The sequence below is a fragment of the Protopterus annectens genome, chromosome 8.part0 (genome assembly GCF_019279795.1).
Source record: "Protopterus annectens isolate FY-2018-M chromosome 8.part0, PAN1.0, whole genome shotgun sequence".
Lineage (NCBI taxonomy): Eukaryota > Metazoa > Chordata > Ceratodontiformes > Protopteridae > Protopterus > Protopterus annectens.
Genome location: NC_056741.1, coordinates 1,591,163,580 through 1,591,235,668, shown reverse-complemented (window position 1 = coordinate 1,591,235,668; position 72,089 = coordinate 1,591,163,580).

The window sequence follows — 72,089 nt, the reverse complement described above, 5'->3', positions numbered from 1 at the left end:
TACTCTGTAACCCCAGGGGAATACAGTGGCTTGCAGCCTGGGACTCTAGGAGTGACACAATGCACTGGCCTGCTACAGATGGCCTGCATCACTACCAAATGCCCTACAGTCCTCTGTCAAAGGCCTGTTTCTCACCCATACTGTGAATGTACGTTATCTCATGGACTCCCAAATAACGACATAACATAGTCCACAGAACACAAATGCAAGGCCATGTTGACAAATCCCAGTAGCATGTCCACCATGTCCTACTGCATGAACTGTGGACTAACCCCAAAATAATGCTGGGATGAAGTGATAACTATATGGATACTTATCAGATATCGTTGTTATCCCTACCTGCAAACACAGGAATGGGTGGCTACAAACCTGCTCATAAACCACAATGTGAAGGGGTACTAATCAGAAATATGAGCCCTGCCTCTGGGTAACCTGTGTGAATCTGTACAGCTGAGAGGTATGGCCACAGCAGTATATGGCCATTCTGTCACGTTGATAGATATACAAGCATGGGATCCCCAGTCACAACAGTACAAAGGTGCTGGACCATTTACTCAGACCCAACAGCAAGTGTCTGCAGCTCTCCCTCCAGAATGGCATGATTGTGCAAGAATATGTAGGCTGCAGACCACAATACTGGACATAGCTTCATTCATCTTGTGTTCCCCAGGAAATTACTGCAAGCAAATACGTATACCTGTCAGTAGTTGATGACATAAAACATTACAGTGTAAAACAGTACATATGTCTAAATATCTTTGCTAACACCAAAACCATGTAGCAGAAGCAGCACAGACACAATTAGTTACAGTATCCCACTATCCTTTGCCCATTGTGACCCCATATTGTCAACCAATTTACAGATATCCTGCAAAAACAGGTTGCTAGCTGTAGGTATAGAACATGAATGCCTGTACTAGAGTACAACCTACCTGGAATGGATTCACACATTCAATACAGAAGGTCATACTGGGCATGCTCCCACACTTAGACAAATGAAGCCCATGTCTGACAACAAAATACAGAAAGGTCATACTAGGCATGCTCTTACACTTAAATGATGGCCATGCCTGGCAACAACAGTGGATTATACATATCTGTCAGTCACAGATGTCTATGTACACACTCCACATTGCACACCAGTCATGCTTTGCACACACATCAGATAGGAATCCATACATATATCCACGGACAACACAGTATAATAGGCCAAACATACACATACATGGATGTGTGGAAGAAAATGACAGACAGTGACAAAGAGCTTCCCATCATGAGGCCTGTCCCACCCAGCACACATCCAATTGGCCAATACCACATGATGTGCAAATGTCTATCACTGTAGACATTTGCTTCTGTTAGCCCTCAGCACTATAGTGTCGGTAGTGCTTGTGATAGCTGTGCAACATGACTGTACAAGTCATTATTCCTCTAGCAGTTGTATACACGTCTTGTCAAATGTAAAACCTGTGTGTGATTGAGTTTTGTGTGAGTGCTTCCAGACAAATGGTTTATGGCTCATTCGCACACACTGCACTCCCCATTGCCCTACTTTGGCAAGCCTGATGATGTCATTCACCTTGAAATACACCTTTGGAGAAGGGCTACCTCTATAAACTCTGTGGTGCGTGCTATAACTGAGTAATTCTGTAGTGTAATATACTAGTTAGGTAGGAGTTCTAACCTTAGACATGGCAACTGTGAGACTCTCTGTGTGTGTGTGTGTGTGTGTGTGTGTGTGTGTGTGTGTGTGTGTGTGTGTGTGTGTGTGTGTGTGTGTGTGTGTGTGTTTGTGTGTGTGTGTAGGGATCAATGCTTTTGAGGCCCATCACAGTCACTACACTGTCCATTGCCCTACTTTGGCAAGCCTGCTGATGTCATTCACCTTGAAATATACCTTTGAAGAAGAGCTAGCCCTATAAGCTCTGTGGCATGTGCTATAACTGTGTAATGCTATAGTGTAATGTACTAGTTAGGTAGGAGTTCTAATCCCAGGCATTGCAACTGTGAAAGTGTGTGTGTGTGTGTGTGTGTGTGTGTGTGTGTGTGTGTGTGTGTGTGTGTGTGTGTGTGAAGAGATGCTTTTGAGGCCAGTCACTACACTTTCCATTGTCCTACTTTGGTAAGCCCTCTGATGTCATTCACCTTGAAATTCACGTTTGGGGAAGGACTAGGCCTATAAGCTCCATGGCATGTGCGATAAATGTAGTACAATGTAGTAGCAGTAAATATCTAGGTAGGGATTTGAATCTCAGTACTGTCAAGTGTGCATGTGTGTTTCTCATCAGCATTCTGTGTTGAGGTAGCTGTGCTTGTGTAATAACAGGACTCATTGTGGGGTGGGTTTTGCAAATTTCTTATACTGAGGACCTACTATATGTCACAATGTCCACCTTACAAGGACAACAGATGTCAAACTGCAGAGGGGCTGGTGTAAACAATCCATACCCCTACATGTGACATTATGGATTGGTGAACAATATAGGCAACCCTTGTATTACACAGAGAACACTCTCCACCTATGTCTCGTACACAAACACACTTGGCTAGGCAACAACCACTATATTGGTAGTTCCCTGCATATTGCCCACAAATAGTAGCCACTGTGTGATTGCAGTAGACTACAGAGGACATGGAACCCTGTCCCATCCCTACAATAGGCAAATAATTCCTTACAGTGGTCCTTTGCTATGCTCCCCACTGGGCGCTGCAACAATTGTAGAGTCAGCAAATGTAACCCACAAAGGAAATACCATGCCTTATACACATGCCATGTATGGACAGATGCCACTAACACCAGTGAATACCTGTATCATGCTGTCAATGTAGGCGCAGGATCAACCTCAGCTCCATAGCCAGTTCTCACCACATGATGTCAGGAATGCCACATCGGATGATAATTATCTGTCCACACAACATGCCCCAGACATCCTAGGTACACTTCCACATGTCACAGAACATGCATGTAGGACATGTGCACAACCCAGACACCATCCATGTTATGGAATATAGAACACATACATGGCAAGCATTGCACAGCACTGGCCACCCACAATAGTAACTTAGATGAGTGAATGGTGAATACAATACCCACCTATGTGGTCCAATCCAGGGACTACACCCCTGAACCACACTGAAGAACATTGTCATGTGGCCTGATGCCAAGGTATACCCTTTGCCTAGCCATGTACAGCCTTCTGGCACAGTCAACTACTACACACCTGTGAAGCAATGAACCCATGCATGTCAGTACTGGCAAATCTGTGTCTGTGTGTGTGTGTGTGTGTGTGTGTGTGTGTGTGTGTGTGTGTGTGTGTGTGTGTGTGTGTGTGTGCAGATTAATGATTTGGAAGCCATTCAGACTCACTACACCTCCCATTGCCCTACTGTAGCATGGCTTCTGATGTCAGTCACCTTGACATACCCTTTGCTCATATATCAGCCTGATAACCTCTGTGGTGCATGTGATATCTGCATAATACTGTAATGTAGTAAACTAGCTAGTTAGGAATTCTAATCCTGATCCTGCCAACTGTGATAATGTGTATGAGTCCCTGAGAGAGTGTATTTGTGTCTTCCATGACACCTGCTTTTGTTGACAGGCACATGTACTACACTCACCTTAACCCTCCTTTATCACTGTGTCTGATATCACTCACCTTCAAAGATACCCTTGGACAGCTCTCCAACATGTAAGCTCTGTGGCGCATGCAATAACTGCATAAAAATGTAATAGCAATACATAGTCATGCAGGAATTTGAAACCCTGTACTGGTAAGTGTGAGACACAAACCTGCTTAGCTTGTACTCTCCTACCCCCTTTCTTTCTTACTTTGTCTCTGTCTGTCTCTCTCCCTCACTCTTTGGTGGATATGGAAAAGTACACATGCTTTGCTTAAGCAGCAGCTTGTGTTTTGTAAGTGATGCTCATGATCAGCTGATGGCCTGTGCATGAATTGCAGTCCCCCACTTGCTGATTGCATGTGGAACAGCTGTGGTATCATTCCCATAGCCAATTGCATGGAAACACACTCCTATAACTAAAAACATCATGTGGGTGTTGGCCCTTTTCATTCACTGTGAGCAGGACTTCATGTTGGTGTTTGGCAAACAGCATCACAGAGGGTAGTGGGATTACAACATACAACATACACTGTGGAGACAGGCCAACAAACAGGAGGGGGATGTTTCAGACATGAGGACATAATGTAAGTCTTACTCTTCTACATTTGAAGTAATGTTGGCTTAACAGGGTTTGTGTGGATATGGCTGGTCTATATGATTTAATATCTGTTATGACAGTGTTATGTGGTTGAAGAAACTCTCACCTGTACGGCTATCTGCAGACTGGCCAGTGTTTGGAGTCTTTAATGTGTTGTGCTACTCACACATGTCCTATCTTTAGAAATGCAGTAGCATACCCTGAGGATTGCAGTCAGTACATGGTGACAGCCATGTGAGTTACTGACTTCTTATCCCTCCGAAGACGTATGTCACAACAAACCCTGGTACACCACTAAATGTATGAGTTTATCACAGCAACATGTAAATATTGGCCCTGTGTTTGTGCCTCCAGACACAACTCTGTCAGCCTTTGTACATATGTCATGCAGTAAGAGGTGCATATGTTCAGTATATCATTATGTACTGACATCATAACTGATAAAAAGCCAGTCAGATATCAGACTGCTAGACATGTTATGTATAGTAGGGCTTATATTTGACAACAAAACCTGGACATTCTGTTATAGTGTGTACAGTAGTGAGGTCTGTGTACTTATGGTGATTGTTGACAGAGTGTGTATTCTGAATATGTACCTTGGCCTGTGTACAGACTGTGGTAGATGTTATTGTTATTGGTCCTGTTCTATCTGATGTTGCATGCTGCTCCAGTGTATGGTACCCTATCGGCGTACATGTTTGTAGGGCCAGACTGACATGTCCCATACCACAGTCAGGCATTGGCATACACTGTGTATTGGCCCGGTATATGTAGGTTTAGTGTTTGAGTGGCACATATGAGGATCACACAGTCCATATACTATAATATTAAGCATGCTTACCATATGTGACTGTGGCTGTGTTCAGACTGGTTGTGGGTATGCACTTTCACATAGGTGTCTGTTATTCCATGCTGTTACATGCCTGTTGAGCCTGCTATATTTGCAGGTACATGTGTATTCCCCCCATAAGAAATGTAGGCCAGTGTTGTGGCAGTCTGCCTGCAGTTTGCACAGTGCTTTGTGAAATGCCTAGCAGCTCAGTGTACTTACCCAGTGTGATAATATGTCCAGATATTTGTCAGATGTACTGTTGCTGGACCACCATAACTGTTGTGTATTTCTGACAAAGCAGTGGGATGCTGAACAGATGTATGTCGCTATCTAGTGGGTAGTATGTGGGCTTGTGACCTCTGCTCCTCCAGTTATTATGTGTCAGGACAGAGAGGAGTGTGTGAATGCATAAAATGTGTGAGCTTATCTATTCCAGTATTTTTGTGATATCCCCATTTACATGGCTGTAAACATCCACTTTGTCAGGCTTGGTCCACACGTCTTGCACTTAGGGGCTCTGTGTATACCTCTGGACTGATCAGAGTGTGTCAGACTGTCCACATTTATTGGTCATATCCCTGCTGTATTCCACAGGATTATTATTGTGATTTCTGTGGTACTGCACTATGATGATCTTTATGATGTCTGTCAGTAACTGATGGTGTACATGTCAATATCAGATGTGACTTCCCACACAACATTTCTGTTAAGATAACCCCTATTACAATAATAGTCTACATTTATACCTGCGATAATTACATGACATCCCCTTGCACTATTGGTGCTGAGATATTACTCCACTACATGTTATGGACATATGTTATACATATATGCATATGTATATATATATATATATATATATATATATATATATATATATATATATATATATACACACACACACACACACACACACACACACACACACACACACACACACACACACACACACACACACACACACACACACACACACACACACACACACACACACACACACACACACACACACATACTTATATTTATAGATACATATATATATATAGGGCGGCACAGTGGTGCAGCGATTAACGTTGTTGCCTCACAGCAAGAGGTTCTCCGGTTCGATTCTCAGCTGGGGTGCCTTCTGTGTGGAGTTTGCATGTTCTTCCTGTGTTCACATGGGTTTCCTCTGGTTACTCCAGTTTCCTCCTACATTCCAAAAACATGCATCTGGAGCATTTCACCCCAAGCCTTCACTGAAAACAGGCTCTGTGGAACCTAGTCAGACATTCCTGGTCAACAAATGTAAAATAAATAAAAAATAAATAAAATATAGTTTACATATATATATATATATATATATATATATATATATATATATATATATATATATACAGATATGACTATATATATATATATATATATATATATATATATATATGCAATATACAGATGTATATAAGGATTCACTATTTAATTTAGAAATACTGAAATCCCAAATTTCAGTATTTCGAAATTACATAGCTAAACACACAAAACACAGAGACCCTAAAACTGCGAAATTCAAAATCCCGACGGTACACTACAGATACAGCACACACAAACACATACGCACAACTTCCCTCCCAACTAAAATATATATTATTCTACACTAAAAGCCCCCCTGCACCCCCGATGTGGGGGGCTGTGCCCCCCACACCCCCTACTTATATATACTAACTCCGAGATCGCACAATCAGACACACACAGGTAACTCACTCCACACATTGTACACACCCTTGCACACACACATCACAGTCAAAACACACACTGACATACACTAAAGCCACAACCAACACACATACAGATGTATACATACCCAAACTCACATCTTACCATTCACACACCACAACACCAGAAGCACTAATTCAAAATCTCCGTACTTTGGGAGTTTGAATTTCATACATCTAGTGTTCTGGGATTTCAAGACTTTGCTATTATAATTTTGAAATACTGAAATTCGTGATTTCAGTATTTTGAAATTAAATAGGAAACCCGTACATAAATGCATATATATAAATATGGGTCTACTTCACGATCTAACGTTCAAATGTTCAAATTCCATACGGCCGAGACTATATGATCGAACATCTGAATGTTCAAAAATGTGCAGTAGACTTGCAAAACACAAACAACAAAAAATAAACTGTTTATAGCAGGGGGCAAGCCCCCCTGCACCCCCCACACCCCTGCAACTTAAATATACCAACTCCGAGATCGCACTAATTAGAGGACAAGGGAAACCTCCCGGTCCATGCTGTATGCCAATCCCCGTTCAGAATTTCGAAGTTTTAAAACTTCGAACATATGGTCTTTGATCATATGGGTTTTGAAGTTTTAAGATTAGAAATTCTGAAGGGGACCCATAAATATATATGCTTATATACATGTGTGTGTGTGTGTGTATATATATATATATATATATATATATATATATATATATATATATATATATATATATATATATATATATATATATCCATATCCTTATGTGTAAACATGACTGCTGTATATACCTTCCCAGCTGTATCATACCATATTTATCTGATATGTGTATATTTAGATATCACAGCATATGTGATTCAACACTTATATCACTAACAAGTACTACACAATTGTAGAAGTCATAGCAGTTGTTCAATACTATTCAGTATGTGTACTGACAGATATATTGGAAAAAACAACAATCATTTTCCCAGTTGTAATGGCTTAGTGGTTAACAGCTGTGACTAAAGTGTACAGAGTCCTGGGTTCAAGACCTGCAAGGGCTGTTTATTTTATTGCTGGGCAGAACAAGGGCTGTTAGATACAGAGTGGTTAAGACAGTTTTGAGCAGCTTTAAGTGGGTTTGTGCGACATAAGTGGTGCTAACATACGGTTAAATGTATAGGCACTTATACCATGTAGGCTTCACTTACAAGTGTGGAAATCTGCTTAGCAGTTACATTTAAGTAATGCTTACACCTGCTAAGCATAGCTCAGCCCTGGGAACCAGTGATCACATTCTGGTCTGATAAAATAGCAGGGTAATGACATCTTTAATAAGTGTATTTAATTCCATGTACATAACATGCATCTATGTGCTATCATTACAGTAGCAAGCAGTGTGAGTCTACTGTCTGGGACACCTGGGTATATATGTCTTGTACAACACTCTTTTCCATTTGAATGTGTTTCATACATGGGTAGTATCCCAGGTTATATGCAGTCACACTGGCATGTAGTGTATCATTATGTTACTACTGTTTACAGTGCATTCCCAAGTAAGAGTAGATTGCAGATTGTAGTACTGTAACCAAACACCCCTGCATGCAAAGATGGACTCTGTGTCCTCACCTTTGTGTTCTTGGTGTGTGAGCTGTGTGTCATTAAATATTTTCTACTGGATATTGATCTGACATGTGGATATTAACTGTAGACTACTGTGTGGATAGGACATGTCATTGAGGGCTGCTGTCATGTAGTAATGGCATAACCATCAGTGTCAGACATCTATCTGTCAACACAGTCATCCTACTGCATAACCAGTTGGCTAGCTGATGTCTGTCTGTCCTCTTTACAGATGTGCAGATGTCGGGACTCCATCTTGGCTGCTTACAGGCAATCTATGCTTGAATGCACTGACATGTCTGCCCAGCTATGTTATGAATGCCACAGCTAGGAATTCACAGCCTGTATGCACCACATAGGTTCATAGGTTCATAAATTAGTACTAAGCTAACTGTCCTTGCCAGCCATTTAAAGCCTAGCCAATTATCCCTTGTGAGACTTAAACCCTGCACACTGTGTTTGTAAGGCAAACACTTTAACAATTAGGCCACCCTCCCATGAGTTCATTAAACAAAACACATGCCATGGATACCTCAACTACACTACCACAGTCAACAGAACATGATTGGGTACACGTCTCCAAGACTGACACTGACCATGTTATGTAATACATGTTGCATACATGTCAGCTGGAGCACCTCACTGGCCCTCTGCAAGAGGCAACCAAGATTATTGGATGTTGCATGTAATTCTCACCCTGAGGATCACCTCTGTGGTATCTGTTGATAGATGGCCTGCTGGCACATGGCAGGTGGCATGATACCGCTGTACACACATCCCCTATACTTTCCATCTCTCCATGGACAATAGCCTGGTACACATCTATGAACACCTGCACCGATGGACTCCAGTACTGACAAATGTGTATGTGTGCATTACTGAGAATAACAGTGTCTGTGTGTTTGTAGACCTGTAGTTGATAATACCCTGAGGCCCTTCACACTCACTGCACTGCGCATTGCCATAGTTAGATGCGGCTGCTGCTGTACTGGACATTACATGTACCTTCTTATACTCTTCACCCTATGGGCTACCTGGGGCTTGCAGTAACAGCACAACACTGTTGTAGAAATGGGTTGATAGGCATGGGATACCCTCTGAGATCTGGCAAGTGTGTGTACATGTGCAAGTGTGTATATTTGTAGGATATAGCATTCTGAGGCCACATTCTCCTAATACAATATGCCTTGCCACACAATATTAGGAACAGTTTTGTTGCTGACCATAGGAGAGCCATGACAATGCATCACCCTACTATCCCTGTGGCATGTGGATTAGATGCATAGCCCTGTAGTAGCACTCTTGGGATAGACAAGGGGTTGTATTGCAGTCCTGGTCAATGTGTGATGGTGGATATGTCAGAGTATTATCATGGGTTTCAGAGTGTACAATATCCACTGTGGGATGTGGGTGCTGGGTATACTGTTTTTACACTACGGTACCCCCAGTATATGTCCCATGTTCCACTTTATGGGGACCACTGTCACCATCAACCATACAGGTAACTGATAACACTATCCAGCCCTGTTATGCATGTGCTGTGTGCAACTTATCTGTAACAGAATGGACACACTGACAAGGTAGTTAGCACTGATAAGCCCAGGTCCCTCAGATGTGTGCATGACTGTTATGTGTTTTTCAATGTGTATATGACAGTATGTCACACTATGTATTGTCCATAAACAACCAGTACATCCCCCATTACCATACTGTACAGGGCCTGGGGATGTTCTTCACTTAATGTGTAACCTGGAATACACCTCATCCTAAATGTGTCCAGTTAAGGCCACACACATCAGTAGCACTACATACCTAGGAGGGGTTCGAGTCCCAGTGTTGCCAAGTAAGAGTGTGTGTGTGTGTGTGTGTGTGTGTGTGTGTGTGTGTGTGTGTGTGTGTGTGTGTGTGTGTGTGTGTGTATGTGAAGGAATATACTTCCATTTGCAGAATATACATGTCCCAAAAGGTCATCTGTCTGAGAACTGCCTGGCAAATGCTAACATTTCACAGGTATTATACTGTGGAAATACATGCCATCACAACTAGTGGTAGATGTGTAAATGCCCTCTTCCCCTATATAGGTGTACAGTGATACTAAGGGTGGTATATATAGCTGGGTGTGGCTCTTGTGGACAAGCTACCATCATTGCAGTTACTTTTGAGTGTATCCCCCTGCTTAGCTGGCTGTAATACTCTACAGTTCATGTTAACAGGTTAAGTAGTTGTCAATCACACTATCTGTGGTTCTACAGCACCTCACACCCTCCAAAGGGTAGGGCTATGCTACCCACACCAGCACATCTATGTTTACTGAGCTGAGGAATGCACTACATTGGGGAAGGGGACATAAACCCTGCCAGTACCATCATGAATGGCATTAAACTAGCAGACTGCTTATTTCCCAATGTGTTTTTGTGCCTTGGTGGAATTACATAGGCTAAAATGGGTTCCTTGCACAAGTACATCCATCCATTTGTGCAGTATTCTCTGTGTATTGCATCAACACCAATGCCTCTGTGTGTTATACACACACATGTGGTGCGTACCACCCAGTACACTTACCATTGTCCACTGTAGAAGGGCTGCTGACATCAGCCACCATGCACTCACCTGTATACACCCCCAGACCTATCAGCCATGTGGCACATGCAGTAACTGTTATACAGACCTGTGACATGTGTTCACCTGTACCCAGGATATGGCATAGCCAAGGTGTCACCACAGTGCCATACCTCTTGTAGGAAACAACAGCAGATCAACATCCTGCTGACACATGGACACCTACAACACAAACAGAATACATTATGGAGACCACAGTCACTCAGTGTTAATAACAGCTATAATGCATGATGGCTGCACAGCTACACTTCCTGACATGTAAGCATTAAACTTTACTGCTGACGACATATTACACAGCATTACATTTGTACACTGTAGTATAGTCACCATGTGCATCAGAACCATATTAGCCTGTCCCTGCATCAATGTTATGGATGAAAGGAATGTGGCACAGGTATCATCATATGCGCAGGGTGTGTTGTTGGTTTGCCAGAGACCTAGGCTGAGCCATACATTTGACATCATGTGTGTGTGTGAGAGGGTTTAATTATAAATTGGGCTGTTGTGATGTGGTGTGTGTAGGTATGGGGTTGCCCTAGCTGTGCTGGTGATGTGTGTGTGTATGCATGCACACAGTTCTGCCATGTGGCTGCCCCTATGCAGGGGTTTGTTGGACAGCTGCAGACCGTACCTGGCAGGGTGTGCAGTTCATCACCTCTGGCCATGGACATGAGAATTGTGCCTGCCAGGGGTTCCATGGGCACCACCAGGTACAAGTCCACAATATGGTACTCTCCCCTGATGATGACATATGTCCGCTAGATCCAGGTCCCTCTTGGATCTGGCCAGGGTCACATGCACATGGCCTGCTGTGTTGTGGTGTGGACAGCGCCCCCCTGTACTGCTGGGGCTGGTACTACCACTACGGGAGCATCTCTGAGTTCTGGCATGTCCACATCGACCTCCAGCTGTTGGTGTTGCTGCCCTACATCCATGTGGCAGTCACACTACTCCCACCATATGCTCGAGCACAGACAGTCCACAGTTGAGGATTCTCACCATCTCACCCAACCATCTATCTATGACCTCTGGAAAATAACGGTGGGCACCTGCAAGATCACGGATGTTGTAAATAACAGCTGAATGAGTAGCCCTCTGCAGCCTCAGACCCTGTCTTGTATACTGTTCCATATATGCCTATGCCTCCATGATGGCCTGAAACATGCATCTGGTGGCACCAGATGTGGCACCTCTGCCAGGAGCATGATGACCAGCAGCCCTCCTATGAGCACACCTGTACATCTGCCTATGTGGTACCGCACTGGACATCTGGCTATGGCTGCTGTGTCCAGACACATGTGCCATAGATACCACACTGTCCTGTCCCATGCCACCAACTGCCAACTGTCCCTCAGCTATGGCCACTGGTGATGGGGTATGTATAGGCAATGTGACTGTGTGCAGGGATGGGGTGGATAACAGTGGGATGTCAAACTATGGCACAGCTTCAGCCCCTGACAACCCCGCCTGTGCCTCAACACACCTATCATCATTATCAGTGTCTGTATGGACACAGACATCAGATTGCCTACAGGAGGGACCCTGACCCACCTCACCATCTGTGAGGGGAAAACAAGAAACACACTTTAAGACCTGTATGTCATTGCTTAACAGTACACACACACACACACACACACACACACACACACACACACACACACACACACACACACACACACACACACACACACACACACACTTACAGGTGAGGTTGCACAAAGATATTACACACAGACCACTCATTACCCATCTCTCAACATGCATGACATATGGAACTCAACAGCATGCAGTGCAGCTATAGTCAATCTGTTACCAACATTATACATCTCTGTGATGCATGGGTTGTGTTAGTGGGTGATGCCCCTTCCTCTGGAACACACTTCATCCATGTACACAATATTGCTGGGCACCTGTTCGGCACCCTGGCATGTACTGTGCACCATACCTCACAGGTGTACATTCCATTGCTAAATGTGTATATGTGTGTCAGTTATGTTTGCTCTGCTGCTCACAGCCCCTATGTATTTGTCCGACACATATCTGGGATGATATGTGGACAGATTTCATTTGTGAATGCCTGATGTCTGATTTACAGATCTCTTCATTAGCGGTGCATGTATAGCCAATAAAATACAATTGCACTGACAACCTTCAAACCTTACTGTGGCTATGGGGAGTGTACACACCCTTATTGACAAGGCACTCTCTTCCCTGATATGCCATGGGGCCACATTACTACATATGTTAACATTACATGAACTTGATATGTGACATATGACCTGTGCAATCAAATGCAGTATCAAACAAATGTGTTACTTGTGCAGATGCTGATTGAGATGCATACAATTTGTGGGTGCATATGTGCGCACACCCTTATCATGATGATTTGTTGCACCAAATGTTAAGTGTACTACAGCAGTCACTATTCCTGGAAGGGGTATACTCTCATGGGCCATCTGCATTTGCCAGTATTTGGTCACTCTGCCCTACAAATGTCCCCCAACTCTGCATGATTGCAAGGTCAACTCATGTGCACAGCCTTTGAAGTCACACAGTGGCATCACTATTGCTGTGGAGCCAGGGCTATGTCTGCCACAATTCATGACCCTGACTGTGTGCGGATACAGCCATTCATGGTGAGCTTTGGATCTCTGCTTCAGTGCACTGTTGTGTTTCAGGATGACACCCTCTCCCTATCCTTAGCCTTTTTGCAGATGCTTGACAACTATGGCTTACACGTGTGTCATTTTGCAGTGTCCCAAACTCTGAACACCATGTGTATGGTCCTAGTCCCTGCTAATGAATGGCAAGCATACAGGTGTACACTGGCACCAGCAAGGTACAAATGGGGATGGTGAGCCTGAGGTGGGGTGAGGTGTTGGTTGTGCAGCACATGTATCTTAATTGATACTGTCTGTAGGTTTCCAACTTGGTTTTGGTATACCAGTACACATGGCAACACATGTATTTGGGGGACTTTTTATGTTATGCATATGCTACATGTAGAGAGCCCTGGCTGATGTTTCCTGTGGAACAACTGCTCCATCTGACTACCCTAACCCATGGGACACACTTATGCAGAGTCCAGGTGATTGCCGACACAGGTACTGCACAGCCAGTACTTGTTAGACATTCCTGCAACTCACTCAGTGTTGCAGCATGTTACTATGCAGCCTGCATGACCAGTTTGCAACATGCGTCGTCATCTGTCTTGAATGGCCATCTGTTTATTTTCTACATTAATCCTGTCCCATACATCTTTGCCACATACATGACTGTCTGCACTGTTTGCCATGGTATATGCAATGGTGAGGTAAAGCTACATGTCCAACTCCTGCATGCTACCTGTTGGATATGGGATCCATTCCATGGCTTGTAAGATGTGTGCAAGCCATGGCTGCCTCTGTTGCAGGTAAGTGGGCACATTTGATGACCAAACATCTTGCACAGCAGACCATTTATTGGTGTGACATTGAGGACCTGTACTTGCTGGAAGGGCCATACTCGTGAAGAGTGCATGCTGTCAGTACCTCAAAAGCTGCTTCCACAATATGTTATTTGGAGTGTATGTACACATATGCTTCCAATGTTTGTTAAGGTATGTATTCCACATATTTGCTGTCCTAACATAGGATTTCATATTACACATTCATTGCTCATGTTAGGACCACATTACAGGTTGTAAGGGTTGTGGGATGCAGTATTGTGATATGCCATTGCATAAATCTGTAATAGTTACCATTGTAATAGTGGTATATACACTGTTGTAGCACTGTATAAAGGTGATGTTTCAGACATGTCCCTACTGTAGGCCATTTGTTCCATCATTATGTTCATCTCCGTGCACACATCTTGCAATGACAGGTTGTTAGTTGTATTACAAGACTCTTACATACCCTTCAGATATGCCACCATGGTGACCACTGTGATGCAGTGCAGTTACCAGCAACAATAAGTAAACATGTACAGCATGCATTATGGGTAGATGTGTTAAATGTGTGCATGGGATATACCATGGACATAACATGGCTAGTGTATTGGCAAACCTGAACAAGCACCATACTCACCAGCTACACGTTGCTACTCCAGAGGTATACCAGAGGGGCCTACATAGTTGTGTGAGAGATGTTATGTCAGTAGCCACACCTGTGGTATTGGTACAGGGTGAGAGCATCATTACAGTACATAAACAGTACAAACCCACAATACTACAGATTATGCACATCTGTTTATTATTACAACGCAGACACAGACTACATATATATTTCATCTCACGTATGCATGATTAAACTCTACAGATGCAGATGGATACACAACAGTGGTCTACTGATGTGCCCTGTGGCTTAACCTGCATGATCCTCATCCATTGTGTGGGTAGCACCCACCTCCACAATGCTCTCCGTAGGGTCTTGTGTTTGCGGGTGGGCAGGTGCCCCGAGGCTGGCGAGGAGCTCCTCAGCATGTGTTGGGGGGCTGGATAGCATGACCCCCCCCCTGTGGCAAGCTGGTGGAGTAGGTCATTGCACCAATGTCGGACCTGCTCATAACTGCAGCCAACATCGTTTACCCTGTGGATAAGATCGTTCCACAGGGTGGTCTTCTTCTGCAGATCATGGGCTGTACATCCAAACAGGGTGTGGTAGTGCTGCACCAGTTGTTGAATGATGATGTCATTCTCCTGGGGGGGTGGTGGTACTGCACCAGGTGTTGAATGATGACATCATTCTCCTGGGGGGCTGTTCATTGGTAATCTCTCCCAAGACATGGTGCCTGAAAGACATAAGGAGGAAAAAAAAGGTCTGAGGGCCTCATATTGCAAGGATATAATAGTTGTTAATACACATCTCTGTCTCTCCCCTACCATATCTGCAACAAAACTCTGATCACAAAACTCAGTGGGTATGTTTATAGCAAACCTACTGTTGGGACATATATCGTATTGTACAACAATTTGTGCAATGTGTTTGTAATCATGTTCCATATTGAAACACTATCATTGGTGGCCTGTTATGAACAATGTCACCTGCATGCCACTGTAAGGACCATTATGGTTCCATATATACATGTGTTCTGTTTGCTATGTGACTGCTGCAAATTTGGTGTTTTGTGTTAATGGGGATATCTATGCATGCATACCCCCGCACAAACAGGATTAAACCCACTTACTACTGCTTAAAAGTACTTACTCCTGCTTACCCCTGCACTAATTTAGAAAGAAGAGAAACATGGGTCATGGGCAAGTGGTAGATTTGGATACTTTATACATTTTTTACACTATTTGCTGTATGGCATTGATTTATCATTCATTACATATTATAACTTTGTTTAGTATCCCTGATTCATGTGTACATATACTGTATGGGGCACTTGTGTTTATCTGTGGATTTTACCACATTATTACAATGACACCTCACATCTGCACTTAATGCAGTACTCCAGTTCGCAAATATATGTTATTTAGTAGGTTATACAGCAAAAAAATGTTCATGAATTGCTTTCACATAGTAAATGGAATTTACTATAGTGAGGATCAGACCAGGAAAGACTGCTTGCAAAGTGAACACTGTAACCACAAAACTATTACTTCTACTGAATGTATCTTGCTATTAACCTTCTTGTGCCATTTAAGCTAGAGTATGCATAGCTAAGCAATGGGCAAACCTGCGCAGCTATGGTTAAATTTAATCAGTTTGATAAAAAAAATATTTCTATTATTATTTTCTCTAAGAAGGGAAAGGTTTCATGTTTTGCTATGGATTTCTGCATGCATCTGCACATTTGACAGAAATACTGGCATGTTTCTGTTGCTATGAGTGTAGGGTTTTCCTGGAAAGTGGGGCTTTGACCTTTGCAATGGCTGTGGGTGTGTTTTGTTCTGCAACATGTCACGTTTGTACACTAACAGTCCCACTTTGGACATTTGAAAAGGTGGCAGCCCCCTATATGAGTGTTCTCACTCGTAATTGCTGAACGGCAATTCTTGAGTGCAGGGGCATGTATATTGTGAGAGCTCTGCTCTCAGACACACCCCCTGCACTCGTCTATGCTCCTTGTCCGTTTAGTAGCAGAGGCAGTGCGCCTTTATAACTATGCATGGCGCGCTGCCCTGCTGCTCTTAAATGGTCATTTCCATGCAGGAATAAGCTATTCCTGCACGAAAGTTTACCGAATTCCAGGGATTGTGAATAATTTCCTTAGTAATGTTGTTGAATCAATATTATTCCAGTCTGTTTCTGGTAAATGTAAGCTCCCAGCTAATATTATTCTTCCCATTTATATTTCATGCATGAAATGTATGAATTCCTCTAGGTCATCAGCACTTAACTTAGGTGGCCTATACACTTCAACAATTGTTACATGTTCATGGTTGTCTTTATTGTCATGTTTATACAATGTACAGTATTGGTGTTATCATTGAACATGTCATAATCACAAATCTCATAACTATCTTTAATCCTGAACATGACACCTCCACCTAATTTTTTGTTAGAATGTCCGTTACAGTAAAAGCATTTATACTCTGACTGAAATGGTTTCAGTCATTGTTCTTTAACCATGTTTCACAAACAATAGCATCATCAATCTTGTGGGAATGTAAAGGAACCATACAAGGAATGCAATTTAATAAATCATTAATGTAAATCAAAGAACACATGCATGTATGCATGATCCTAAAAATGTGTTCAAGGGGCCTATTGCTTGAATACAACCCAAAGGTAAACTTTATCCGCCACTGGCCAGAAGCATTTTCTCTGAATGTAGGTTTCAATGTAGTTTCAATAAATTAAGGGTTTGAAAGGCAGAGAAGTTTACTGTTAATGCTAAGTCTATGTTTGTTGTGACAGTATATTGTCTTGTTTAGGAAAATGTATATCAGTGTTTGTGCTATAAATTTTGAAACAAAAGTTTTAAATTAAATCCAAACATCTTTAAGCATTCTAGAAATAAAGCAAAAAATAGTATGCACACTGAGAGGTTTGAGGAGTGTTTATGGTAACTGAAAAGAAAAATCCACATAAGGGGACACTGGAATGGCCGGGGGGTCATCCATTACCCTGCCTGGGGCCCCATTTGAGCATGATCCGGCTCTACCCAGAATGCCTCCTAAATAGCCTGAAACGTGAGCTATTGGGACCACTGGAGCCACTGTTTAACCATAGCCTCCAGACAGGTTTTGTGACATGCAAATGAAGAACTACAGCAGTCATCTTTCTGTGCAAGGATGGGCCATTAACTCACCCCAGGAACTTCCGACCTATAAGTCTGACTAATCTCATATGCAAATCCATGGAAAGAATTCTCATGGAAATGATTAATAAGAACATAGATAACTGTCAAACACTGGATCCGACCCAGTCTGATTTCATCAAATGCAGATCATGCTTACTCAAGCAGGTGGATGACTTTGAGAAGGTCACCAAGGTAATGGATGAAATCAAAATGGTGCATGCTGCCTACCTTGGCCTGGCTAAGTCATTGAAACAACAAGGAGACCAACCCCACTAAGAGGTTGGTCACTAGCAGCATCCCTCAGGGCTATGTATTGGGTCCTCTCCTTTTTGACATCATCTTCTCTGAACTGAAGGCCAATGTCAGGGGTCTCTGGCTGACAAAGTTTGCAGATCATTGGAAACTTGGAACAGTCCTAGAATCCCCCCAAGACACTAACATCCTACAGGAAGGACTAACACAGACAAATGACTGGTGCCAAAGCCACAGCTTAAAACACAGTACGAAGAAATACATAACAGTACCCTTTGGGAAGTCAGCCACCCTGGGAAATTACCTCATCGATAACACACCCCTAAGAATAGAAATAGTAGTCAGGGATTTGAGTGCATATGTAGATAGTAACTTAGCTTTCGACCAACATATGTCTAAGGTAATAAGGGAATTGTTCTATGTTGCTCAACCTTTAAGCATCTAGGTCCAAAATGTCATCATTCCACTGTATTTGGCTGTCTTTAGGCCCATCATTACAATACAGGACATAAACAGCATGACCTATGCATCTCACCTCAAATCCCTATCTCTGTATTCTATTTCTTACAGACTGTTGAGAGGCAATCTATGCCTGTCAAACAAGGCATCCTTGGATCTCACTCTGTTGGACCTTTTGCATATCTGCAAAATGAACTGCATCAGAATTACCTGACCTAGGGATTTAAACTTTATGACATAAATAAGAAATGCTGGAGGTACAGGTATGTATCTCAATGAATTTACCTTTTCTGGAACATAAACTTTTCCCTACAATTCCACCTATGCATGACCAAATACTTGCAAGCCATTATCAATACTGCATCACAGCTGCTAATCAGTGGTGACATCCACCCAAATTGTTGCCCGCCAATCAATCCCACAACTCTCCCATTCCATGCCACATCTTCAGTAAACTCCCAGAGGAATATAACAGACCTACTAATACTTAATATCAACATAAGAAGCGTAATCAGCAGAATAGAGGACTTGCATACAACCCTGTCCCTATACTCCACTGATATAGTCCTCCTCACAGAGACCTGGCTCAAGCCACATATTAATGACAAAGAGTTACTTCTCCAAGAATATAATCTATTCAGGAAAGACAGGAAAACCAAAAGAGGTAGTGATATTGCTATATTATACAAAATCAACATTACAATAGAAATTATGAGCATAAATAATAACATAGAAAGTATATTCAGCAAAGTAAAACTCAAAGCTCAAAAACAACTGAACATAATTGGCACATATATTCCCCCGATTAACAACATTGGCACACTAGAAGCAATTCTCCACTGGTCATCCCAGGCCCTTCCCCAAGAAACACTCATACTAGGTGACTTTAATATTGACTGGTCCACATGTATCTTTCCCCTCCCCATCATTCACAAAAACCTACACAGCTTTTGGTGGCAGCCTGGTGACTTCAAATCAAAGGGGGGGTTGCAGGACACAGCTGAATGGGTGGGGCTAATGGGAAGGGTGTGGCCAATTAGAAAGTGGCAGAGCTATGCTCAAAACCACAAAAACTGGGACTTTAATTAAATACACTGCCCTGGGTACCAAACCATCATTATGAGACTCCAATCAAGACAAAATGAAGTGTAGAAGAAAAAAAAATATTTCAGTGCATTGACTACATGACAGCTTCCTTAATATCTAGATGGAAACAAAAATGTTGTAAGACATGAAAAAATAAATTACTTTTTAAATACATTACTGGAATCCTAGTCAAAATCAAGTATAAAAAAACAAGCAGCACTCAACTCAAACCACTTCTCATTGCACTGCAGTTCTAATTATAATTTATGTTCAGCTTTATAAAAGTACCAAGTAAAATGCTAAAAGTAGCAATCTCTGTGATACCCCCATTTGTAAAAATGTTTCTTATCCAAAAAAGAGCTGTTGCCTGAGCCTGACAGCAACTATCTACTTGGTTCATGGGGAAAACATGATCAAAGTAAAAAAAAATGAACAGCAAACAAGAAACAAGCTCAAGATAAATTGCTTAAAGGATTACTGCACAGGTTATGGACCACGCATGATAAACTGGCATTCTGTTTAGTTTATGGGTAAAGCCTGCAAAGATGACTGCAAGTCTCCAACAGATGTAATGAGCTTCTGAAAATACTGTAATCCTGTCCTTTATTACAAATACTGTCATATGCCTTTCAATACATAAGGCTTATACGCTGTCTAATTATGTAAATATTCTCTGCAAGGCAACAACAAAAAGTGTATTTAGCAAAGTGTGATGATTGTGCAGCATTTTATATAGGAAAGACAAAAAGAGCATTACAAACAAGAATTTATGAACATCAATTGAAATTACTAGGAAAAAGGAAGCTAATGCACTTTATAGGCACTTGCTAACTTGCCCCAACTTTAGGAAATTTACATTTGCAATTTTGGAAAGGATTAGAATCAACCCCAGGGGTGGTGACTGGCAGAGAATGCTTTTTAAAAAGGAGTTGGTATGGCAGTTAAAATTGAATGCCATACTCCCACCTGGATTGAACGATCAAGTGTCCATAGGAGTTATTTTGAAAGAAAGGGCTGATGTTTTAAGTTAAAATGGTATGATGATGCCTTTAAAAGTTGAATTAGATGTAATTAAGTCTTAATTGTTTGATGATGATGTAAAGGATTAAGCACTTTAATATAAAAGAATGTTCATTTGTGAAAGAGTTTTTCTGATGAAGTCTCTGTGGGAGATGAAAGCGCTTATGAAACAATTGTGTTTTTTATTAAAACTTTATTTATGCTTATTAAAGCTTACTTGCATCTTACAATCTCAGACAAGCTTACCTGATGGTCATTAAAGCATTGCTACTTAAACACAGTGCAATAGGCACTGCAACAACATGCATTTTCTGAATAAGAAGAATCATAAATCAGCAGTATAAAAATATGACAGAAAACCAGAACATTCTGCAAAATCAAGGATAGATGAAAAGCTACTGTAGTACTTGCATCTACCTTGGATGGGGGGATACTCTGCACAATTACACTACATAACTGCTCATTTCCTTGCTTGGACACATCCAGAGTCACTATGTGGGGGAGTGTGGTGCAACATGTATGTCCCAATTTGAAATGTCTTTGGCTGATGGTGATGGCCCTGACACATTTGTCATACCTCTCAGTCTCAGAGCAAGAAATCTGGAAAAAGCCATAAACAGAAGTGGGACAAAGGCCCAAAAATAAGGACAATTTTTAAATATTACTCTTATAAACTTAGACTGATAATAGAATAGTAGGTCTTGTGTTAGTATGAATTTTCTGAAGGGTATGAAATCTGAAACTCAAATGTCTGTCATTATTTTCTAACTTCAGTATTTAATGATATTCCATTAATTTGCCAGAAAACCACAATTTTATGAAAAACTGACCAAAAATGTGATGTAAAAATATAAAATAGCCACACAATACAGCTGGGAACCTGTCAAAGAAGGGACACTTTTTTAATATTAGTACTCTTAACTTGAGCAGCTGACAAAATAAGATACTCTACATGCATTGCTGAAATTAAAAGTAATCTATAACTCTGATCATTACAATTATTTATTAATTGTAAACTCTCCACGTTTACTTTCAAATTTGCCATTTTGCAGTGGGATTATTAGAGGGAGAGCAACATTTTGAGACAAAACTGGGGTTAGCTGAGAGGTTTGGATATACCTAATTCTATAAAGTGATTTATTTGTGTGTACATCTCAACCTCTTAACTCAGGGAATCTGGACAAGGCCAAATATATTGGGGGAACAAATAACCAGTACTAAAATTCCTCTTGTATAAACTTAGTTGACAGAATAACAGGTCTTGCTTTAGCATGCATTTTTCTGAAGAGTATGAAGTCTGAAATTCAATGTCTGTCATTATTTAGTGACTTCATTCCAAAATTATTTGCCAGAAAACCACAAATTTTATGAGGAACAAACCAAAAATAAGAAGCAAAAACCTATTCATTCTGCAAAACTCTGGACAGTTAAGAGGTATAGTTCATCCAGGGCTGTCTGAGTTTGCCATCCCCCCCTCACAAAATCATGGTTGAATGGGTCCTCCCCCGGCAGCTATTCCATTGTCCCGTTACTTGGCTATTTCGCCCCATTTACCATAAACACTGTAATGTGCATACTGCTTTACTTCTATAATGATTTGGATTTCATTTAAAAGTTTTATTTTACATTTTACAGCACAAACACTAATAGACATCTGCTAAACAAACCAATGCAGTCTCACAATGAAAATAGACTTAACATTAAAACGTATCTGCCCTTGAAACCTCACATTCATTGAAACAGCATTGAAACCCACATTCAAAGAAAATGCATCTGGCCAGTGGCAGATAAAGATTAATTTTGGGCTGTTTTCAAATCACAGGCCCCTTATGCAGGAAATATACATGTGTTCTTTGATACACCTTCCTGATTGTATTAAATTATATTACTTGTATAATACAGTACAGTTGTTAGAGGACATTTTAAATGTATTGTTTTGAACATTATTCCAGTAAACAATGAAACAAAATGCATACACCAATAATGACAAAACTGCCCAATTCAGAACATTTCCATCATAAAAATCTACTTAAACTTCTACAATCCACCAGTATCAGTAAATATGCACAATCTCTGCAGAAGTAAAAGTAATCTAAATAATGCCACATTATAGAGATCTGTAACTAATCAAGAGGTTGCTGCTAGCAAACAATTTTATATTTCATTGTTTCATCTACAAATAAAGTGCCTGTTGCCCCTGAGGAATACATTGCCTATGTTACATTAAAAATGATAAGCTAGTAATATTGCAATAGGGAATGGATGGCAAACTGACAACAGGTTCATCATTACTAGGTATCTCCACCAAAGAGGGCATTCTCAGAACTGCAGTATCCACCTCCTTTAAAAGTACAACACAGTACTATATCAGCAATGCATCTATATGCTGTGGGAGTAGAACCCACAGCCTTCTGCATTGAAAGCAAGTACACTACCTGTTGTGCTATTAACAATACAAGCCAACTTAGCATAAGCAGCACTAAACTTATTTTCAAGTTCTCAGCTCCTTGTAAAATCCACTCAACTGTATCTCTCTCACAACTTTGAAGCACAAGAAATCTGGAAAAAGCCAACATTTATTGGGGGGAGGGTAAAAGCCCAAAAACTAGGGACACATTTTAAGCATTGCTTGTATAATATTGGAAAGTTGCTAGAATAAAATGCTGTGTTATCACCATGCATTTCACTACCAAGTCTTCATCTCAGAACCCTGTGCACTACTGTAAGAGCAACATACCACTATGCCAAACTAGCTATTTCTTGAAAGACTGGTAAACTGAAACTTAAATGGCTATCATTTAGTGAATTCAGTTCTCACCATATTTCTCAACTTCGTAGCACAAAACACCTAGACAAAGCCAATAATGGGGGAATACAGCCCCAAACATATTCAGTGAATTCAGTTCTCACCATAGCTCTCAACCGCTTAGCACAAAAACATGGAAAAAGCCAATAATGAGGGAATACAGCCTCAAAAATAGGGACACATTTCAAATATTGGTCTTATAACAGAAAATTGCTAGAATGAAAGGTTTTGTGTTACCATATACTTTCTGAAGAAAATGAAGTCTGAAATTCAAATGCCTGCCATTATTTAGTGAATTCAAAATCAAGAAAACCACAGATTTTATGAGGAACAGAACACAACAAAAATTTCACAAATGGTGGTGGGTAGGGAATTCAAGATATTTCTACCTGCTCCCAAGGTACAGGGTTTGAGTCTAGCCACCAGGGATATTTCCTGAGTTCTGTCTAGCCACCAGGTACACACACACACACACACACACACACACACACACACACACACACACACACACACACACACACACACACACACACCTTGCTGTTAAGTATCCTACCTGACTGCTTCAAGTCCAAAGTCCGTCTGAACACAATTTCTGCTTCAAATGTCATCCACGTCCATCAGCATTAAGAAGCCCACAAGAGCTGTCCATCAGCACTAGAAATCTTATGAGAGCTGTCCATCAGCACCGCGAGAGGAGCAAGATCCTACCCAGCCTGTAGACATTGCAGTCTGATCCCCTTCCAGTCTATGCAGTTGTAACTGAATAGACTTCTGGGAGACTTCTGGGATCTTTGCTGTTGATCCAGACTGTCTCACCAGCAGTCCGAATTCTGTGCGCATGCTCTGGACTGGTTCAGTAGCAGTCCGGACTCGGGAAACACTGCGAGTGCACATGCGCGAGTTTCAGGACTCGCGTTTGTTGTTTTATTTTTTCTTTTGTTTTTAATTTTTTCTTTCTTTTGTACAGCTGGGGGGGGGCAGCAGTCCTACAGCCCAATAGCACAAGCCACTCTTTATTCAACTAATCCAAACCCCTATCTGAACTGAGAAATCATCCAAGAAAGAATCCATTTTAGACTGGATCCTCACCAATCAGCCTAATCAACCCTACAACTCTGGGACACTACCTGGCAGTCTCACCAACCTACTTTTGCCCTAAGGTACCACATTAAGCTCACCAAAACATCTTCTCTACAACAAATACACTATACAAAAAACTTCAAATCCCAGAGCCTCATAATTGCCCTGAATCATTGTAACTGGTCATCCCTCTTAAACATCCCCCTGGACAAAGTAGTGGATTACTTCAACTCTACTTTCCTAAACATACTTGACCAGCTTGCCCGTACAAAAACAATAGGAACAAAATCCAACTATGCCCCCTGGCTTTCCAAAAATACCTGGCAACTCTGAAAATAGAGGGATAAAGCTTGGGAAGCATGGCAGCAAACCTACTTTGAGCTAAGAAACAAATCCAAAAAACAAATAAGAATTGACAAGAGAAATCACTACTCTAAGGTTCAGGCCAAACAGAGAACAAACCAACAAAAATGTTGGGTAGCCATCAATAAAATACTACAACCAGGGAAAATCACTACCCCTCCCCATAATATTGACACCTCTACTAGCAACACAGCTACTCAATTTAATGAATACTTTACCAGCTCCATTCAAATCTGATTAATAACAGCTCTCACACAGTTCAAACAAATCCCCAAGCACCAACCACAAACCAAAATGGTTACTCCCTACAACCAGTCCCAACCAATACAATATATAAATATCTGACAAAACTAAAACCCACTACTCTTGCAGCTGATAAACTCACAGGTGAATACCTCAAGACTGCAGCCAAAGCAATCTCATATCCTGTCTTCATACTAATTAACAGGTCAATAGCTGAACAACATATTCCATCTCTCTGGAAAATCTCTCATATAATACTAATACACAAAGGCGACAGTTCTACTGAGAAATGTATTCATTCACAAATACTAAACTATTTACTAACTAACAATCTCCTGGCTGAAACATAACATGAATTTCATCCAAACCACAGTACTAGTACCACCCTTATCAGTTTGTCCAATGCCATAAATCAACAACAGAATAAAGGTAATCTTGTTTCTACCATAGTCTTGGACTTCTGCAAAGCTTTCACAGGGTTTCCCATTGCAAACTACTAACCACACTCTCAGAACTCGAAGCACACAACTCCACAATATCATGCTTCAAATGTTATCTCTCAAACTGTCAACAAGCCGTAAAATGGGAAAACAGCCTATTCCCCCTTCTTCCTGTAAACTTAGGAGATCCACAGAGATTCATGCTTGGACCCCTTCTCTTCACCATATTCACCAACAACCTACACAAAGCTACCATCCATGCCAACCTGGTCCAATATGCCAATGAATCTACCCTAATATGGTCTGCCCCATCACTCCAACAATTACAACAAATCACTCAAGAAACCATTTTAGCAATAGAAAAATGGCTACCGACTCACAACTAATATTCAACCAAACAAATATTATTCCATCCCTTTAAAGCTACTGACCCAATTCCATTATTTAAAATAGCATCCTCCAACAATACCCCCATTACACCTGTTACCCAAAGTAAACTATTAGGCGTAATCATAGATCACAATATGAAATTCAAGAAACATGTAGCTTAAACCATCACAAAAGTTCACAAAAACTAGATACCCTTTGTAGATGCAAAAATTACCTAACCTCTGAAGGTAAAGTTACTATTGCAAGAACCCACCTACTCTTCACACTACTGTATGCCTTCATAGTACTAACCAATCTAAACAAGGGTGACCTAAATAAACTATCTGCTATCTGCTATAACAAAATAGCAAAATTTGTCACTGACTCCTCCAACAGATCCCACCATTGCCAATCCCTTAAATTATCCTGGCTCCATCCATTAACTATCCTGGCTAGAGTTACCACACCTACTAACTTTTAACCAACTTACAATAGCCCACCAAATCCTCTATCACCCAAAAAAAAAACCAGCCCTACAAGGACTACTACACCACTATACCAGCAATTGTCCACTAAGAAGTACCAACAAATCACTAGTTGATATTACTAAAAGCAAATATAAATATGAGGACTCCCTCTACGCTGCTGCTGTCACAAAAAAAAGAATACACTCCCTTTACATACCCGGTCATTAGAAATCACACATGACTTTAAGAGTAGTCTTAGGTCACACTTATCCAACTCATGGACTTGCTCATGTACTAGCACTGGGTAATAACTATCGATCCTCTTACTCAGACCTCCTATCTCTCATCTAAGCCATCTCATTCAGTACTTCTAGCCCCTAAAAGCAGACTGAATGCATATTAGTATTATTTGTACTGCATACACTTACAGTTTACTGTGTGTGCCTAGTGATGCAACCACTAAACGCAGAGATCTGACTATATTTAATTGAAGTATGTGTGTTTTTATATGTGTTGTAATATATCATATATTTTCATTTTTGGCATTACTGGTTTCAAAGTTGAGTTTGAATTTTGGATTGGAACATATATTTAACATTTAACGAAAGTTTATGCACACTGTCTTGACACTATATTTACTAAATGAATAATCTTAACTACTTCTATAAATTCATATTACTACAAAATGTAGTGCAAATGTTGCTATTTTTGTAATCTTATACTGTCTGTATTACCCTGTGCATTATTATTGTGTAGTAGTCTAAATGTTACCTCTACTTATAATTTCATTACTGTATTTTATTAATGCATTTTACTACTGTATTTTATTACTTTGTTTTATTACGGTGTGGAGCTTTTCTTCCTGGTCCTCTGCTGAGAACTGGCAGTGCTGCCCAGTTGGACTTCTTCCCGGTAAACAAATGTAAAATAAAAATAAATAAACTTGCAGAATACAACAGGGATGCTTGATTTGGTTTATAAAAGCACCAATGGCTGTTAGCCTAGTATAAACCTATGAACCTGTTGCAGAAACTTGCTTTAAAAGTGTAGAAAGCACTCCCAGTCCACCAAAGATTTGCACCTACCACACCTTTCTACTCAATGTAGAATATCTGTATCTGTTAAGGACCAAAGTACCTTGAGGCAGTTCAGGTAATAGAACAGGTCATCTTAAAGTACTGGCCCATTATTTCAGTGAATGAAGATATAAAACATCTCATCCCTTCAGTACCAGGTTTCGTTAGGAAAAGAGGAAGGAATTTGAAAGAATTTTTTGAGAAAAACAAGGCTGTTAAGAATGAGTCCACTAGAATTAAGAAGGGTACCCATAGATGTGGTTCATGTAACCAATGTGCCTTCATGTTGAATAAAGAGATTATTTCTATCCCTTCCAGAAATTTTAGATACAAGTTTAAACAATACTTTAACTGTGCCACCAAAGGAGTGGTATACCTGGGAATCTGCCTACATTGTCACAGTTTTTATGTAGGCAAGGCAGAGAGGATTTTTAGGAAAAGAGTCTATGAACACCAATATGATATTAGTAAGGGTAAAGTGACCAATGCCTTTTTTAAGCATTCACAACTATGTGAAAATATGCAAATTAAGTTCACAATTCTAGAACAAGTGACACCCGACCCACGGGGAGGGAACTGGGAAGCTAGGTTGGAGTATCGGGAACTGTTTTGGCAGCTTAGACTGGACGCAATTAGACCACCGGGCATGAATGACGCCTTGAATATAAACAGTGTGCTCAAATTAAGAAGTGCACGATTATAATAGGGGTTCTTGTAGACTGCTTAAATTTTCCCATTAAACATACTGTTATTGGATGTACTTGCAGTTTAGCTTAATGCTCTAGTTTGGTTATCATGTGCTGTATTGGTAATGAAGAAGTTACATTTATTTATTTTATGGTCTAGTTTAATATTTATTATTGTCATGTTTATTAATTTCATTACTATTTAATTTATTTTTTATGTGTTTTTATATGTGTTGTAATATATCATATATTTTCATTTTTGGCATTACTGGATTCAAAGTTGAGTTTGAATTTTGGATTGGAACATATATTTAACATTTAACGAAAGTTTATACACACTGTATTTTTAAGAAACTGATTAGGGATGACTCACATGTGTGGGGGGGAGGGGGTATGTCATGTGACGTTGCATTTAGTATTTAACATGGCTGACTACACAACAGATTTTTTAACCTTGAAGAAGCTCGGTAATAACCGAGCGAAAGCGCTTGGTTTATTGTTTGTTACTGTTTGGTGTGATTCAGATTACGTACCAATAAATGTGCTGTTCTCAACCTACTGCTTCTAACCATATTCTTTGGAGATTTGGGTACTGTGGCTGTGGACTTTGGTGATTCTTGGTCTTGTGTTCACATTGTTTGACATTTAAATGTTACCTCTACTTATTATTTCATTACTGTATTTTATTAATGCATTTTACTACTGTATTTTATTGCTTTGTTTTATTACGGTGTGGAGCTTTTCTTCCTGGTCCTCTGCTGAGAACTGGCAGTGCTGCCCAGTTGGACTTCTTCCCGGTAAACAAATGTAAAATAAAAATAAATAAACTTGCAGAATATAACAGGGATGCTTGATTAGGTTTATAAAAGCACCAATGGCTGTTAGCCTAGTATAAACCTATGAACCTGTTACAGAAACTTGCTTTAAAAGTGTAGAAAGCACTCCCAGTCCACCAAAGGTATGCACCTACCACACGTTTCAACTCAATGTAGAATATCTGTATCTGTTAAGGACCAAAGTACCTTGAGGCAGTTCCCTAGAGACCAAAAAAAAAAAAACAAACTGATTAAAATACAAATCACACTAAATAAAATAAACTATCAGATCACAGCATGTTGCAGGACCCATTCTATGCTCACAGAAAACCCAAGTTAGTTTCCTAAATACAGTGGACAAACTTCAAATTAACAGGAATTCCATAATTCTAGAACACTAACTAGCTGGCAATAAAGTAGGATACCAATACAGTAGCTAAAGGCTATATCTAAAAATTCCCTGATCTTATTAACAAAACTGGAATAAACTATCAAGGAAACCACTAGAGTAAAAAATATCCTTGATCTGATCCTTTCCAGTGGTAGCAATATGCACTATCCCCAGGAAATCCCTTCCGAGTTAAATGTGATCACAAGCGAATAACATTTTTCTTCAAAATTCCCAAACCAACACATGAAAATATTGCAATACTCAAATATTTCAGATGTGCAAATCTGCAGTTCTGTGATGAAATCTCAAAATTTTAACTATTATCGAAAGTAAGTGATGTAGCTAGTTGTTATACAAATTCTATGCTCACATAGAGAAACCACAAAAAATGATAAGTATGTGGAACTGGAACCAAAATCCATGCAAAGAACAAACAACAATAAAGGATTGTTTCTTTCTACAGCAACTGCAAACTGGAGTGGGTTCTACGATTGTTGGATTAATTTGCTGCAGCCTGTGGCGGCTAACTGGTCAGTTGTTTGTTCATTGTTCATTTCTTACATGGATAAATGCAATGATCAGACAATCCCTACCACGTCCAAACAAAATGGGAAGTTTAAGAGTAAATCAGATTGGTCTTCTTAATGTACAAATAAAAAATACAATAAAAGAAAAAAGATCTTTAAACTATACAGCAAAACAAAAGACCCTCAAATCAAGGTTAACATTAAGATATTAAAGAAAGTGTAAAATAACATCAGGAAAATGAAGGCATCCCATGAACTTAAACTAGCATCAGAAGCTAAAGACAATAATAAATCATTCTTTAGTTACAGTAGGAAAATATGGATGAATAACACCCAATGTTGCTCAGAACGTATCCAGATTGCACAACCTACTTGAATCCAGTAGGTATCACCAACATACCAGCTGATAAAGTTAGTACAAATTTCACCCATAAACACCAGCATATCCCACAGAATCTTAATTCTCATTACAACTTTAGAACACTTGCTAAAAATACTCAGCAAAACAAAAATACATAGGGGAATTCAGTAAAGCCTACACGGATGCATTTTCCATTTAGGCATAGTGGCACAGAGCTAACATGGAAGTAAGGCTCTGTGAGATCCAGTAAACAGAGCAGAGAGTTGTGCATGAGCTTGCAGACATGGAAGTGTCTGTGGCATGCAAATCACCTGATAAGCAGGTGACTTGCATGCAAATAAGTTTGTTTTGTGATCCAGCAAGCCGATAGGTATCCGTGCAGGACTTGTGTTGGTGTTAGAAGTCTACATGGAACATTTCCATGTAGAGAAATGTAAAAATTGAAGATGGGCTGTAACAGCTCAATTAGAAGGTTACAAATGCCATAGTAGGCACTGATATGTGCAAAACTATGATCTGTGAGTCTGAAAATTAATGCAAAATAATATAAAATAAATATTTTTAATACATATATTACATTTGTGCAGTGTGCAGCAGTGCACAAACATGCCATTATTAAAAAAAATGATTAGAAATGTTAAAAAGTAAAACGATGACATAAGTGAGAATAATATATTATAGTGCCCTGCATGCAGTTTGTGCAATGGTAGATATTGGTGGTTGCTAAGGAGGCAGGCCCTGGAATAGTGAAGTACCCAGGCTATGTGCAAGGAACTATATGCAAATGAGCTAGGGTTACTGAATAGCAAAAACGGGCCACTGTGTCTGCAGATAAAACCCATGTAGCCCCAAAACTGTGTTGGTGCCTGCAGGACAGCTAGCTGACATCAAAATGGGGTGTGTCACAATGTGTTTAAGTGAATTGGAGCTCAGCAGCACCCATTTGCATGGTGGATCACTCAGCTAAGCAAAGGGATGTGTCCAGATTGCTTAGCAGTGTTTATACCACTTCTGTGGGTTTGCGAGCTGTGCCACGCCACAGTGCTTAGCAGGGAAGGCATTTAAAAAAACAAACAAAAGGAAATAGCCTGGAAAAGCAAATATTGTCTAAATTACTGATAAGCCCTGTTCCACTGACACTGGGCCATTCAAACCCATCATTGATATACCTGGCAGGTGGAATGTATAATAGTTATCCAATCACACAGGCTGTATCTGCAGCACACCCCTATAAAGTATGCATACACCATATAATCTAATTTTTCACCCATACTCTGCACCATTGGAGTACAGACTTGTGAATTTTAACTGACAGAATGCTAGGGGCTGCTGCTGTTCTGCTACATATGTATGCGTTAGAAGCTGAGGGCACTGCTGCTGCTGCTGCTGACAATAGCCCTAGACTGAGAAGGAGAAGAGTGTTCAGGCCCAGGGTAAACTGCCAGGAGCTACATGAGCTGGAGATTGTAGAGCACTACAGGGTGGATAGGGACATACTATGAGAACTCACTGACCACTGCCACCCTCAACTCAGACCCAGAGCCAACAGTTGGGAACCCATCCCAGTAGAAACAAAAGTATGTGTAGCCCTTAGGATACTAGCTACAGGTACTTTCCAAAGACCAACCAGGGACATGATGGGGTCTCACAGGTATCTGCTTCCAGGGTACTCCACCAGTTCTTGGCTGCCATGCAAACACATTGCAGTGTGCACATTTATTTACCTCGCACCCCTGAGGGGAGGGCTAGCAGTATGCATCTCTTCCACTGTGTACTCTTCCCTGAGGTACTGGGTGCCATAGACTGCACTCATGTCCACATCAAAGCACTGCCCAGTGAGGAGGGTAGAGTCTACGTCATCCACAAGGGGTATCACTCCATTGCCAGGTTGGGTGCAATGCCCAGGGCATTATCATAAGTGTGTGTGCCAGCAGCCCAGGCAGTTATCATGACTCCAATATTTGGCATGCATCATAGCTGTACCAGATGTTTGCCAGGGGGGGCATCCCATATGGCCATCTACTGGGGGATGTTGGCTACGCACTAGAACCATGGAGGATGACACCTATCAGAAATGCACACACACCTACCAAAGAACACCATAATGAGGCACACACATAAACTAGGAAAATCACAGAGCATGTGTTTAGGCTGCTCAAGTCATGGTTTCACTGCCTTGATATATCTAGTGGAGCCCTGCAGTACTCTCTAGTCACATGTGCACAGATGGTCACAGTATGTGCCACGTTACACAATATGATCCAGCAGAAAAGGCTGCAGCAGGATCATCACAGGGAAGGGACATACAGCCCCCCACCAGTGCCAAGGTCCCCACAGCCACACCCACAAGGGGACTCGGTGGAGGAGCCCCCAGAGCCTGTCCCTGTAGGCAGATGTAGGCATGGCCAGTAGGCCCTGGCCTTGGTAAAGAGACAACAAATAGCACATGCACTGACAACCTAGGGTTCTAGGGACTGACCCCTCCCTCTGACTCACATGCATATTAAAAAGAATGCCAGCCAGACCACACAACCTGTATCCTACCATGTATTGGCTGTGTACTGAGTGCATCAGACAGAGTCAGCCCTGAAGCACTGTTACCTCAACTGCTGCATTCACAAGGCAAGTCACTCTTCTGTACAACAAATGTATGGGGAACTAGACTATGGTAGCATATGTATGGACCTGCTGCATGTATGCAAGGGAATAGAGTGGGCTACTGGGCTACCTGCAGAGAACTCACAGCTATGTGGGACAACAGGAACTCTCTCTCCAATAGTAGCTGCCCCATAATATACAGTAGGCTACAAGGCAACAAAACCCACTGCAGTATGCAAGGAATATGCCAAACAGCAGAATCATAAGACAGACTCATGACTGTCAATGATATACACAACCGTGTTCCCATACAACTGCCGTAACAATATGTTTGCAAGGTTATAGCAGCAGACCACACAATCCCAGGGCTGTCCCAAACAACCTGGTGACGTATTGTATTTCCTCAATATGCAGGGGTCAAAGTGTATGTCTGTCTGCTGTTGATAGTGTCAGGCATTAAACTTCACTTTCTGGTGGCTGGTGTAGCTTAGTGGGCTAAATACATTAGTACGGTTGTTGGTGTTCATGGTTCAAAGCTGGCTTCACCTCCAATTTTGCATGTGAGGTGCTGCTATTGTAGGAGTCTCAGAGACTGTCAATATGCCACTATTTGTTACTGCAAGACAGTTGGACGATGCCAGATACAATGGAGGGACAGGGGGCCATAGCTATGGACATTACACATGCTCTGAGTAACATAGAAGGTGGCTAGCATAACAGCAGGCTTTACAAGTTAGAGTAGCAGCAGGATGTAAAGGCCAGCACATAACTGTGTCAGTACCTGCAACAAGTTAGTGGGCACCATGTAGTAGTATATTACAAAAATAAAACAACTGTCTGAAGAGCAGAGCAGACATATGGGGTGGAATACTGGACATCCTGCAAAACTTGTACAGTCAGAGGTGTGAATTCTGTAACCCTGTGTGCGGTGTTACATCATGTACCCCAGTCACAGCATACCTTCATCTTCGTAGAGCAGGAAATATGGACAAAGCCATGAACAGGAATGGGACAAAGGCCCACATATGAGGAGAAGGATTAACTAGTAGCCACACAAATGTAGAAACTGCAGAGAATAACAGGTCATCCAGTAACATGGGTTCCTTGCTGTACATGGAGTCAGCAAAGCAACTGTCTGTATCAATTCCTAATGTCAATCTGTAATGATTTGCCACTGATGTACCAGAAAATCACAATGCTATGTAAAACATAAAAGACATATGATGCAAAGCCCTGTACAGCCTATTACAATCTGTACACACCCTAGATATGACTCAGATATTATGTGCTGCACACAGCTGGGGAATACCTTGGACATAATATCGGGGAGGTGCTGGACTGTTGAATTAGGTGCAGCAGCCAACTGGCTGTAGCACACAAAATCCCAGACTGGAGCACAGGTAGGTCTGGCCTGGAGTCACCTTGTAAGCACTGATGGTCACACTGGGCATGCTCCTACACTTAGCTAATTTTAGCCCATGTCTGATGCCTCATCTGCCTAAAGAACTGATATCTGAATATATCTCTGTGCATACAAAAAGGTATGTATATGTATCTGTCTCTCCCTATCCCTCTCAGACATGATTACCTTTAGCTATCACTATGTGGCACATATGTATATATATATATATATATATATATATATATATATATATATATATATATATATATATATATATATATATATATTATGTTGATAGATATATAGATGCAACATTTTATATATATATATATATATGGGATCCGTACAGATCCCTGAACGGCAACATCACCAAAACAGATTCGGCTGGGCATACTTGCGCAAAAGTGCTTTTAAATGAAGAAGCACTTTCGCATAAGTATGCTTGTTGTGGAGGTCATACTACGGTGCGGATAAGGGAAAATTCCCCTTTTCCCCACTGTAGTGTGACCTCGGAGTGAGAATATTTAAGTAGGTGGTGTGTGGGGATTGCAGGGGGGTTGCTCCCCTGTAAAATCATAAATTTAATATTTTTTTTACACACTTTAACAAACGCGCTTTTTGGCGAAAGCGCTTTCGTTAAAGTGTGTTCGGTGATTGTGGATTCGGATTATTGAACTTTCATTCAATAGTCCTAGATCCATATATATATATATATATATATATATATATATATATATATATATATATATATATATTGCCACATAAAGGTGTAGAGTGATGTAGTGCTGCAGCCACCTGTACACCAAATGGAAACGATGGTGCGTGCAACTAGTACTGTGAGCTGTAGTGTGTAATAGTAGGTAGGTAGGGGTTCTATCAGGCCTATGTCTGTGCAGTGGTCAATCATTGCATAGCCCTGTGACTAGCGTCCTCCAGAACAGTGGCCTCCCTGTCAACAGCTGCTGATGTCATCCACCTTAACAGCACTAGCAGACACTCTCAGGGCCGATAAGCTTCATGGCACATGCGATAAGTATGTAGTACTATAGTAAATACTACCAGTTAAGAAGGTGTTCTAATCTCCAAAAGGGAAACTCTGTGAATGAGTGTGTGTGTGTAAATATACCCGCTTGTAGCAGTGTGTCTGTCTCACCTATCTGTGTGCAATGGTTATACATTTTCAGGCCCTGTCAACTCCCCCATTGTCCTCCTTTACAGGGCCTGCTGAAGTCAACCACCCTAACAGCACTGGCATATACTCTCAGAACACATGAGCTCTGTGGCACATGCAATAAGTACATAGTACTATATATATACTACTAGATAGGTAGGGGTTCTAATCTCAAAAAGGGCAACTCTGTGAGTGTGTGTATGTATTTGTGTAAATATATACCCTTGCAGCAGGTTGTCTGTCTTGCCTATGTGTGTGCAATGGTTATACATTTAAGGCCCTGTGAGTAGCTTCTGGCACTAAATATTTCACATCTACCTAGGTATAAATGCTATCTGCCACCACCTACATTTGTAGGTGCAGAACACCCAGGTGACACGTATCATGGGTAGTATGCCTTGCCATGGGGTATGCATGCAGGATTATGCTGTCCGCCCCCATTGCCCATAACACACTGTTCTCCACACATGCACCTAGGTAACCATGCACATATACAGTTGTACCTTGCTGATGTCATGTTTCTGCTTTGCTACCATGCCATCCTGAGTCACTGTATTGCCATCAAGTCTCCACAGTGTATCCACTCAGACTCCTGCAACAGAAAACATACAAAGTTCTGAGAGACACATGTTAGTCTGCAACAACACTGCCAAGCTAACATCATGCAGCAGAAGTACAGACTCTTTGCTGTGTACTCATGACACACACCAGCATACAGCACCTGTCATGGCATAACACAACCACACTACAAAATGTCATGTAATGTACTATAGTTACCCAGTGCATCAGACACATATTTGCATGTCTCTGCAGTGATGGTATGGATGGCAGGCATGTGGCACAGGTATCATCACATACACAGGGTGTAGTGTGGGGGTGACAGAGGCCTAGGATGTGCTAAACAGCTGACCTCATGTGTGGGAGTCAGGAAGGGGTGCTGGTCAGCTGGGTCATGGAGAGGTGCTGTGTGTGTCTGTTGGTGACCTGTATATGACAGTGATGTATGAGTGTGCGTGCATACACAGTCAAGCCATGTGCTAGCTCTTCACGTGGGTATGATGGACAACTGTAGACCATACATGGCAGACTGGACAGTTCACCATCTCTGGCCACTAACACAGGAACTGGCATTGTCAGGACTGGCACTGGCACCACCATGCCCAGGGTCAGATGCATTACTAGTTGCTGATGGTGACTGGTGTCTGCTGGGCCCATGCCCTTCATGGGACTGCCCAGGACCATGTGCTCATGGCCTGCCACATTGTGGTATGGACAGCACCCTCCTTTCTATAGTGCTGGAGGTACTGCCACTATGGGAGCGTGAGTGTGCACGGTCACGTGGACACTCAGCAGAAGTTCCTGCTGACCTATGGCCACGTGTTGGCACCCTACTCCCACCACATGCTCTACCACAGATAATGTGTGGTCAAGGACTGACAATGTCTCACTCCACTGTCTGTCTACTACATTAGTGGAAAGATGTATGGCCTCACCAATGTGGTGGAGGGAGTCATGGATGTCAGACAGTGATGTATCCAGGATCCAGAGTATCCTTCTGGTGTTGTGTTTGGAATGTGCCTGTGCCTCCATGACAGACTGAAACATGCATTGAGTGATGCATGATGTGACACCTGTGACAGGTGGCAGATGGGCAGCAGTCCTCCTTCAAGCACCCCTGTCAGTCTTTCTGTGTGGGACCTCACCAGCCCTCTGGCTATGGCTAATGTCTACAATCACTGATGCCATAGTCACCAGACTCTCCTGTTCGATGTCCCCATACTCTGACTGCCCAATATTTGTGGCCACAGGGGACTGGGTATGTGTGGGCATACTGACTGTGTGCAGGTACAATGGGGAGGAAGTGGGATATCAATCCATGGGACAAATTCAGTTCCCAACAACCCCACCTGTGCCTCACTTTGGCCACCATCATCATGAGAGTCTGATGAGACACTGACATCAGGTTCCGAGGGGGACACACTCCAACCAACATGGTCACCTGTGAGGAGGAAAACAGAATAAGTACATTACTACCTACACTATTATGTATGGTAATCCACACACATACACATACAGGTGAGGAGCCACAACTGGATTACACATACCAGTGTTATTTCCAATCCCATGCACAATGCACAAGCAGACTACAACATACACTGACAATAAGGGCCATTTATAACATGCACTGCAGCTACATCTGGTTAATGTTACCTGTACTATGCACCTGTGTGATAAGCAATATGTCGGTGAATGTGATAGACCTACAACTAAAAAAGAGTGCACCTGTCTTAAGCATACTATGCTAGTTCTGATGTCACTGCCTCAGGTATGTACCATCGCCATATTGTGTATGACCAGGCATCTGTGCGTGATTGCCTCCTGTATAGCAGACTGCATAGGCCTCCTCAAAAATAAGTGAATATGTGTTACTGCTCCTGCAAATACACAACTGTGGTTGCCCATTCAAAGTACGTCAATTAAGCCATCTGAAATGTAACATACAAGTATTGTATTCTGGCTAAGCATAACAGTTGTGTCTGTGGAAAAGTGTTAGCTGTTAACATTCGTAGGGTATATATGATCCTTGCAACAAACATAGCACACTTATAGGAAGTAGTAGCACATCATTACTTCTTACTGGTTATACTTCAGCACTTCAACACCATTTGGTTAAACATAGCACACTTACCAGGTGCAGAACCTTGGAGTCTGGCCACACCTGATGTACCTATGTTAATGTGAGGGAGACGTAGTGTCAGCAATACCAATGTGGCATTGTTACAGAGTAATATGTGCACATATCAACATGTACAGTAACTAATGTGATATTACCTACATTGCTGAAATGTTGAGTATGTGTACACAACTGTGCACTAAAAACCAATGTACCTCTAGTGCAGATACAACTGACACCTGTGTACTGGTATGCAGAAGCTGGGACAATGACTGATACAGTGTTACATTGATGAACACAGGAAGCTTACCTTGGCACTCCTCTGCTGTGGATGCTGTGGCATCTACCTCCACGATATATGGGGTGATGGATGCTTGGGAGCTGCTGATTGTTCCCTGGTTTGCCAGGAATTCCTCTGTGGCCAAGAGTGGTTGTTCTGCTTCAGGCCCCTCACCGGAAGCAGCACGGTCCCTCGTCACAGTGGCAGCCCTTTGCCATGCAGTGTTGACCATATCTGTGGCCCAGTATCAGACCTATGTGTAGGTTCTGTCTTGTTGTCCTACATTGTTGTCTGCTGTCATGAGGTCAGCCCATAGTGCTGCATGTTGGTCATGATTGTGGTGAGTCCTGAACAGCAGAATGATGTGATGCAGTCTGAGGCCATCCAGGATCACATTATTTTCAGCGTCTGATAATGGCAGGTGCCTCTTTCTATATATCCTTTCTCTTTAAGTCAACAAGAGGAGGAACACATCACAGGACCAGAGATGTTGATATCCACCATATACAGACACCGCACATCCAAAGTGTCCTGTGCTATCCACTTCTACCTTCCATGCCATACCCTGCAGTCTATCAACACACTATGTCTGCCACTATCACCAACATAATAGCAATACCGGTTATGTCCCTGTGTGCCATGACAGAGTGTGCTGCTCCACACCTGTCAATTCTATCTACTGTGCTGTGTCCTCTGTGGGCAAAGTCCTACTACTATGTCATATGGCCACTGTCCCCACATACGTGTGAGCTATTATATGTATGTGGGGACAGTCCAGCAATATGGTGGATATCAACATCTCTGGTCCTGTGATGTGCCACAATGACAGCAATGAAAACCTGCTGTAGTCTATCCTCCCTGTAGGCATCATACCTCTCCAGTACACAGATGTTTGCCAAATGTGTATGTGTACCTGATGTATGTGGTCCTTTTGGCAGACACCTGTGGACGTCTGGAAGGTGGTTTGCCAATAATTGATGGTTGTTCCTGGAATATGGTGAATCTGGCTGTCACACACCAGAATCCACAGAAAACAGTTATGATACAGTAATATCTGTTACTCTATTCATACTCTTACTTTGTATGAGCAATATGTACAGTCTGTTGCTGAGGTTTGGCCTGTGTCCCCCCATAATATTGGCTCTGACCTGACTTCCTGCTGTATGGGGTTGCCAGGTATGTCAGCCATAGCTATGAAGCAATGACATACAAATGTTGACTAGACTGTGACCTAGTCAGAGTACATCAGAGACAGTCATGGACACATTTACAATGTCTGACCTATGCCTGTGTGACATTCACAGATGGAAAGGTGCTGAATGACAGCTGTGTCCACACTTACATACTGTCAATATGTCTACCACATAATCCAGTAGAATTTGGACAGGAGCTGAACATTGTAGGAGGGAGCGAGAGGGCCAAAGCTGTACTGTAATTCACAGCAGGCACAGTTGAGAGGCATGCCTGTAGTTGCTGGACAGCAGAGTATCAACTAAATGTCATTCCCAGAGATGTACTAGAGGCCTATTATTGTAATCCCCATAGACCACTTGGCATAATGGTTAAGGTCTTTACTGCCCATGCACAAGGTACAAGATTCGATCCTGACCTCTGACCAATGCCTGTTTAGAATTTGCATGTTCTCCCTGTGTCTCCATGGGGTTCCTCCCATGTCTGAAAAACATGCTGAGTGTTTCCATCTCAAACTCACCAATGAATGGAGCTGTGGGCAGCAGCACAGACTCTACATGGTGCCTTATAGAGGGAAGAGTTGTACAGACTAACTGCTTTGGGCATCTACTGTGGTGCACAGTATCCTCAAAATAGGAGAACATGGATCACATAATGTGTGCTGTGGCAGGACTAATCAATGGTGTAAAATATGGCTCTAGGTGATTCAGTCATTTTGACTAATGCTGCCAAAATGGGCATCTATAGTTACCAGTGATAAGTGAGTTTAGGACCTGGCCTACTCTGACCTATGCCAGGGACCCATGCTCATAGTGGGAGGGGTTTATGTGCCCCTATTGGCCAGTGTGTGCCCACCATAAAGCCCAGCAGCCCTGGGTCAATATGCTGCTGGCTGGTGTCTAGTTGCCCAGCCTGTGTTACCTGGGATAACTCTGTTGAGCTAAAGCTGGACATAAAATCAACCAACCTGCCAAACATGAACTGAGAATTGCTATGCTTAATGTAGGTTCACTGACAGGATGCAGCTTGGAAGTGGATGACATGATACGGAGGAGGCTGGACATTCTATGTATGCAAGAGACTGGAAGGGCAGTACACCAAAGCCACTTGGCTTGGGATCCAGACTACTCAGGAGGGGGACAGGCTAGAAATGGCATAGGAATCATGGTGAGAGAGAGGCTTCAAAAGGCAGTGAGTGATATAATCAGATTTAATGATAGAGTCTCAGACTCCAGTGTAATGATAGGGCAAGTATTCATAATTTCAACCTATTCCCCACAGCAGGGTTATGATAGTGAGGAAAAGAGTGCATTCAAACAGCAGTTGCAGGATCCACTAGATAAAGCAGGACAGCACAAATTGGTGTTGATAATGAGTGACTTGAATGCATATATCAGGACAGACAGAACACTGCCTGAGTCCACATGGGAGAAGTCATTCTAGACTTCTGTCTGACAAATGGCTTAATATTAGTCAACACATGGCTCAGAAACAGTCACAAGATCACATACAAGAGAAGCCAACATGCAACTCAGGTAGGCTTCCTCCTAGTAAGGAAAAGGCACTGTAGAATCCATGATTGCAAACCATTCCCAGTGAAACAGTCGGCCCACAGAATAAACTATTTGCCACACTCAGCTGCAATCAGTGGTCAGAGAAGGCTCTAAGATCAACAGAGACCAGGCTGAAGACCTAGAAGTTGACTGGTACAGCAGTGAATTACCTGGGGATTTAGCACGTCAAGAAGAGGAGGAAATAGGTTGAGGTGAACAGGAATGGAAGCACCTAAGAACAGCATGTGTTAGGACTCCAGAAAAGATATGTGGCCAAGACGGGTATGGAAATAAAGTACATAAGGAAAGCTGGGGTGGAATGCAAAAGTCCAGGAAATCATCAAAAGAAAGAAAGAGTGCAGGAAGAAGTGGGAGATAGAACAGACTGACCAAGCTAGGAAGGACTACTGGTTGGCAAACAAAGAAGCTAAGAAATAAGTTGCAATAGCAAAGAATAGGGCATCATAGGCATTCTACCAGCTTCTGGAAAGTCACTCAGTAAGTGGCACAACTAAACTATATCAGGTTGCAAGGCAAAGTCAGAAAGATAAAGAAGATAGTCAGACACTCTTCATAAGGGATGCCAGCAACATCCTGCTTACCAGTCCACAGGACATCAAAGGCAGATGGAAGGAGTATTTCCAGCATCTGAATATAGAAAACCCCACAGAAGCTGTTCTGCCCCAGAAAAAGTCTACAATGAGAGAAGAAGAGGAGCCCTCCCTTGAAGAAGTTAGAACAGCACTAAGGAAAATAAAGTCAGGGAAAGCAGCAGGCTCAGATGAGGTTACAGCAGATATGATAAAGATGCTGGGTGAGATAGGGGAGAAATGGCTCCTGAGGGTACTCATTAGCAGTGTGGAGAGAAAACCATATTCCAGATGACTGGAGAATAAGCATATTTATGCCAGTGTACAAGAACAAAGGGGACATCCACAGCTGTGGGCAGTACTGAGGCATCATACTCCTCTCACATTGCATGAAAGTTCTGGAGAGGGTGATTGATAAATGGATACGCAAGAATGTAAGATGGTAGATGAGCAGTTCAGATTCAGATCTGGATGCAGCACAATTGACCCGATGTTTGCAGTGAAGCAGTTACTTGGGAAGAAGCTAGAGATGAGGAGAGAGTCCAACTGGGCGTTCCTAGAATTGGAGAAAAGATAGGTCTCAAGAAAGTTGATCTGGGCAGTGCTGCAGTGGTTTGAAGTCCCAGAAATACTGGTAGAATTAGTGCAGGCTATGTACAAGGATCCAATGACTCAAGTACGAACAGTGTTCGGCCTCATAGAGGGGTTCCCAGTGGGAGTGGGTGTGCACCAGGTATCAGCTCTGAGACCACTGCTGTTCATACTAGGGATGGATTACATTAGCAAACAGGTCGGAGGAGACATATCAACAAAGTTGCTGTATGCAGACAATGTGGCATTAAAGGCCGACTCTGAGCAAGAACTTCAGCAAAGGATAGGAGAATGGAATGCAAAACTAAAGGCACATGGGATGAAACTAAACACAGATAAGACAGTGGTAATGGCAGAAAAGTGGGAAAATCAGAAGAAGCTGAGAATAGAGATAGAAGGGAAGATGATGGAACAGACAAACAGCTTGAAGTATCTGGGAAGGATGGTTGAGGAAAAGGGAAGTCTGAATGAAGAGGTCAAAGCTAGAATCAGAGGGGCTGCAGCCAACAGGCATAGAATGTCAGGTGTAGTCTATGACAGAAGAATGCCAAAGAAGCTGAAAAGTAAGGTGTAGAAGACAGTGGTGTGACCAGTACTACTGTATGGTAAAGAAACCTGGCTAGTAAAGGCAGAACAGTTGAAGAAGCTAGAGGTGATGGACATGAAGTGCCTGAGAAGGGTGGTAGGATGCACATTGTGAGACAGATGAAGAAATGAGATTAGAGCAGAAGCTAAAGTAGCTCCAATTGCAGACAAAGTCAAAGAGAACAGATTACAGTATTTGGATATGTGCATAAAAGCAGACAACAATCTGGTGAGGAAAATATGGGGCAGAAGGTAAGAGTAAGCAAGGATGTCCAGCAAAGAGGTGGATGGATTGTGTGAAAGAAGATCTGCAGCAGTCAGGCATGAATGTTGAAGAAGGCAGGAGTGTAGCACTGAGTCAAGAGAACTGGTGACAGTTAACATGATACCCTGACCCAATGTAGAAAAATGGGAAAAAAGGGGGCTGATGATGATTTCCCATAACTGTACCCTTCCATCTGCATGCCATTATATGGGATCTTGTATTACATACCTGGTAGAATTACGTAATCCTTTTGTGAGGAAATCCTGCAGAACAATGCTTGATAAATCACAGTCTGTCATGGTATACCAAGTTGCAGACCTGTTTCCCATAGGCAGTTGCTTTCCTTTTGTAGGTAATGCTCAATAACAGTCAACTGCCTATTCACCAGTCCATGGCTCAGACTTGCTAACTGCATCCAGAACAGCTGGGTTGTATTTTCATTAGCCTATGACATGGCACAATAGTGCAATATTTAAGGGCTTCATGTTGGCCTTAACCCTTTTCATAGTCTGTGAGATGGACATTAGTGAAGTCTGGAGTCTAGGGCATCACACAGGGTAGGTACTAATACTGTCCACTGTTGAGATTTATGAGGTATGTCCACACTTTTCCATGCTATGTTTGGCTATTGCCAAATTACTTTATGATTATCTGGCAGTTCAGTGTAAAACATTGTGGGTTGAGGTCAGTAAGGGGGAAGAGACATGTGGGTGTCAGCCATCATACCTATCAGAATATGCATGCTGCTGCAGGAGCTGCTGGTCTATCAGCTCTGTATGTTTGTAGGGGCAGACTGTGACACATGTCCCTGTTGCTTGACCTTTACCCACCACCCTTGTATGGGTGGATGTTGTGCAGATCCCATGTTCTAGGGTGTTATGAGGTATGGTAGGTCTGTAGCAGGTAGCGTAACATACAGCTGCATATGTTGCAGCCTGCAGCTGTTTCTGTTTGCCTAGGACTCATAGTGGGGAGGGTGAACATGCTAGAAGACAGCAAGCTGTATGTGTCATTGAGTGAGCAGTGTCAGCTCTGTTATCACAGCACAGCCAGGGAGAGGGGGACCCATAAAAGTCCAGTCCAGACGTGCGTAAGGTACATCTGTTATGTAACAGTGTGAATCAGGGAGTAGTAGGTGACATATAGGTAGGCTATACAAATATATGTAGTGTGCCCATACCTGCAGTCCTTTGACTTGCTAACACGTGTAGCAGTTAATTCAGTAGCAGCAAACTGTAATGGATAAAATTGCATGACTCAGTCATAAATTGCTGCATTGACAAGAATGTAATTGAAGTGCAATACACTGGATTCAAACCCAGTATTATGGGTGGCAAAATATACTGCATGCATGGCATTTAACAGACTGAGCTACTGAGTCATAGCTGCAGTAAGTGTATTTGCAAGATATATGTCCATGCATACAGTCTGTGACACAGGAATTGCATCTTCATGTGTTTTCTGATGGGTATGAAGTATGACACTCAAATGTCTGTCATGATTTTCTAACCTCAGTCTTTAATGGTTTGCCTGTACTGTGGCAGACAGATATGTTTTTGTGAAACTATACCAAAATTAAGGGGCTCAGCTGTGGGCATGCTGCAACAGTCTGTACAGTTGACAAGTATACCTGCTATCCCAGGCCTCATGTACATCCATTAATATTTATTTGGCTGTGTACTGGTGTAGTGTCTGCATCACAGTCCCAAGTACGCTGCCAAGTTCCCCATTATATGCACTTGCAGTGTGTCATTGGCAATTAAGATATGTTTATGGAAACACCTATTTTATTTCAGAGCTGAGTGGCCTAGTGGGCCAATGCACTATGCTGTAGTTGACAGGGAGTTATTGTTTTGCAGATGTGCCTAACAAGGTCAGAAACACAGAAAGTGATTAAAGCACTTTTAAACAGTTTTAAGTGGGTTTCTGCAGGTTTGTGAGGCACACCATGCCACTTAACTCCACTTAAACCCAGTGCTAATTTTAAAAACAGAAAAGAAAAAAAGGGGTGATAGAAAAGTGGTGAAATGGGGGCAAGTAGGGGGAAAAACCCTACTGAAATGCAGGTAAGGATATGTAAGAAGGGTGTAGGAAAAGACCATACCTCTGCATTTCTTCTACAGCAACAGCTGTGCAGATTGTAGAGAATTTGGAATTTGGAGCCTCACACCCCAGAGAGAGGGGTGAGGGCAACATAACTGTCTTTATTAATTCATTTAATAATTGATTGTATCCAGTGGAAGTGAGTGCAAAATGGGTGAGGGCAACATAACTGTCCTTATTAATTCATTTAATAATTGATTGTATCCAGTGGAAGTGAGTGCAAAATGGAGAGCTATGTATGCAGCAATATTTTTTTTGTGAGACAGGGAACTTTTTTATTTTAAGGTGAGAGTGGAATGTTGGGGAAGGGATATAGGTATGTGTGGGGAGGTAAGTTGGGTAGGAGAGGTTGCATTTGCAGACAGGCAAGACAAACAAGGCAGTATTCAGGGGCGGTGTGTCACACATAAGGGGGTAAATATCTTGGATGGGGAGGGTGTTGTGGAATCAGAAAGCCATGTGCTTCCAGACTGCAGCAATGAGACTGAGCTCCCCACCCATGGGCAGTCAACACTGCTCCTTCACTGCCCCAAAGGTGGCTGTGCTGGAGGTTGGGTGCCAGGGCCACTTTGCCCCTCCAGGTTGGTGAGTCTGCCCTCAATGTGGTGCAGGCAATTTTCATAGCCAAGATGCATGATCCTGTGCACCATCACACGTAGCTGTTCCTGGGTGACAGCCCTCCTTCATCCCTGCTCCCAGGGGGGGATGGGCCCCATCTCCTGAGATGGTTCCACCCATAGGTGGTGCAGGGCCAGCAGAGGGGACATCACTGGCTTGGGTACCAGACGTACTGGGACTCGGTGCCACAGCTGGCTGAGTTAGGGTAGGTGGATCACCAGGAACTGGCATATCCAGTCGAGCTATAGTGTTGAGCTATTTCAAAGTGTATAGGTTAGTAATGAGCATAACCTTTAGTTAGTTATAACAGCATGCCAGAACATTGCAAATAACCCAATAACATAACATTGCTTAGTATATAGAACACAGCAATAAGTCAGACAACAGTCAATATAGTAACAGCATGCCAATAACTGTTACGGCATAAAGCCAACAACATAGGTAATTCAACAAGGTATGTTAGTATGCAACCATTGTAATACATAATAATAAAACACAAGGCGCAACATAACATTTTTAGAAGCACATATGTTAATAGTAAACCATAACTGATGTATAACAATATTAACTTATGATGCAGATAAGGGGTGTCGGAGAGAGAACTACAGTCCATTAATACCAGTATAGGCTATATTGTTTGCAACAGTACTCTTATATACTCTACAGGTCTGCTCTTCCTTTATGTATAACAGTGCCCTATTGCTTCTATAGTACGTACTTACCTCTCAATCTATCCACATGGGACAGTATGGACCAAGCTGTAACACTTACAGATACACAACTACAGACGACTATTGATGTAGTGTGACTGTGCTATTGACATAAATCATGTCCATGATAGATCTGTGATAGAAGGATTAGACAACAGTGATCACAGTCCATGACAGTGCGACACTTGAAAGACATGTATCGTACACAGTACAGAGAGTTTACGACTATCAAGCTGTCCTTGGCAGGCATGGAGTTAGGCTATCAGCAGACAATCACAGACACACAAGGCATACAGCCATACCATGACTACTCATTTTATTTATTATATTAACATTTATTAGTATTGTACTTGTCTTTATTTTCTGAAGTATTTTCACATTGCTGGGCAATGCTGTTAACACTTTTTTATACCTGAACACACAAATTATTAACATATTATAAGGGCTAGTGCAGCCATTTATCTACCCATAATTCCTTTGAAGAAAACATCTGTTAACAATACATAAGTAATTCAATAATATTTATTAGTACTTGTCAGTGGACTTGAACACTGGTCTGTGCGTGACAAAATGTACATCACACCTAGCATTTATCAAACTGAGCTACTGCTGCATATGAATTGGCTGATATTTGCCTAGAGCTCACCTGCTAACAAAATATGACCTGGTAATAGAAGTAGATTGTTATACAGGGCTGCACTAACAGTTGAACACACATGCATGAGATGCATGCATGACAGAGATTTTAGGTAAACTGTACAATAATACATAGAATGCAGGTGTACACCATATGCGTGGAAATATCTGTGATGTGTACAAACCACATCAAGTGCTGGGTTGGCTACCTGACTCATATAAAGTTGCAGATGGTATATTTGTAGTCTACAGCTATTAAAGTTTCATACTTGCCTGCAGCAGTGTACCTCAGAGCAGCAATGCATATAGCTGAAATGCAATGATTAACACAAGACAATCCTGATATACACAATATACCTTGGACGTTCCTATTATTGCTTGAGATCTTAGTACAGAACAAATATAATGCATTATATATTTTAGTACAGCACCAAATGTACAGTATAGCTAACCTTCAGTCACTTAGTGGTATTTTATGTGTTTTTAGTTCATAGCAGGTGTTATACTCGATTTCATGAATAACAGCCAAAAATACACACATATTGCAAAACACAGCTTATTGGGGTGACTTCATATAGTGAGTGGTATATTTTTCCAGTCTTTATTGCAGAACAGTTCATATAATGCAGGTGTTGCAATACAGATGTAATTCCACAATTAATGCAGTAGAAAAGTTATTTCCTTAACATTCTCAGGTTTCATGCTTTCATCTTTATTGAACTATACCTGGCATTAGTCACTTATCGCAGTCTAGCTCTATGACCACATTCATTGCTGCATATACTTAATGGCAGTTAATACATTACTCCTTCTTGCTTATATGACTATAGATTGCAAGATACATCTGTACTCACCATACTCACAGTCCAACCTGACCAGGCACCCTGCATGGGTCTCTAGGTTGCGAGTTCTCTCCTCTGCAGCTGTAGGGGGAGAAGCACACCATTATGTGTACCTGTGCACCACACATTCAGATTAGGTATTGGTAAAACAATGCAAACAGTACTTACAAACTTGGGGGGGGGTCGGCATTCTCATCTCTAGCATTCTGGACCCAGGTGTCCAGAAGTCCCCTCTTCCATCACTTCAGATCATCATAATGATGATGGATCTGCTCAACTGTGTGAGGGATACCTGTAGCACTGGTGAGACCCCATGCCAGCCGGTCCCTGGCTTCTGACTTGTACTCCAATCCCTGGTATTGGCCCTGCAGCAGCCAAGCATCATGGTATTTTACAAAGAGTCCAACCATGACCCTGGACTCCAGACTGTCCCACCGTTGCACCTGGAAGTGCACACCCTCTTCAACACCTGACATAGCTCCTGCTAGGTTCAAACTCCAACTAGTTTTGCTGTATTCACACCTGTTGCAATTAAATAAGCCTGTTTTCCTGCCCTTTACTGCCATTGGGCAATTTTAAAAAATGGCGGCTTCACTTAGCACTGCACAAACCTGCTGAGCTCAGCTGAGCAGAGCTTAAACTAGCAATGCTCAGCAATGCTTAGTGGTGTGTAAACCAGCTTAGCTGAGCTGATCACAGCTTACACTTTTATTGCTTAGCAGTGCTTTGCACTGCTTAGCAATGAGCAAACCAGCTAAGCACTGCTAAAACATTCCCTGTTTAAGCAGTGCTTGACAAGGCTTGGCTGGGCTTAGTGGAGTTTAGTGGAGTGCAGCAAAGCAGGGTTTAAAAATACATCTCATAAATGTGTATTTGCCACATAAATACTTAATAACATGTCAGTGCATATATACAATGTACAAGCAAGGGTTTAAACATGTCTCATGATCTGTATTTGCAACATAAAGGATTTATAACCTATCTTTGTATACATACAAAATTTAGTCAAGGTTCAATACTTCTCATAAATGTGTATTTGCAAAAAAATGTAATAACCTGTCTGTGTAATCATACACAATGTAATGGGAATTTAACATTATTCTCATAATGTGTATTTACAAAATAACCTGTATCTGTATTCAAACCTTGCACCTACTGCACATAAGACTGTCGCTCTAACCTTTTCGCTATGTGGTCATGTAGACTGCTGTTATACTTATATATCTCTCCATTGCGTTTAAGCACCGCTGAGCACCACAGCGCAGCATGCAAACCCGCTCAGCTATGCTTAAATTTGACCTTTGCAATCATAATTAAATGTATCCAGTTTCTATTTTTAGATGTCTGGCATGTGTCCATTACTGCACACTGCACCATGCCATGCCACACACGAAAAACAAACAAAAAATTTAAAACATTTATTACATATGCACACATTGATATCAACACTTTGACAGTGAGGGGGTATGTTACTCATCTCCAGGGCACAGTAACAAACTCCCTACACTAATTCAATAGCAGTGTTACATGATTCTTCCTCTGTAATGCGCCTTCATTAATATGCATGGCACACTATTGAGGGGGTACCGCATACACGTCCACGATTCCTTCTGTGTAGGCTTTACACTATGCCTACATGGATTTTATTAAATACCCAGGATAGTTTAATTCAGCTGCAGTCTTCATTGACCTTAAAAACTGCAGAGACTCTAAGACCATACTTATATTTATTTTCCCCCATATAATCGCCCAATTTATTTTGAAGATTCAAACAAGAATTTCTGACATAAACAGGCATACCATTCCAAAACTTAAAAATCCTTTGATTTACAAATCTATCTCTTGTTTTTGTTCAATTTCTGCTTATTGCATATTTAGGACCATGTCCTATATACTCATAGATTCTGCAGCCTTTATTAAACCAGTTTCTTGCCTAAGATCTGAATTGTTCTATGCAAGATAGGCTAAACACAAAATTCTCCTAACTACTCTATAGGAAATGCTGAAACATCCAAATATTTCAATCTCTCAAAATAAGTCCATTATTTATTTTGTTTATTTTTTTATACACCATTTTTGAACAAAAATAGAGTAATAATTTCCTCACAAGCTTTCTAAATATATATATATACTTTTTATCAGGAATGGGAGTGGTTTATTGTGCTGTAAAACAAAGTGTTATTGGTACACCTGTTAAATTCACATCCCTTCCCCCATCAATGTGACATTCGAGCTGGTCCTGCCCTACCTAGTAGCTGTCATAATAATATATAGCCCTAATGTACTTTAATGGTACATCTTATTTAACCAAATTATTAAGTAGATTATTAAGTCTGTGATTTTATACAAGGCAATATACTACATGGTTGGAAATATATCAACCTTAGTTCATTTTGCGATCAACAATTATATATAAATATATACATATACATTTTGCATGTAAAAATCAGTTTCTATTTTCATAACCTATTAACAAAGATCACTTTCGTCCACTTCTTCAGGTCTGTGTACAAGAACCCTAAAAACCTATATAATTGTATAATTAGTTAATATTGTTATTACCATCATTTTGAATAAAGTGGAAAAAAGAGAACCAGAAAAAAATAAAAAAATATATGTATGATGATGGAAACAAAATATACACTTAAATTTCAAATGATTTAAAATGGTATTTAAAACCAATTTGTAGAAAAAAATAAAATAAAATACAATTAGTCATGTAAACAATGTGGCAATTTTCTAAGTTCCAGTGCACTTTTAATTGAACAGTAGTAGTTTAGTCCAGGCTTTCTAAAAGAGTTCAGCTTTAATTGCCACATGAGTTCATGTTTCTCCAGAATATTCGGGATGTCTCCTTCAAGGTCACCCATGTCTATGCAATCCAGGATCTGGAACTTAAAATCTGTGTGTCTTTTATGAAGAGAAAGGTGTTTGGCTAGTGCATTATTTTTACACCCAGAGTGGATTTCTGACAGATGACATGAAATAATTCGCTTGAGTTTATTTACAGTCTTGCCCACATAGAATGCATCACATTCATTGCACTGTGCCCTGTAAATTACCTTTTTAGTGTTACAGTCACTCCCTGCACTGGTTTTAATGATCTTTTTTAAATAAGGGCAATAAAAACCTTGCTGTATAAATATACAAAATGTACAATTAGTTTCACATCTTTTAGTGCTTTTCTCACATGGTCTAGGTTTAAATTCAACAAAACTTCTAATATTCCTGGCCTTCCTATAAACAAATGATGGGGCTTCACCTAAGATGTTAATCAGAAAAGGGTTTCCTGTGACAATGTCCCAGTTTTCTTCAATAATATTTTTGATACTGTGATAATCCATGTATGTCAGGATGCAGCTATTTTTGCAGTTGTTATTCTCTGTGGGATTACTTAACATTTTTCTACTGGGGAGGTTAAGTGAAGGTGCTTCAGTCCTTTTCAGTTCTATAATGGGTTCCAGGATGTTTTTTAACATCTGACTTTCATAGCCTCTCACTAAAAAATCATTCTCTAAGTTGTTCAGGTTTCTCAAAAATGGTTCCATCTCTGTGGTAATTTGAGCTAATTTATAGCCTTGGGATTTCACTACATTATACTTGTTTTTTCTAGGATGTAGACTTTTACTGTGGAGTAATAAGTTAACCCTTGTTGGTTTTCTGAATAGATCAGTGGTGATTCTCTTATTGTTGGTGTCCTTGGAAATTTGCATATCTAAGAAAGTGGTTGAAGTACAGCTATGGGAAGAGGTAAACTTCAGGAAGGGGGTTGTTTGATTAAGGTAAGTGATAAAATCTCCAAGCTGCAAGGTGTCACCTTCCCACACAATAAAGACATCATCAATAAAACGTAAATAGCATGTGATATGCTGCATGTAGTCTGTGTTGTTTAACACAAAGTCCTCCTCCCATTTGCCCAGGGCTATGTTAGCTATGCTGGGAGCCATGGCAGCCCACATTGCTATACCAGTTTTTTGTTTGTAGTGTTTGCCATTGAAAGTAAAGAAATTAAAGTCCAGTACAAGATTAATGAGCTTGCTTAACTTTTGCAGTTGTGCCTGTGTACCCTGATTATGTTTCTTAAAAGACTCCATAGCTGCTGTTATACAGTAATTGTGAGGGAGCACTGTGTACAAGGATTCCACATCAATAGTTACCAAAATACTGCCAGCTTCCACTGTAACGTTTTTTTATTTTCTTCAAAAAATCCATTGAATCTCTTATGTATGACTTATTCTTTTCTGCTAGAGGTTTCAGCAAGTATTCAAGGTAAATGGCTGTGGCTTCAGTAAGGGAACCTCCATTTGCTACTACTGGTCTGTAAGGTGGGTCTTCTCTGTTCCTGTGTGGCTTTGGTATTCCAAAAAAGTAAGGTAAACGTGAGCATTGGCTCCATAAATAATTATAAAGATTTTCAGTGATAAGTTTTTCTTCCCATAATGTGGTGAGATTAGTGTTCCATAAATCGTATGCTCTTTTTATGTCATCCATGGCAAATAACTCATAAAATCTGTTATCCTCCAGCATGTTCTCTATCTTTTGGTTGTAGCTAGTGGTATCAGTCACAAGTATACCTCCTCCCTTGTCTGCCTTCATTACATGCCTGGATTTATCATTGCCTAGCTCAAGCAATGCTTTTCTTTCTCCCTGTGTTGTTATAAAGTTTTTTCTTTGGAGGTTTTTTAAGCAGTTTCCTGATATCCATCTCACATTTCACTTTGAAAGCAGCTAGTGTTTGATGTAGTGGTGGACAATAGCTGCTGGGCCTTTTTATAGTTTCATCAATAGACTTATTTTCAGTGTCATTACTTTTGCCATGAAACTGTACCCTTAAGTTGAGCTTCCTTACAAACATTTTAAGGCCTATCAGTACTTGAGCATCCTCACTCCTGCAGCTCGGTACAAAAGTAAGTCCTTTGGACAACACACTTTTTTCCTCTTCAGTCAATGCTTTAACAGAGTGGTTCCAGATAAGTGGAGCACCTGCTATTGTGGTACCTGTTGTTGTTGTTATTGTACCTGTTATTGTGGCTGTTTCCTCTGTCTGAGCCTGGGACCTGGGTTGTAGTCGGGGTTCCAGTCGGGATTGCCCAGGTATTGTATTTTCCTCACCCATGTCCACTGTTTGGTTCTCCTGTCTCCCTGGGAGTTTGTGGATAGAGTATGAGACCTCTGGAATTCCTCCTCTGCTTTCTGGAATCTCGGTGAGTTGTAGTAGTATTCCTCGCTGTGGCTGTGGTATGGGGGGACCTGGTAAGAGGGACAAGCTCTGGGGCTCTGATGGTGGTCGTCGTTCTTGTTTTGGTACTGGTGCTGGCTTTGGTATTGGTGTGGTGGTTGATGTCTGTGCTGTCGATATTGGTCTTCCTGAAGAAACTGGTCTCTGTGATGGTGCTGCTGCTCCTGGTAGCTGGATTGTCTGTGGTCCCGGTTGGCCTGGTAGTCCTGTAATTCGTCCTGTAGAACTCTCTGTTGGTTCTGGTTGCCACTGTGGCTTATGTTCCTGTCCTGATCCTTCTGTGATGTCAAAGGCTTCTGCGGAGTGTTGATAAACTCAAGCGAAGGATTTCATGTCATCTGTCAGAAATCCGCTCTGGACGTAAAAATAATGCACTAGCCAAACACCTTTCTCTTCAAAAAAGACAGACAGGTTTTAAGTTCCAGATCCTGGATCGCATAGACATGGGTGACCTTGAAGGAGACATCCTGAATATTCTGGGGAAACATGAACTCATGTGGCAATTAAAGCTGAACTCTTTTGGAAAGCCTGGACTAAACTACTACTGTTCAATTAAAAGTGCACTGGAACTTAAAAAATTGCCACATTGTTTACATGACTAATTGTATTTTATTTGATTTTTTTCTACAAATTGGTTTTAAATACCATTTTAAATCATTTAAAATTTAAGTGTATATTTTGTTTCCATCATCATACATATATTTTTTTAATTTTTATTTTTTTCTGGTTCTCTTTTTTCCACTTTATTCAAAATGATGGTAATAACAATACTAACTAATTATACAATTATATAGGTTTTTAGGGTTCTTGTACACAGACCTGAAGAAGTCTAGAAGAACGAAAGCGAACTTTGTTAACAATAGGTTATGAAAATAGAAACTGATTTTTACATGCAAAATGTATATGTATATATTTATATATAATTTTTGATCGCAAAATGAACTAAGGTTGATATATTTCCAGCCATGTTGTATATTGCCTTGCATAAAATCACAGACTTAATAATCTACTTAATAATTTGGTTAAATAAGCTGTACCATTAAAGTACATTAGGGCTATATATTATTATGACAGCTACTAGGTAGGGCAGGACCAGCTTGAATGTCACACTGATGGGGGAAGGGATGTGAATTTAACATGTGTACCAATAACACTTTGTTTTACAGCACAATAAACCACTCCCATGCCTGATAAAAAGTATATATATATATTTAGAAAGCTTGTGAGGAAATTATTACTCTATTTTTGTTTTACTTGGATCGCTTGTCTGTGTACTTAATAAGGGATTTTCGACTGGAAACAGACTGCCTGCCTTGCTTGGATTACTTTCGACTACTTAGTAATGATGTAGAATTATATATTTTCTATTATTACTTTTTGACTTGATGAGTTTACGTTCGCTACTTCTACTACTATTGTCTGATCTGATTAATATACAGTGATTAACTAGAAATATATGGACTGAAAATCTTCCACACAGAGAAGTTTCTTACACTGTTTTGTTTTTAGACCCACTACACTTTAATGGGTTGTTTTGAGACTTTGTGGATACCACGGAGATTACTTGTTTTTAGTAGTTAAACTACAAAACAACAAATAGGTTAATAAGTTGATACTAGACTATCTGCCCTAGGGTATTTATAAGCCTAGCCAGAGTGTGTTTGGCTTCCACCACCCTTTTAGATTAGTTGGCTGTGCCTCTGTAAAGTAGGTCACAGAAGGTAGCCATTTTAAGGTTAGTTTACTGTACCTCTGTCAAGCAGGGACACAGAAGAGATCCCAGGGGTAAACTTACGATCTCCCATCCACTCGTCAAGACTTCTCTTGAAATTATATTTTATCTTGAGTCTAATCATAGTTATAATTATATTCTTTAATACCACACGATTTCTAGTTTTCAACCTATCTAGTATTAGGTCAGGTTGACCTCCATGAGACTAGATAATACACCCATTTGAACAAAACAACACACACATTAGTGGACCTGCTCCTACAGCTACTCATCCTGAGCTTTGCCACTGATTTTGTCACCTAGGTATTGACAGACCTGTTGCGATGGCACTTCACAAAGGTGGACCTACCACTGACTCTGGAAACTACAGACCCATTAGTCTGATAAGTCTCATCTACAAAGTCATGAAAGGTATCTTGATGTCCTTCTTGTGGGCCAGTAATCAAGGAGCCTCAATCCTCACCAATGACACCGATGAGGGACATTCACTTGGAACAAAAATGGATAGACACAGTGTTTTCAGATGCAGTTGTCTGCACCAAGCACAATTTCCCTTAACAGCACACAGGGAGCACATTCCAGTCCTGGGGCTGGACTCTCTCTCTTCAGGCCCCAAATAAGAATCCACAATGACTAGTAAGGAGCTCTGTGTCCCTGTTCCAAATAGCTGACACACACACACTCTTTGGGATTTGATTTTCATACACACACACGTAGGAAAGGCTGGCACAGATTACCCGCTCTACCACCTTTGCCCAGACTATAAGGTAGTTATACTGCCACCAGTCAGCTACTCTAAGTCCCTTAACAGGGTATCCAATTATACTGAGTGAAATTACTACGAATACCAATGGTAATGTTGACCAAACAGCAAGTCTTTCAGGAGTGGCTACAGTGTCACCAAATAAATAAAAGTACTCTTAAAGGTTAAAATATTCTCTAAACGATCAGCCACAATGAAAAGTTTAAATATATTTAATAATAAATAATACAAAGAAACCAGAACAATACTGAATCCCTCTTCACAATGAACACCAGAGTTTCAATCACAGGAAATATTAAAAATAACACAGATGGAAAGGTTCACTGATTAAATCATTACTGTTCTTTAATTTGCTTATTAGAGCAAGGCAATATAATGTGGGTGAGTGGTTCTTGTCAGTTCCAAAACAAAGTGCTGAGTTAGTGACATCTCTCACTATATCTAAATATCATTTTAGTGCTGGCTATAGAATAGCATCACATCTGGTCACCTGACTCTGGTTCCCACACTACCCCCTTTACTAAAAACTTGAGTCAGGATCTTGCACATATGTGTCATAATACACAAACATAAAGCTTTGCTAAAATGGGTTGCAGCATCTGGAAACTGTAAAACAATTTTAACACGTCCACTCTTTCTACAGAGCTACTAAGCCAAGCTTTTCACAGACAATTCATCCCTGGCTGCAGTCAGAACTGTAATATACAATCTGTATGGCCTAAATCTGGTAATTTAATTTCAGGCTAATTTTCAAAGTTAGCTAGACTGAGATTAATGTCTTCTCTTCCAGTATCCTCTGTTACAATATATTCATTTCAACAGTCACAATGTAGTCTGAAATACAGGTGTATTTCTTTTCTGTCCAGCAGGACCCACTGTTGGCACATTTTTAACAAAAGCAGCTTTACAAAAAAACATTGTTCAACTCTGTACAAATGACATATAATTCTTTACTTCTTCTGGCATAGCTAGCAATACCTCCCATCATCACAGGCATCATAACTGATCTAACTATGATATCAAACATATAATGAGAATTGACTCCAAGCAGTTTATTCAGCTTTGTTAATGGTAGATCCTGTCTAATGACTCTGGTAAACATCTGTGAGAGTAGAACACAAGCAATGGACAGTGGTCATGCTGTCCTTATAGCATACCTTGACCTAGCTAAAGCATTTGACACTGTACTATATGCTAAATAATCTCCAAATTGATCCCTACTTAGGTAGATAGCAAACTGGCTGAGGGACAGAGCCTATGCAGAGAGGGTGGCAGTCACATCCACAGTAAACATAAAGGTGACCAGTGATGTTCCTCAGGGCTCTGTGTTGGAAATGCTATTATTCAGTATCTACTTCACAGATCCACAAATGACAAATGCTGATCTCTGAATAACCAGATTTGCATTTGATTGTAAACTTGATGCTATCCACAAGTCCTCCTTTGATACTTAGAAGCTGAAATGTTGAAATTGTACATAACAACTAGTGCTCAAAATGGGTTAAAAGTAAATGTTAAAACATGCAGTATTGTCACATTTTGGTAAACAATCCCTTCATCCATCTTATAGGTAACACTTCACATCAAAATGAAAGTGGTGTGAGAGACCTTGGAATATGGATAGATAATGCCCCCACCTTTGCCCAGCATGTTGTAAAAGTGGTTAAAGTCAAAGTCAAAGTAAACTTTATTGTCATTCCGATTATACAGACCGGTGCATCACTGAATTAAATTTTGTTACTCCTTCTCAAAGTGGAGGCATTTTCATACATTGACAATCTGTATTACACCAGCTACTACAGACATGACACAAATTATTGTCTTAGACTCTTAACTAACTATACATAAAAATTGTGCAGAAAGGGGGAACTTTTCATGCTAGTCGTTATTACACATTTAGGATTGTTGTAATCATTATTGCACATTTAGGATTTCATAAGAATATGAATTAAGAGAATCCCAGTGGGATTATTGCACCAAAATTATTGCACAAAAATACGTGATACTACTGTTGGAAAATCCAAGATCCTTATCAGAGTTCAGAGTTCAGCATAGTGTTGAGTTAGTGTGAGTTTAATAGTCTGATGACCTGTGGAACAAAGCTCTTGTTGTGTCTGGCTGTTTAGCATCTCATACTGCAGTAGTGTTTACCAGAAGATATATAGATGAACAGTCCATGGGCAGGGTGTGTAATGTGTCGAATAATCTTGTTGACCCTACTGGCACATCATGACAGGTGTATTTCTTGGATGCAAGGGAGCATAGTTCCACTGATTTTCTCTGCTACCTTAACCACTTTCTGAAGGGGCCTTTTTGTCCAAGGTGGAACAGTGACTATACCAGATTGTGAGACTGTTTGTTAGCATACTCTCTATGGTATCTCTGTAAAAAATAGTAAGGATTGGAGAGGGGGAAGTTTGCCTTTCTCATCTTTCACAGGAAATGAAGGCATTGCTGTTTTTTTTTACAATGGCAGTAGTATTAATGCTCCATGTAAGGTCATCTGTGATGTGTATCCTTAAGAATTGTATGCTGTCCGCTTTCTCTACTATTTCATTGTGGATTGTTAGTGGAGAGTGTGTTTTATGCCTTGTTCTGAAGCTGACAATGATCTCTTTAGTCTTGTTCACATTTAGTGAGAGATTCTTGTCGCTGCACCAGACGAGTTGACTAACTTCCTCTCTATAGGCTGATTCATCATCATTGCTTAGGAAAATAATGTTGGTTAGGAAATCCTTTTACCTGGCTCAGCTGATTGAAAAGAGCATTTTGTCTAGATCCCAAGAAGCTCTTACCCCTCTATATTCCACATTGATCTGACCTATTTTTGAATACGTTGCTCCCTTTGGAATGTATCTTACCCAGCACAGCAAGCAACTGCTGAGACTTTACTAAAAAGATCACGCACTTAAAAGACAAGCATTACTAAGACAGCTTGGAAGCTCTGCCCCTGTTTTCCATGTCCTGTAGATTCCTTAGGGGTGATCTATTGGGCCATTTGGAAGCCAGTAATTCAAGACTGCTTGTATTTCTTCAAATTGAACATTCCCACTAACACTATAACAAGGGATCTAAACCTGCTTCAACAAATAAACAAAACATACTGGATAAACTGATTTATCACAAATGCTTATCCCTTCTCCAGAAAAAAATCCACTCCAAATTAAGCATAGTGACACAATTGTTTTTCTTTAAAAAGGATTTACACAACTTGATGGGTAATCATAAACTCATCCCTGCCATATGGTCTGCCACTCTTTAAAAAAAGGAAGTAAGGTGAAAAGAGGGCACTGGCAAGACATCAATGGCCACTGGGACTTGTATATTTTTCTGTCTCTGCGAGCCCAGATAAGATATTATAATGCAAAAATCAGGAAAATGGATGCAATTCATTAAGATTATTTTTCACCTCTGGTATGCAGGAACATGACAAATAACCAAAGAAGACATCAGTACTGGACTGTTTCTCTCTACAGACCATTACCGTGAGTGCCTTATTGTAATTATGAAAAATGCTATTTTGTTAAATGGTATGTGTTTTATGATGTTAATTTCACACAGAGCACTGCTGCAGAATAAATAGAATGGTTCTATTAACTGAGAATGTAAAAGTGCAGACTGTACAGAGTACTTTGCTATTTGTATACTAAGAATGATACCCATATAAATAGTCACACAGTACATGTGTATAGGACCTAAACAGGAACATGAGCAGGCATTTGCAAACCTACATTTATCAAGGCATCATGAATGATATCAAATTTCCTGTGGGGAAAAAAAAAGTTTCAGCATATAGGCTCATCGATTTACAAAAATACACGTCTTTAATAATAATGTGCTCACATTCTCTACTAATGTTTATTTATTGACATCTGATTACCTGGAACATCTGTATGGGTAGGTGCCCATTTTCAGTGCAGGCTGTGAGGTCCCCACTCTGGGCCAGTAATCAAAGAGCCTGAATCCTCACCATTGACACTGGAGAGGGATGTTCACCTGGAATACAAATGAATACACTCAGTATTTCCAGATGCAGATCTCTCTGCATTAAGCACAATTTCCCTTAAGAGCACACAAGACACACGCTCAGCCCGGGTTATGGGTTTCTCTATCTGTCTCCCTCCAGGTCCCCAGTAAGACTCCCCACTAGTACAGCTGCAGAGTTAGGTCCTCAGCCAAGTGCTCAAGCTAAGTCCTCCACCACTCTCTCTGTGAAACCAGAGGTTCATGTTCCTGTTCCAAGTAGCTGAGACACACACACTATGAGATTTGATTTGCCCACACATGCACACACCTAGGAAATGAAATAACGTAGCTGGATACTGCTGATGATGTAAAACACAGTTTATTTCCACAGAACAAACAATACGATATTAGCGCTTTCGGGCGATTGCCCTTCATCAGATAAAATTCTACAATTAAAAACTCCTTTTTTAAAAAACTCAATATCCAATCAAAATTCAGTAAAAAACCCGCCTTTTACAAAGTGTAGGCTTAAGGGGGACAACATCATTTAGCCCTGGATCCCTGTCTGCTGTTAACTCCAGGATCCATCTAGATTCAGCTAACTCAGTATTTAGTTTAATATCACCCCCCCCTATGGGTGGGTTTTTTACGTTATTTCGTTTACTTTGGATTGCATTATACGTATTGCTGGGTTTTGGCAGAGCAACGACCTTTGTTTCTTGGACACACCTAGGAAAGGCTGGTACAGGTTTACCAACTATGCTCCCTTCTGTTCAGACTATAAGGTAGTTATCACTGCCATCAGGCACTACAATGCCAAGGGTACCCAATTATACTGAGTACAAGTAATATTAATACAAATTGTAATGTTGACCAAACAGCAAGGCTTCCAGAGGAAGCAGAGCTGTCACCAAATAAATATATGCAAATACTCTCAAAACTTAAATATTTTCTAAAAAGGACCAGCCACAATGAAAAATTTAAATATATTTAATAATAAATAAAAAGAACAAGAAAATACAAAATATCTATTTACAGTAAATACCAGAGTTTTAGTCACAGGGATTATTAAAAAATAACACTGATGGAAAGTTTCATACAGTTATAGAAAAACAGTTTTTTTCAATCTCACTATATTTTCCTGACTAAACTAAAGAGAATTACTGGTCCCTAGTTAATTTACTTACTGAATACAACAAATCAAGATAATGCAGGTGAGTGGTCCTTGTTGCCAGATCCAAGACAGAATGCAGAATGCTGAGAGCAAACTCCTACTAATATACAATTATTATTTTTGTCTTACAGAATGACATCACACAAATCTGATCACCTGTCTCTGTTTCCCATGCTATCACCAACACTAGAAGCTGACAGGATTTAAACACCTATGTGTGACCATGCACACAGATAGTGCTTTGTTCAGATCTCTTGGAAATCATAAACCATAAAACCATTCCACTCAGCCTACAGGAGCTACAACCCATTATCTAGCACAGATATTAATCCAGATTTACTAATCTTCCATGCAGGACTAGCTTAATCCTGCATGGAAGTGGCCATTTAGGAGCAGGACGACAGCATGCCATGCATATTAATGAAGGTGCCCTGCCTGAGCTCCTAATCCTACACGGAACATGTAAGAGTGCAGGGGGCATGTCTGAGAGCAGAGCTTTTAGAATATACATACCCCTGCAATGTTGAACAGCAGAAAGCCTTAAAAGAATGAGCAAGACCGCTTATAGGTGTCCACATACCCCAAAGCAACATCCCCCCATGTGTACAAGAGCAATAGTAAACACAAACAATATAAAGATACTTTTTTTTTTTTTTTTACGAAACAGATTAAATTTAACCGTAGGTGCGCGAGTTTGCCCATCTCTTAGCTGCGGTTAATGCATCTTAAATAGCAGAAGAGGATAAAAAGGAAGATATATGCAAATGAAGCTGTATAGCAATAGTGTAGTGGGCAGAGCATGAGCAGTAATTCCTGTTCGAGTCCCACTGCATCACATTCCCTTTTCCATGTCAAATCACGTTATGACCAATATTTGTAGTTGCATAACCTACTAAATAACATATATTTGTGAACTGGAGTACTGCATTAACTGCAGATGTGAGGTCTCAGTGTCACAATGTTGCAAAATCCACAGATAATCACAGGAATCAGGGATACAAATGGAAGGTAATATGTGTAATGAATGATAACTCCATACAGCTTCCAAATCCCCCACCTTCCCAAGAACCATTAGACATCACTGTCTAAATTAATGCAGTGGTAAGTGGGAGTAAGCACTAGTAAGCAAGTGTAAGCACTATTAAGCAGTAGTAAGTGGGAGTAAGCATATGTAAGCACTAGAAGCGGGTTTAAGCCTGTCTGCATGGGGGTAAGCAATGCGCACACAGGTTAAGCAATATTGAAGCTCTCTGTAAGCATCATTAACCGGAGGTTAGCAGTGCTTACCCTCACACAAACTAGGGCAAACCCACTTACAGGTGGTTAAAAGTGCCTTAATCACTCTGTATCCAATGGCCCTTGTTTTGCCCAGCAACAAAATAAGCAGCCTTACAGGTCTTGAACCCAGGACACTATACACTATAGTCACAGTAGTTAACCACCAAGCCATCACAGCAGTACATAAAATGAGGTATCACCAAACAAATCCTCACTATAGTAAAATCAAACTGAACATGTGAAAGGAATCAGTATACACTCATATGTTCTATAACCTACTACATAACATAAATATGTGAACTGGAGTACAGAAGTAAGCTCAGATGTGAGGTGTAATTGTAAGAGTGTTGAAGTCTCCTATTAAACACAAGGACCCCATACAGTGTACGCTCACATGAATCATGGATACTAGACATATATATTTATATATATATATATATATATATATATATATATATATATATATATATATATATATATATATGATGTAATGAATAATAAATCAATGCCAAAAAGCAAATATAATGCAAAGTAAATATTAAGCAATGCTAAGCATTGCACAGGCCAGCTTAGTTGGTGTAAGCAATGTGTAGGCCAGCTAACTCAATTTGCTCAGTGGTATACCCCTTTAAACAATGCCAGCCTTAGGTAAGCAGGTTTGCTCATAGCATAGCCATGTCAAAACTGGCCAATCACAGCAAAGTGCTGGAATCCAGCCCTACTTAAACCCAACAGGCAGGAATACATCTCATAACTGGTTGTAGCTTCCCCTTACAGGTACCATGTCAGAAAGGGGAGAAGGAGTGTGCTTTTTGGGCGCAGCACTGGGGCATTCAGGAGTCCAGAGTCATGGCAGGACTCCTTGTCAAAGACCATGAGCAGAAACTGCTGCAGGGCCAGTAACAGGATTCCCAATATAAGGTGGAAGCCTGGAACCATCTCACCCTTAACATCACCAGTGCCACTGGCATACACCGAACTGGTGAGCAGGTCAGGCATCACTATGCCAACCTGAAGAGGCATAAGGGGGATCTCTTGGATCAGTGGATCCAAGAGGCTAGGATGGAATGGGTTGTCCCAGCTGTGTGTAAGTATCACTACACTACCTGTTTAATAATTGCCAGCTCATGTATATCATGGATAGGTATGGCTAAATATTCCTCTTATGTCCTTCACAGTGGCAAGTGAGCGGGCCGTGAACTAGGAGGCCCATGGATGTCGCTTGCAGAGGTTGCGATGTGAGGCAGGTTAGTAATACTCTTGCATGTACTGTCATAGGAAATAAATCTAAAACCATTAGTAAGTTAATTTCCAGTATAAAACCTGTATTGTTTAAGGCAAGTACTGCATGCACCATAGAATATGGCAGGAAGAGTCTCATGTAGTTTGTATGTAAATAAAAGCATAATAGCCTGACAATAAAGGTCTAACTGCTGGACTGCATGTGTATACTCTGGTATCATATGGTAATGTAGATTTGCAATCACTTAATAGTACTGTTGTATTAAGCACTGTTACCCACACTGTGCAAAATAAATAGAATGTGTAGGAATGTCTGTATATGACTAGTGTAATCCCCAGAGGTCAATTAGTACAACTGAGAGAGACAGACAGAAAACAGTGAAAAGACAGACAACAAAATCTGAATAGCACATGCAACTGCGATGTGAACTGTTGTATTCTTAGCACACACAGCCATGGTTCGAATACTGGGAGTGGTAGTAGTCTGCATACAGAATCATACCCCACAACTGTACAGATATGTCCAGAATGTCCAGTAAATTGACCCATATCTGCTGCCTGTCACTCTGTCCCCCTGGGAAATCAGTGGGATGATCCCAGACGTATAGGCAACAAACAAGAAATACAACTGATTGTCACACATCTATAAGAACAAACCTGTCACTCTAGCAACTCCACAAACTGTTATGAGAGTAATAAGCCAAGTATGTCCTATCTACACCCCCATGTTGTTAAGCTGTGACAGGAGTGTGTACAGTAACAGAGTGAGATGTATGTGCATAATACTAATGTGAAATCTGGTACTTTGTGTGGCAACATTCAGGTAGTGCTAACAAACATTGCTCCCACAGATATGTCGGATATCAACACTGTGCCGAGAAATAAAAGCTTGATACCCTGTACTGGTACTGTTTCCTCTGGTATTGTATGGAATTGTGAGTGTTGCAGGTATCACTGACCACTGTCACCCACACTGTGCGACATAATATAACTGTGTAGGAAATCCTGTATAAGAGTGTTGTAAGTCACTAAAGGTTGAAGAGGGCAATAGTCTACATATGCCTTTACAATGCTCGAACCCAGAACCCTGCATACCATAGACAAAGTGATTTACCACTAAGCCATGTCACATACACATAACCCTGATGTTTTCACAAACATATCATCCAGCCCAGTCATTCAACAGTACAGGAAATGTATTTCAACTTTTAGATGTGTGTGTGTGTATATACATTAATACCTAAATAGATATAACATATCTATATATGTAGATATAGATATATATATATATATATATATATATATATATATATATATATATATATAGTGAGAGAGAGAGAAATATATATATACATATATATATATATATATATATATATATATATATATATAGATAGATAGATATATATAGAGAGAAAAAAATATATATATATATATATATATATATATATATATATATATATATATATATATACATTGTGTGTTTCAGCTTTTCCCAGTTAGGGGTCGCCACAGCAGAACTCCGGTCCGCTAATGATTGGCAGTAGAGTTTTACATGCTGGCTTGCCGGGCCTAACGCACAACCTTCAACGAAGGAATGCCCATTCACGCATGTCGCCACATAGAAGACGCTCTAACTAAGAATCGAACGGGCAACGTCTAACTGTGAGGCGACAACGCTACCACAGCACCACCACCGCAGTATGTATATATATATATATATATATATATATATATATATATGGATTCACTTTAGAAGCTCGAAATACTGAAATGTCGAAATTCAGTATTTCGAGCCCATAAAGTGGAATCCTGAAAAGAGCAAACGCTCAGAAGTGCGAATTTCAAAACCTTGAATACCGAGGTTTTGAATTTCGCTCTTCTGAGGTTCTGCTATGGTTACGGATTAAGGTAAGTGGGTGTGTGTGTAAAGGGTTTTGGGTAGAGGCTGCGGTATGTGTTAGTGTGTTTTGTTGCTGTGATGTGTGTGTGCGAGCAGAATGTAGCTTGTGTGGTGGTGTTGTGTGTGTGCTTGTGTGTAGTGCAACCTCGGAGTTAGAATATTTAAGTAGGGGGGCGTGGGAGGCTTGTCCCCCACATGGGGGGGCAGGGAGGCTTGTCCCCTGCTTTTATGTAGTAGATAGCTTGCGTTTGTGTGTAGGGAGGATGGTGTGTGTTTGCAGTAGTAGCGCAGAATTCAAAATCTCCGGTGTGCGAGATTTTGAATTTCGCACTTCTGAGTTTTTTATGTTTCAGAAATTCGACTTTATAGCTTTGAAATACTGAATTTTGACATTTCAGTATTTTGAGGATATAAAGTGAATCCATATATATATATATATATATATATATATATATATATATATATATATATATATATATATACATATATACATATATATATATATATATATATATACATACATCTATAGATATATATGTCTACATCTATAGGTATATATATATATATATATATATATATATATATATATATATATATATATATATAAGCATGAATATATATCTATATGGTTATATACAGACATACATCTATAGATATAAAAGGGAACATAACAAAAACATATATGTCCATATGCACCATTAATGGGGTTGAGGGGGCCCAAACAACATACATCTTGTACGTATAGCTATCCCCCCCACAGCCAAACACTTCTACCCTGCGATACAATAGCAACTGATGCAGATCCCATAACCAGGACCTGACACAACATGGGCACAAGATGTTAACAGTACTCCATCCCACCTGTATGATGTCAGGCTGGTATCGGTAACATATCATGCAGTACAGTCTGACTACCATAGGGAATGTACAATGTGGAAGCAATCAACATTCTTAGGATACACATACATCAGACACACACACACACACACACACACACACACACATATATATATATATATATATATATACATATATATATATATATATATATATATATATATCTGTATGTAACTACACATACACACACAGAGATATGTATAGGAAGATACATATGTAGAACGTGCACACAATACGGAACAGCCACCATGCCTACAGTTGCCACCTTACCAACTGGACACTGTATGAGCCACCCATGCAAATGACAATTGTTGCCTGCAACATATACCCACAGAGAGGTCAAAGTATATAACACCACACACAGGTTTGCATACATGGGAAAGCTTTACTTGTGTACTATTACAGTTGTATATGCCATGTCATATAGCTGTTTAGACACTGACATACATATAAACAGAGTAATGCAACTGTGAAACAGTTATATTAATACAGTAGTCTGGAAAGATTTACATATGTTGCTGTCCAAGCCGAGGCCTTCAAGTAGTACAATAGTAAAGACAGACTGGGCCACAGGATACCAATAATTCAGCAGTAAGTAATGCAGATGTATAATCCAGCAGCCTCTATCTACACTGTGTACACAATCCCTAGGGGGCAAACATCTTAGTTGACACAATGGGATGTATTTGTTACATAACAAGGCATAACTGACACCATCACAATCACACTGACAAACAGAACAGTCTGTATGGCAGGAAGCAGTAGGTCTGCATTTACTCAAGGTGAATTTTATGGTAATGTACATCCAGATACCTTAAGGCAGCTTACCCATGATACCGCCACATGTTGTAACAGCCTAGGTTAGTTATGGTGCACCCCCCCAGACTCAATAATACATTGCCATATACCACTGTTACATACACTGACCTATGAAGTGCATAAGGGCACACATGTATTGTGTAGATGAAGCCCACACATATATGAACCCACCCCCACAATATGTGTGGGGGACACAAACGCAGTGGACTGATGGCAGATATGGCAGCATGACATACTCACAGCCCACTACATAACAAACCCTGACAGCATGTCATATGTACAAAGCCTGGTATGTAGGTGGAGGACAGAGGTTGTAACACAGACCCATATGTGTAAAACTGTTGTCATACACTAAGCAAGTTACTGGTGTTACAGGATTGTCTGCAACATACCCTTAGTCAGGAATATGAAGCTAGAAACAGAAATGGATGTAGTCATGTACTGATAGCTCTCAACACACACACTGCCAGTGATATATCTGACACAAGACCTGTGTGGTGGACAGACAAAACATAATAGGCACACCTCTGGCCATCAAGTGGATAGGCTCACAGTTGAGAGCTATGCAGACAAACTGCATTCCAAGTTAAACTAGTATGTACACACAAACCCTGTAACACTGGTGCTATACAATGCATACAACGACACTACTCACACTCTATCTGTAGTTCCGGAACCTCCTACAACTATGTAGCTGGCCTGAGTATGCAGGTTCTCCTGTAAGAGGTATTGCTACCTGCTGTCTGTAACACTGCTGCCCACACACAGGAAGGATGTCCATCATACAGGAAAGGTAAAAGGACCATGCCCACATGCTATAGGGATTTATAGTAGTTGGTTGCCATGACAGTGGTAATTGGAAGTACTACACAGCATGCTGCATGCAGGCAGCAAGTGGAGGACACTGATTGGTGCAGAGGCCATCACTTGATCATGTGCATCATCTACAAAATCCATGCTGCAATCTATGCAAAGCAGTTCATTCCATTTACTGGAGAGAGACTGAGAGAGAGAGAGAGAGAGAGAGAGAGAGAGAGAGAGAGAGAGAGAGTGTAAGGCACAAACAAACAAAAATAAAAAACATCAAGTAAATCATCAAGAAGAGACTTAATTCCCAGAACAGGTATGTGAAGTATATATGCATGTAATTGACCATAGTACTTGGTCCATAATAATGGGATAGATGATGTGGAATGATTTATATGTGCCTTCAGGTGCTGTTGTTGTAACGATGTTCAGCTGAACAACTGCTAAGGACAATAGAGTCCGTCCCTGTCGGTAGTGGGCCATACCTATATATAAAAAAGAGAAAACACTGCAGGGGTAAAGTACCTCCAAACAAAACACTTTGTGAAGAAACTTATAAAGAAATGGTAGGTACCCCATGACAATTGAAGCAAACCTCTTAGTCAGTTAAAAAATGTACTTCTTTATTCCAACAAAAAAGTAAGCACTTTTGCGTCTCCAAGGACACTTCATCAGACTTTAAGAAGTTTGCTTCGATTGTTGTGGGGTACCTATCATTTCTTTATAAGTTTCTTCACAAAGTGGGCCATTCCTGTCAACCATGCAGAGCAGCACTGACTGATAAGATGTAAGCCATCATAATGTGTGTATTGTGTAATGTTAAGTATGTATATTAATGTGGCCAATAGCTGGTGGTGGAAGTAATGCCATAATGATGGACACATGGGTTCCACAACCCACCTCTTGCAGGATACTCAGGTTAACCTGTATTGTAGCATGCAGGAATGCCATAGGTGTGTAAGTGTTACCTGCAATCTGGCAATACATATACCCCCCTAATGCCAGCTGTGTCCATATGTGGCACCTGTCTGTGTTGTGGCAAGGCAGAACAGTGCAGCTGTGCAGGAAGGTGTTGTGAGATTGTGAACCTGATGTCTGAATATACCCACATATAGGTATACATATGTGTACATATATGTCCACAAATATACAGATAACCATGTGCAGACATATATATAAACACACATATGCAACATCTGTATAGATATACACCTATATGCACATGTCTACATAAATACAAACACACACACAAAAATATATATGTAATTACATGTCCCCTATATTACCACCACAGTACTGCATGCTATGTGTGCGGAAACAGCACACATAGCAATACACACAGATATCTACAGCTCTCAGTGTGTGCAACATGGAGAGGTATGCCACATGTGAACCTCTTTTTGGGACCACATTGCCCTTGTCTGTGAAATATGGAATGGGAATATGGGGAAGTATGGCAGGTATAGTTGTGAAGGTGGTTAGGGTTGGTAGATATAGAGGACAGCCTACAGGGGTGTATGTGACACATGTGGTGGGTAAACACCCTGGATGGTGTGTGTGGTCTGTGATGTGGACACCCTATGGGTCCCAATATGGACACAATGGGAACAAGCCTCCCACCCACTGTTACTCACAACAGCAGTCCATGTCCCAAAGGTGCCTGGCCTGGAGGCTGAGCAGGAGGAGCATGTGGACCCTGTGAATGTGTACTGGGTGCCTCAAGGTGATGTAGCACATCCCCATGTGTCTGTGGAGCCCGTTATGGAACAGACCCTGGACCAGACCTCAGGAGACAGGAACATGTCTGTGTGTGCCCCCAGGGGGGACAACATCCCCTGAGTTGGTTCCACCTGACGGTATTGCTGGACCAGGATATGAGGAGGCCCCAGGGTGGGTCACACATGTCGTGTGGCCTGGTAACATGGGCAGATGAATTTGGAGAGGTGGTTCTGCTGGCCAATAGTACATATACATGCTACTGTGTCACAGTTATAAAACATGTCTGTAGTAATAGTCTACACAATCCAGGAACATGTCCAACAGCATGCATAGATAACCCCAATAACACAGAATGTTAGATGTGCAGCAAACACATAGCAAGAATACCACAGGCATATATGGAACCATTGTGGCCCTGACAATGGCATGCAGGTGAATAGCCTTTACCAGGCCAGCAATGATAGTGTCCATACAAGAAACATGGCTACAAACACATTGCACAAAGTGTGGTACAGTACAATATCTGCCCCACTGGTCATATCTATTGAGTTGTGTGTACAGTTTGTTGTCACTGATATGGTGGGGGGATGACAGTGATGTGTATTAAGAACTGTGGTAACCTTGCTGTATGACTTGCTCACACCTGTAGCCATCTTTATGTCTTTCAGGCATGATGTCCCATAGAAGGCTGCCAGCGTACCCAGCAGCTGAAAATGACAGTCTGGTGAGTGACCTTTTACAGCACTATGCAGTCATGTTTGGCCAGGTCGCCTATGATCAGCAGGAGCGGATCGCCCTGTGGAACGACCTAGTCCACAGGGTCAATAATGTCAGACTGCACAACCGCAGTTATGAGCAGGTCTGGCATCATTGTTCTGACCTGCTTCACAATGCCCGCCGGCATGCTGCTGTAGTCTGGGGGGACCACCTTATCACAGGGGAGGGCCATGCCATCCATCCCCCCCCTGACACGTGTGGAGGAGCTCTTATCCAGCCTTGTGGCACCTGCCCTTCTTCATAGCCACCAACCACCGGACACCTTTTTGGTCGAGGAGGGTGCAGGTAAGGTTACAGGGCACATCAGTAGACCACTGTTGCATATACACCCATATTGGTGCAGGTAGATCATGCATATCTGACATGTCATTATATATATGTTGTTGCTGTATAGTAGTGATAAACAGATGTGCATATGTGGTAGTATTGTGGACATGTACTGTTGATGTATTGTAATGCTGCACCCACCCTGTAGCACTGCCACAGGTGTGGCCACTGACTTTGCATCTCTCACCCTCTTATGTAGGCCCCTCTGGTATACCACCAAGGCAGCAGTCTGTAGCTGGTGAGTATGGTTTATGTAGATGCTTGCTAATACACCAGGCATGTAATGGTGATGGTATATTCCATGCACACATTTTACACTCCTACCCAGAATGCATGCTGTACATGTGCACGTATTGTTGCTGTTAAATGCATGGCATCACAGTGGTGACCATAATGGAGTACTGGAAGGGTATGTCAGACACCTGCATAATAACTAACATCCTGTCATTGTGGAATGTGTCCACAGGGAGTAACATAATGATGGAAGACATGGCCTACACTAGGGGCATGTTTGGAACAACACCCATATACAGTGCAACATCAGTGTATATACCTGTAGGACAATGGCAACTGTTACAGAGTTACACTATGGCATAAGGCATTACTGTGGTCCACATTATCAGCTGGGACTAGGCTGTAACATGTAGTGTTCAGTGTATGGGGCACTGCAAAGTGACACACATGTGTAGGGCTTACTTGTCATGCATCTGCAAAAAGGATGAAGGAGGGGTGTCAGCATGACACATCAGTGCACTGCAGCAGGGATCCTAAGGATGCTAAGAATGGATGTATCTGCACATAGTCAGGTTCAGGAACTGTGGCAGATGTAACCCTACCCCCACAGCAATAGTGATGGCAGTGTGTGAACACCAAGGGATGTGCACATGAGTAGACCATGCAATCATGCAGATTAGGGGAACACGTGCAGGGCAGACTGAACAT